Raw genomic sequence first — 72,089 nt, forward strand, 5'->3', positions numbered from 1 at the left:
AAATGTGTTTTGTGCGAGAGCAGAGACGCCCCGGCTCTAAATCTAATCTCTTGGTTCAGTAGTTATGCTACACTGGCCATGTAGCTGCATGACACCACGATGCTTCGAGCCTCGTCCTTTTTTTCCTGTCCACGGCAGAGCAGAAACTCTGCTGCAAGGACCGATTTAAAGCTCCAGATATTGGTGTCAGTGCTGTCGACCAAACAGACAAGAGATGGCAGAGGATAAAAGGACATTAAACCACCTCGAGCCAGGAGGGGGCCTGGATAAGATCTACAAAAATTGGTGTTTTTACCACCACGAGAGAAAATGCAAATCACTCCTTCTCCACAAGTAGAAGAAATCACTGTTATCATAACAGGATTGTGTGTGTGTGTGTGTGTGTGTGTGTGTGTGTGTGTGTGTGTGTGTGTGTGTGTGTGTGTGTGTGTGTGTGTGTGTGTGTGTGTGTGTGTGTGTGTGTGTGTGTGTGTGTGTGTGTGTGATCCAAAGCCATAAGCCCACATCCATGACCACAGATTATGTTATAAATAAGCGGTGTCTGAGCGTGTGCAAGTCGATGTTTGATTACGCTGTCACAACTTTGGACGTTTCAATCTCATTCCGCCGCAGATCCACTCTGGAAGTTGGAAATTGACTATCAGCTTAAGTTGCCTTCCACCGTATATTTAAATGTTTCTGTTCATGGCGATTTTGTAAATAAAAACTGACAAAATATCCTTGTGTTGGAGGACAGACTCATGAACACACACACACACACACACACACACACACACACACACACACACACACACAAACACACAGTAATTCCCCATCATCTTCCTCCCACCAGAGAGTGATGGATCTACTATATCTGATTATTTATATGAATTTCTCTTCTTCTCTTCACTGTCGAATACATCATTAATCCCTGTAAGGGTTCATTAAAGGAATAGTTTCAGAGAGCTGGAGGACAAGATTGATGGTCAGTCAGATGTTGGTTGTTAAAACAACTCATGGTAACAGAGAGAAAGGGTGTCAACAATGTTTTGTCACAAAAACTGAATATAAAAAAGGTGATAAAAGTTATTTTTTTATTTTTATTAATAATGCTTTACAGGCTTATTGATTCATTTTTTTAAATGGAAAAAATTCAAGCAAGGCTTCTTTGCATAGCAAGAATCTACTTTATATTTCAACTTTTGAAAATATTATGATGATTTTCAAATGCCATGCTAGGATTTCTTTTGATGTCTTTTCTCAATTATACATCTTCACTCTCCCACTCACTCACACCTCCTCTCCATCATTCTCTTTCATCTGTAGCTCAGCTTTTCCTCTCTGACCCACCACTCATCCCTCTATCACCACCACATAACACTGAGTGAATCAGCAGTCATTTATTCTCCACTACCTTTACCAGGTAAACACATAAAGATCATAGTGAACTGATGCGATGTCCTGAAAGGAACCAGATCCTGTTACACGTGACCTCTGCTCCCCTCCGACTTCCCTCGCCGGCCCACCTCACTTTCGACATTTATTCACCTGATACCATCGACCCATACAGAAGGCCTGGGATTCGTTTGGTGTTAGTTTAGTTCAAGGAATCAGCAAACAGCACTGAGAGATCAATTCACTCTGAGTGTAATGACTATTGATTCTGTAGGAGCACAGAGACAGAGAGGGAGTTGAATGTATTTAGATAAAATAATGCTTTGCTCTCTCACGCTAGACTGAGCTTCTCTGCTGCTGCTGCTGCTGTCGTGTGAACCGGCAGAGGACTGGACGTGCATCACAAGTGCACACACACACACACACACACACACACACAAGACAGAGGCTTGCACAATTTACACAGGTTACAAGAACATGCATGCAAGTATGTATGAAAGGCACACGGAGAGCTCCTTTTACATGCAACTGGTGCGCTGGTATGTATAGGTATAAAAATGTTGTAGCATAGTCAGAAAGAATTTAGACATAACGTATACATCCATCCAACTGTTGTTATTCACATTTGCTTGTAAAAATCTGAGTGCAAATGCCAGAAATTAGAATAAAAACACCCCAAATGTGTGGCCAAAGTGGAAAAATTGGCAAATTGAAAAAAAGCAGACAAACTGTTACATACAGTAAATAAATAAATAAAAAGAGCGGGGTAGTGTAACCACAACATACCCAGTGCCATTGTTGCATGTCTATAACCATAGCAGGGGCAGGAGTCATTTACTCCTTCAATACAACATCAAAGACACAAATGCAACACACACATCTTCAGTGGGAAACCAGGAGTAATGAATGCTGTATGGTATATCAGAGTAACTGACGCTCGATTAGTTGCATATATTTGCTCAAACTTTGAACTGGTATAGTCCTCCAGGTTCCTTCCTTTCTACTTTTATACATAAATAAATGAAAATTAATCAATCTGCACTATTTGCTCCAGTTGAAACACTTTCAGCTCAAAAAGATGTGTTTCGCCTCAGTTTGGACCGTCCGGAGTCTCTTCACCCAGAGACTTTGTTTCAGTGTGAACAGTTACAGTGAAAAGGCACTCTTCTCTGATAAGTGACGGTGGTAAGCAAGATCATGACCAACACGGTGTCCTCACAAAAACAAGTACTCACCGCCTTATTGATACGATGGATGATCAACTTGATACAAACTTGCTCCTCCCCCTCATTCTCTTCATGTCTCTACTATCCCTGCCTGACTGATGGTGTCAACCCCGGCTGTGGTCAATGGGAACTGCTGAGCCTGGCTCTGTTGCCCACTTGCCTCACTCTGGCTATGGTGCTCATTCCAGCCCCGCTCCTTTGCTAGTGGTGTCAACAAACCTCTCCCGGTACATCAGGCTTGGGTAAAGTCAGCTAGGAGTACTAATTAGCTGGTGGCAGCAGCTAGTACAGTTAGTGATCTTCGTCTTCCCAGGATGGCAGAGTCATGACCCACCCTACTCCGAAGGCAGAGTAGGGAGGGTCATGACTTTGCCACCCTGGGAAAAAATATTTAGTGTACAGTTAGCACATGCAACAGTGAAATAAGACTCTGCTCATCAAAACACAACAGTTTAGTCGACTATTAGGAGACAGCCCTGGTACATATTTTATTCTTGTAGCTTTTTTTTGTTTTGTCTATATAAAGGCTCATTTTCTGTGAATAAATAAACTAAAACAGCCCTTAAAGGAAAATCTAAGAAGAAAAATTTGTTGTGAGTTACAACCGTCACTGTCAATCATTTAATGTGAGATGATCAAAGACTTTCTCAACATCCAATTAGGTACATTTTATTGTGTTCACTGCTACTGTATAAGGACAAATGCAATGCTGTCTGTTGTTTGTTACAAGTCCTTTGGTGCATGACCTTGACTGACTGTTGATCACATGTATCAGTCTACCAGAAACTGCTGGCAGATTGACCCGGGGTTTTCCCAATTTGACCAGTTGAAAGCAGACCACAGAGGTGAGATTTGAAATTTGAGTCAGTCTTTTTCTGCCACCGTGCTTCTGTCATTCTTCTCCTCTGTATATTCCCTCTGATGTGTCATCACAGCCAAGAAATCCCTCATGTATTAAACGGTTGAAAGACCCTTCTGCCTCACGAGCTGTCTCCTCTTCCTCTGTGTCTCCTCTTTACCTTTTTCTTTACCCAGGTAGTTTCTCTTTTTCTGTTTCCCCCTGTCTCTTACATTTTCTCTCTTAGATTTTCTTTAAACCTCTCTCTCCATTTGTCTCTCCCCAAGAGCAAAATCTGCAGACTCACCTGGTCTCAAAATTGAGTGAATGTGTGTGTGTGTGTGTGTGTGTGTGTGTGTGTGTGTGTGTGTGTGTGTGTGTGTGTGTGTGTGTGTGTGTGTTTGTGTATGTGTGTGGCCCTGACAAGCTTTGTTGGGTCATGAATCTTTTACCCTTACCAGTCAGCACAAATCCCCCCTCTGACAGAAACACATGCATGCGCACACACACACCTGGCAAGACAAACAGCTTCTGGCAGTGTGTTTCGCTTTGGTGATCCGCTATATGTTAACTTTGTTAGAGAGACTCTGTAAAAAGACAAATACAGAACGAGGGAGCTGGAAAAGGTAAAATATCTGAGAAGTGAGACAGAGAGGGGAAGAGAGAGTGAAAAATGAAACACAAAACGCTGAGGAAAGACAGAGACAGAGCAAGAAATCTTGTGCACTGAAGGAGAGAGGAGGAGGAGGAGGAGGGCAGAACGAGGGAAGGAGGAGGAGAGCTGGACAGGAGAGAAAGGTGTGAGCTTATCTCACTGGCCAGGCTTCAGCGAGGTCACTCTGCAGACTGACTGAGGAAGGAGGATGTGCAGAGGAAGGAGGTGTAGTCACTCCACAGAATGACTCAGAGGATAGAGGGAGCAAGAGTTTAGAAAATGCCAAAAATCCTGATACTGGAGGGTTAGACGAAATTTGGTAAACATTTCATGAAAAAAGGAGAGAAGCATAAACTCCTCTATAAAGGTTGGACATGTTAGGTTGAATGCTAATTTGTGGCCTTTAAAGCTTTCAAATCAACATGAGACAACAAGTTGCTCGAGATCCTGATGAATCATAACCGGAAAAACTGCAAGATACGTCATCCGGAACAGTCCGTCTGCTACAACTCGATCTTTAAGAGATTATGTTGATGTAACACTAATTGGAAACAGCAAATACGTGCCCCAATTATGTTTTCTATAAAGAATAAATGTGTTTCATGTTCAAATTGAACGTATCTGCTAAATGTTTACTGACAACATGTCTCATTGGTTGTCCCACAATATCCGCTTGTAGCAACTAAAGCATGATTAATGTTTTAATGCACTGGTTCTCAAACTATGGTACGTGTACCACTGGTGGTACATGGATCTGAAATAGTTTTAAAAAAGGAAATAAATTCATTAAAAATATATAAAACTATCAAAATACTGCAAAGTTTTGAGTGGAAATACTTACTAATGTGATTTAAACGTGATGGCAAGATAGTAACTGGAGGTTAGATTAAAGGTTCGAAAACACTGCGATCGTGGCTCCAAATGGGAACTATTGGGCAGAGATGTGCTGACTAGAAGTCAACAATAAATAATCATATTATTAGGAATAAATTGCCTCCTGTGTGAACTGTCCATATAGCTGAATAGGGCTCGGCCTGCTGTATTTCAATGTCACTCATAATGGTGATACTTGGAGAGCCTAATGCATATTCATAGAAACTCACTGCGCTTGAGTAAGGTTAGGGACTTAAGTCTTGTTAAATGTTTTAAAAAAGTCCACAGTGACTTGAAGCACAACACAGGACTTTAACCAAAGTGCTTTTTTTGACTAAACCTAACCAAACTCAGGATTCAGGATGCAGACACCAGTCTCTAGTGTCAAAATCCTTCATGCACTAAAAGAATGACGCACTTTATTCACAAGGAAAATGTTCCTACTGAAACAGAAAGCAGTTATGTTCCCCTCAAAACATCAAATATGTAAACAAGAATCATGACAATGTGTGTAACTGTTGTAGTGTATAGTGTATAGGTTGTACTGGTGTTGTATTTACTTCAAAATTTAGCCTAAGTATTTACATTATTTTGTCCACCCCCAGCACTACTTTGCCCAAAAGTGCAGATCTCTCAAAAGTGCATTAAATTGAATACCCCCCACTATTAGTTGAGCCAAAAACTATCTGTGTGAAATAAAGGCAGAATTCCCTATTTGTGAATTGAAGGAGTCCTTTTGTAATTTCCTCTTCTGGTTTCGCCCACTCTCTCTGTCAACCTGCCTCGTCCACTTCTGCTTCAGTCTGTGATTTCCTGTGTTTCTCCCGAGACTTTGAACAAAAGCCACATGTTTCTGTGTATGTGTTAGTGGAGGAAATAACGAACAAGTGAGAGAGTGATGAGATTGTGATGCCGCGTACCGTTGCTGGTTGCCCAAATTACCGTACAAAAAATGCTGTCACATAGTGTAGTTCTTACAGAGATGACAGATTTGAGAATTGCAAGCTGTTGCTGCACTGTATTCTTGTCTATTTAGGCAAAATGTTGGTGGAGAAAGTGTTATATCTGCTGGTTTTGCAACGGATTTCTCCCTATAATTGGTGAATGTTGGTAAAGAATATTGAATCCAGCAAGAAGTGTGACGAAGTAAGAAGACACAAACCGAGTGTTTACAGATGGTTCAGTAAAAAAAGGAAAAACCATTAAAATAATTGCAACTGTGCTGGAAATTGTTTCCTTGTTATTTCACATCATCACTTGTAGGCTGCTGTCCACAGAAAGCAGAAAAACACAGCTCCAGGAAACAAAATGGACAAACAAATGAAACATTTGAAACTGTTTCTGGTCTATGTTTATATGGAGTCTTTTAAAATCTTAAGTAACTTCTTCTGCATGTTGTTCTTATTAAGAAGGCAAAGCTGAACTGACAGATTTTTAAACAACATCTAACAAAATGTTCCCTCCAACCGAGAAGAACATCAGCAGCTTGTTGCCTGTCGATTTTAAATTAGCCAAATATGAATTTCTTATAAGTGTAGGCAAGAATGGCTTAAAGGAGCACCAAAATATGTTGGTGCAGCAGGATTATTAATCAATATTTATACTGAATAGCAGAATTTAAAAGGGAAAAGACAACTCCAACCAAAATTACCAAATCAATAGCTTGTACAGATTGAAGGATTTACCATTTCTCTCTTTTATATTATTATTATATAATAAGTTGTACTTAATTTGTACTTCATAAAATACTGTAAAACATATATATATATATATAGTTTACATCTTAGTGATCTGCACATTTGTAAATCTTCTCTGAGACTTTATATTTAGGGCACAGGTGTGTGAATATGTGAATAAGGTAGATTCCAACATGTTTTCAGGTGTTTTGCTGCAGTAATATGTTTTATATTTAGGTGTCTCAGTGGCACATGAGGCTGGTTCCATTTAATTCACATTATTTATATGTTTCTTGTGAGCTTCGCTGTGTGTCATTTCCATCCCGCCTTCTCTCATCTTCCCAGTCACCGCGCGCTGTCAAACACTGAGGAAACACCATAAACAATAATAACTCCCCTCCCACTGCTCCTCTAAATAAAGCAGAGAAAGATCAAAAACATCCAGATGATCCAAATGCCTAATAGTTTTGCCTCTGAAGAAGAAAAAAATGGCAAAAAGACACTCTGACAGCTTCACATGGGGAAGTCCTGAGTAAACAAACGCTGATCCAGAAAGCGCTGATCCAGCTTTTCCCGGTCTCCCTCGATGCAGTCTCTCCCCTCCTCTCTTCATCTGTTCATTAAGGTCAACCTGATTTTTATTTTTATTTTTTGTGGTGAGAGTGGGGAGAGACAGTGAGGAAAGAGGTGGAAGATGAGCGGAGCGAGAGATGTAAGAGGATTTGGAGCTAATTAGGGGAGTAGGAGGCGAGAGAAGAAACAGATGAGAGAGGGAGAAAAGAGAAAAGGAAAGAAAAGGTAGATGAGGGGGTAAAATGGGGGAGAGAGGAAGGGGGGAGAGGAAGACACAGAAAGAGTGGGCAGTTGAATTTGCTCAGTTAGCTCCCTGGTGTTTAATATCGCTCTCCCACTCTTTCTCTCCCCCACTTTTGCTGTCGTTCCCACCCTTACTTCCTCCTCCCCGTCCATTTATCCTCCTCTCCATCTCTCTTTAATATCCCTTCTTCTCCCTTTCTTCCCACTTCCCTCTGCCCCTCCATCCCTCTGCTCCTCTTTCATTCCCTCTCTGTTTCCCTCAGTCGACTGATTTTCTCTGTTTCACACCTCCGCTATCAGAGGGGACTGGCCAGATGGATGCAGGTGTGTGTGTGTGTGTGTGTGTGTGTGTGTGTGTGTGTGTGTGTGTGTGTGTGTGAGGCAGGAAGAAGGCAGTGCTGCAGAGGCAGAAGAGCATGACTAATCCTCAGGACACACACACACACACACACACACACACACACACACACACACACACACACTCACACTCACAACCACAGATTAACACACACTGAAGTTGGCACTTGCATAAACACCATTTTCCCAGCGTTGTGCTGACCTGCCAGTGTACTTAGCTGCTGCCCAGGTAATTTTTCATTCAAATTGACCAGGTGCATAAAGATGGCAGCCTCTTGAAAAGGCAGTTTCAGTCCTCCCTGCCCATCCCCGCGATGCAATTCCAGCATTTCCTTCCAAACGTGCAAAGCAGATTTGAACACTTTGGCACTTTAAAATATTCCAGTTTTGAGTTTTTAGTTTATTAATTTCATTTAGTTTTCTTTTGCTGACTCATTTTTGTCTCCCAGTTAGTTGAGATGACTTGAAATGGTATGTTACAAGTATTGTATATATTGTATATTGTAAAAATGTAAAGGCTGGGTAAAAAGTTTGATCATCTCAACTACACTGCATCGTGGGTTCTGTCAGTAAAACCATATGAGATATACACAACAAACCTACACACTCGACTTATTCTCATCTCAACCTCTTTTCATGTTTTTCTGATTTTGAGAGGTTTGTAATCGAGTATGAGCACTTTAATTCCCCTACATCCCTAAATAATCCACAATGACCAGTCGTAAGAAATAACATATGACGTGGACCTTATTCTAAAGTCAGCGATTGCCTCTGCAAAGTGTCCTATTTTTCAATAACCGCAGGGATTGGAGTGGATTGTCCTGCTTATATGTAGCCTCTGGACAGCAATTAATGTTTTTTTTTTATTCTTGGGGACTATATTAGACAATCAGCTTAAATTTTAAGCCTAGTTGCAACTATAATTCCTGAGCTCAATAGGGAGATTCAAAGAATTAGGGTTCCTTTAAAGCCCTCCTGACAATAACAATGCAACATACTAAATCCAAACTTAAATATATACACTCAACCTAATGTATTAAGCCAACAGCCCTCATATAAGTTCACAAGGCAACTACTGAAATGTCCACAAGGTTAGTGGAGCTCAAAAAAGTCCTTACAGTCCAACAGACAATGTCCTCCCTCAAAAATGCAAAAAGAAACCATGCATAAAATAATTTAAAAACCCCCCAAAAGATCAAACTGAGTTCATTTCCAGTCTTGTGTTTCCAGTTCACATGGATGAGGTGCTACCATAAAAAGGAGATAAATACCTTTTCCAATCTCAATAATGGCTAGCCATAACTCTTCTTTCTGCATCCAAAAGCATATTTTTTCCTCCTTAGTTCTCCAGGCCACGCCCACTTATACCTGTGATCCTGGAGCAACAGATCACCTGATCAGAGTTAGCTATATGAAACCACTGACAGGATGGACAGAGCTTCTGGGTCTGGGAAGTGAAGCAAGTGTCTTAAACTTTCACATTCTTTCTTGCATGGGCGGCAGAAAAGAAGTCTGATCGTATTGAGTCTTATGGGGAAATGACCCTCTTTCTCACTTGTTTTATTACCTTAGTAAACAGTTTCCTAATGAGTTTATGACCTCAATCGCAAGTTTCAAGTTTTCTTGCCAATGAGAGGAACTCAGCTCCCAGTACGTCACTGCAGCTGGCTCTAACATCCCCACATAATGGCCATAATGCTTCATAATGGTACTGTACGGCAAACAGGTAAAAACATATGTGACAAGGACGTATATTTACATCTGATGTGGCAGTGTCACAGTATCAGAACGACTTTGTTTGCATTGTATCTGTCGACCTTAAAGCATAAAAGACCTGAAAACACATAGCTTCTTACTACCACATCACTGGAGTTTGTCCTGTTTCCTCTGTGCTCTTGGTTTGTATAATAAGTAATAAACTTCTTTTTGTCAGAACTTTAACTTTTATTGTTGCTTATTCAAGGAATTATGAACATTTAATGCTGTAGATTTTAAACCACATCTTCAGAGCCTTTCATTAATACACACAATCCTTTACTTAACTACTACAACAGGTTGGAGAAGGTGTAGCCTGGTAACAAAACCTTTTATCTATGTGTATTAACATGGAACAATGATAAAGACATGTCAATAGTAGTCTAAGGCCAATGGTATAATATGGATATTAATGTTGATATCGTGTGGACTCCTGTGCACTGATGTACACAAATGTTCACAGTGAGATGAAGGACAGGGACAGAGCCCCAGGCAAACGTCTGACTGTGACATTTGGACACTTGGCTGTTAGCATTTATGTAACATTAAATGAGCCAGTTGGTGCACATTTTATTAACATAAATGCATTTTATCAGCATGGGATGATTGCCGAAGTAAACAAACACAAAAAGCACCATTATCTGATTGTTTACTGTAGTTTAGTTTATTTCTGTCAGAAGAAGAAGAAGAAGAAGAAGAAGAAGAAGAAGAAGAAATGGGTTCAAGGTTTTTAAGCCCCCGATTTAATATTGATTATCTGCCGATACCGATCCGATACTCTCACATTTCACACTTCAAGTATGTTAAAGTTACTAAAATCAATCCAATGCTTGACAGCTGAGTAGGTCTGCATTGTTTTTTTGTTTTGTTTTTCACATAATAAAGTATAAAATAATAAACCCTCAGTAATCCTTTGGTCTTGTCACTGTCTGCACAGAGGGTATTTTGGTGCATAATAACTACAATAGAAAAAAGGAAAAACAAGAACTGCAAAAGTAAAGAATCCTAAATATGAAATAAGAATTCATGATAAAAAATATGTAAAATATGTAAAATATATCTATTTTGTGGGTCGTGATAGCTCTCCTGGTAAAGCAGATCCACCATCCACCAGGGCTGACTCCCGGCTACAGCAGTCATGGGTTTGGATCTGACCTGTAGCCCTCTGCTGTGTGTCATCCCCTCTCTCTCACCCCCTCCCCCATCAATCCTCAGCTGTTCTATCCAATAAAGGCAAAAAAAAATATATATATATAAACATATTCATTTTAAAATGAAAAGAGTTGTGTTTGGATGGGTTGGGCAAAATATTGATCAGAGAATTGTTCACAGCATGAAGAATATGAGCTCTGTATGTTAATGTAATGCTCTGAGTTACATTTGGAGATTTATATTAATGTAACATCCACAGGGCGGGATAAGAGTCTCGGGCTTTAGCTCAGTTCAGCTTGGCTCGGTTCGGTTCGGTTCGGTTTGGTTCAGTGTAGTTCTGTTCATCAGCGTGAATCAGTGTTGTTGATGTTGCTAAACTCATCTAGTTGTGAAGTGTAGCAGAATCAATTACACGGCTAGATGCTCCCAATTAGACTAGGCTGATCAATGTCAGCCAAGATCACTGCATAATCTCTCTCTCACACACACACACACACACACACACACACACACACACACTGCATAGATGATTTGATAATTAAATCAATCTGAACAACTAGAGCTTCACTAATGAAGCAATGATCTCAGATGAAATTCATCTGAGATCATTGAGGGAAAGAAAGCCTGTGTTTGTGTGTAAGTGCGTAGGTTTGTGTGCGCGCGTGTGTGTGTGTGTGTGGGGGGGGGGTAGATTGTTGTTTTGATTTTTAGTCAGCATTTAGATGTGATCGCACTTTTTTCTCCGTGCATGAGAGACAGACAGCGAGACTGTGAGGTGCATGAAGCAGAGGATGACAGTGCGAGATGAGAGAAACACAAGAGAAAGACAGATTAAAGGGAGACAGTCAACTGAGTGATATTTTTTAGAAAAAGAAAACACACGTCACCTTGAATGTTTGCAGAAATCTCAGGTTGTTTCTCTGTTTTCCAAGCTCGCCTTAAAAAACCTTGAGAATCCAAACACCCAGGAGACATCATTTTGCCCCTCATCATCCGGCATAATTTCCTTGTTGAAGTCGATCAGGGTGACACTTCTGCTTGTTCCCCTGCTCACATTAGAGCGCCACTGTTGAAAATATCAAACATGCTTTATAACGATTGGGACCCAGATGAGGTCAGGGGCAATTAATGAGGGGTTGTGTCGACCTTCTCACAGCAGGAAGGCAACTACACTCCATAATGACTCTGCTGACATGTGAATTCATAAAACTGGTCTGGGTCGACCAAATAAGCCGTCCCATTGTCTGGTGAGGCAGGTGATGAGTCTTGTGAGATATATACAATGTACAATGTTTTACACTTTTAAAAATACACAGTTAAACAATATTTAATCAACCACACTTGGAAGTGAAATAAATGCAAAAAGTTGCCCCAGCTGTCAATTTTACAATTTACATCTTTACATAATTTTTCCATCTACTTATGTCCGTCAGAATTTGCAAAGTTACATCAAACTACCGAAGTTATAATAGTGCTTACTTTTTTGCTTTTGACCCTTCGATGAGAGCCAAATGATTACTTGTCACAGTGGAATTGATTATCTCGTCTTAGACTGTTTAATTTTCGAATTTATTATTATAAGTACAAACAAGATATTTGAGATCTTATTAACTATTATTATTAATTTATCCTGTGTTATGATCAAAAAGCTCCAAAACAGCTATTAAATGACTTCAACCTTGTGGTGAGATTGTTTTGTTAAAAATTATTATACTTTATATGGCATTACTGCTTGTTTATCCATCATGGAAGAAGAGAAGAGAAGAAGAAAAAGTAAAATTGAATTCATTTTCCAGCTACCACAAGAGGGGTTCAAGCATACAATGTGTAATTTCTGCCACTGAGGGGGTCTGTCACTTGTGAAGTAGTGTGGGATCATGGGAGTTGTTGTCTTCACCAATGTTGTTGTAGTCAGCTTCTCCTGGTTGGGATTCCTTCAGTGTTCATCGTTCAGGAGGTTACTAGGAACTGAAGTATCCGCAGAGGTCACCTCCTTTCAAAAACGAGCAGACCCAGTGATTAAAACGGGTAAAAATACTGAATGAAGCAGTTTCACCTTAAAAATCTGTGTTTTTTCCGACGTTGTTTGGCAGACAAAGGGGCGATGCTGCTAACGTTAGCTCAGCTTGTTCCTCTGACTTTAAGAACCAGACAATAAATGGTAATAATCCTTCATCCAGTTAAAATATAGAGTTAAAACGGCCAATATCTAAAAAGTGTTTTGGGAAAAATGTGGCTTAAAATGGGATTAAAAAAGTCAATTTATGACAGTTTTGGGCAGACAACCACAACGCTGATGCATATGTAAAGAGAATATAATGCCGTTGACAAGCGACCAGTAAAACGCAGCGTTACTTGAATAAAATTATGTTTTTTTCTTGGTCTGAACATTGCTGGAAGTACACAACTCAACAAAACAATCAAACATTTTGATGTGGTGATGATAAATTGTAGTTTATTTAGCTTAAGAAGCAGCAGAATTTTCATCCTTCATTCTTTAGTTTATCAAAAGCATTCAAACCTAATATTTCACTGGACAGGAACAACATTGTAATCTTAAAACTAACTATAGTAATTAAAGCTGTCAGACAAATGTAGAGTAAATGTAGTAGTAGTAGAAGTTTAAACCTCAGTTTGTACCTAAAGTCACTGCATGCTCAGATGTAAAACGTTATAACCTGTAAGAGTAATGAAATATCATTTATTTTTCAGTCATTGTGGCATTACTGTGTGTGTGTGTGTGTGTGTGTGTGTGTGTGTGTGTGTGTGTGTGTGTGTGTGTGTGTGTGTGTGTGTGTGTGTGTGTGTGTGTGTGTGTAGCACGGACTTCCGTGTATGTATGCATGCTCTGATCTTACCAGTGACAGTTTGATTAAGCCAACAGTGATGAAGTCACTCTGCTGCCTGGCTATGCTCCAACTCTGCGGGGTGCCTCCGGTGTGTGTGTGTGTGTGTGTGGGTGTGTGGGTGGGTGGGTGGGTGTGATAGAGAGAGAGAGAGAGAGAGAGAGAGAGAGAGAGAGAGAGAGAGAGAGAGAGAGAGAGAGAGAGAGAGAGAAGTTGTGTTAATTGCTAATCACCAACGTGTGGTTTGCTTTCTTTAACATGCTGCTTTAGCAAGGGGGAAAAAAATCCTGATTAATGACATGATCCGTCACCCCGGCGATATGATGATTAACGACATGATTCATCACCATGGCGATACGATGGAAATAAAGCCATTAATTCTGCTGATCAGATGACAGAGGGGTGGCGATGGGGGTGAAAGAGACAGGAAAATGTACAGAGGGAGTGGGACAGATGAAGGAAATAGAAATATAAAAATAAAGGGTCAGAGAATATGTGAAGAAGTGACTGATTGAAGGATGAAATTGAGATTGAGGAGGTGTTAAAATAAAATAAAAGGCAGACTAAGAAGGACTGGAGGTTTTTAATTGGGGATGTCAGTCTGTCTCCACTCTGACTGGGGACAGGACGTCACATTGCCAACTCAAATCTTTCCTGCAGACATGAAGGGGAGAAGAAAGAAAACCCAGAGTGGTGGAAATGTTATTTTTAACAGCAGACTGATCAAGTCAACCTTTCCTCTGAGACTCAATTCAAGCTGCTTGTATCTTGGATAGGTTTTTAAACTGCCTGCTCCGTATTTTACTCATATAAATGTGTTAAACAATGTTTTTGAGAGACTGTACTCCTTATAAACATCTATAACAACCATTGCATATTTAGAAAATGGTCAGTAGATACAATATATGATCGGATGAAAAGTGAATTAAAAAAGAGGTAACTATAAAGTTGATTCAGGAATCTTAAAGATTACACGGGTTTGTGCACTTCATAATCTTATTCCAGTTGCCCCTTTTCCCACCCCGCTCATTGCCTTTATTTATTAAAGTTGTGTCTGTGACTTTACTGTGTTCAGCTGAACAGTTTCCCCCCTGGACTGAGGAGTTTCATTAGTATCGGGTTCAGTGGATAGATGTTTTATAACGTAGACTAAATATCCGCGTTATAAAACATCAAAGAGTTTCAAAGAGTTTCATCAGGGCTGTTTTCAATAGAAACTTTCTCTCCGTCTAAATGGGGAATCACTGTTTCATTATTATCAGTTTTACTGGGGGTTTACGATTCAGACCTAATTGATGCTGCCAAGAAATGTGTATTGGGGAAATGCTAGGTGTGTGTGTGTGTGTGTGTGTGTGTGTGTGTGTGTGTGTGTGTGTTTAGGTCCCCTGCTAGGTAAGGAAACACAAGTGTGCATCCTTTTTGTGATTGATATGAAACCAGATTGTTTTGGTGTTTGCTGACAGGTGGCTTTGGAGGGACAAGGGACTTTTGACTTTCATGCTGCTCCTGTGCGACTGTGTGTTTGTATGTGTGTGTGTGTGTGTGTGTGTGTGTGTGTGTGTGTGTGTGTGTGTGTGTGTGTGTGGTGTGTGTGTGTTAGAGGGTGCGTGAGAAAGCAAGAGAGTGATATGAGAGTGATGGTGTAACATGCAACTGAATGTGTCAGGATGAAGCGTGTTCATGTCTGGCAGATCTGCTGTCTCTTGTTTTTTTTGTGTTTGTGCGTGCGTGTGTGTGTGTGTGTGTGTGTGTGTGTGTGTGTGTGTAGGTGTGCAGGTGTGTATGTTTATTTGTGTGTGTGTGTGTGGTGTCATCACACCTGCCTCTACATCGCCCAGTTCTGTCTTTCAGGAGGGAGGGTGGTGTATTAGTTGTTATGCTTTCTCCTCCTGGACCTCAGAGACATAGAGCGACTTTTCCAGGCGCACACACACACAACACACACACACACACACACACACACACACACACACACACACACACACACATACCCTTTGATCACAATACAACAGTGTGTGTGTTTAGTGCTTCTGAGATGATGCAACACTAGTTTTTATGGTCCAATAAACACTCTTAGGGTGCTAAAGCGTTAGCAGGCATCTTTGTGATCTAATTAAATACTGGACACACAGCGCTGGAACTGCCATCAGCCCTTTTTGTTACACAACGGTAAGTTAATCAAGAGGCTCATTTGGCAAATAATCAGTGTTTGCCTTTGAACACAGGGAAGACTGCAGAAATAGAATCTATTTTATTCTTCTCTGCTGTTATTCTCTCACCCTGCTGTCTTTCTCCTCTCATCTGTTTCTTTCTTCTTTCCTTTAGTTTCAATTCCCCTAAAACTACTTCCCTCTCCCTTTCTGTTTACTTTCATTGTCTTTTCCTTTCTTGTCTCTTACTCTATGTCATCCTCTCTATTTTATTTCCTCTCTCTCTCTCTCCTCCTCTCATCTACACTCCTTTCTCCCTTTTTCCTCCCTCCTTTCATTTCTTCTCCTCTCTCTTCTTATCTCCTCCTTTCTTCTCCTTTCCTTTCCCCAATACTCTCCTTCCCATAACCTTCTCTTCTCCTTTCCTTTCCTTACCCCTCTTCCTTTTTCCTCCCCTTTCTTTCCTCGCTCCTCTCCTCTCCTCATTATCTCTGCTATTGTTTCTTTGCAGCACTATCTCAGGTCTGCTCCTCTCTCATATAGTCTTCATCACCACAGGCTCAAAGTGCTGAAAACAGCTGGAGCAAATATTGCCAAACGCAAGAGAAACGTTCTCATCGGGGCGTTGCTGAGTGAGAGTTTCTGAACGAGAGAGAGAGAGAGAGAGAGACATTAAGAGAGAACATATGAATGCAAGTCTGTGAATGTCCCTAGATCCCTGCGTGTGTGTGTGTGTGTGTGTGTGTGTGTGTGTGTGTGTGAGTACTGACCCACTTTGTCTGCTATGCAGCAGCAGCTTGTGCAACAGAGCAGGATGTGCATTTTTTAACAGCAACAGTCTCCTGTGCTCTGAATCGAACACACACCACCACAGAGTGTGTGTGTGTGTGTGTGTGTGTGTGTGTGTGTGTGTGTGTGTGTGTGTGTGTGTGTGTGTGTGTGTGTGTGTGCAGATAAAGACCCCTCTACAAACGCTACAAAGCGCTAGCTACAGAAAACCTAAAATGTTAAAATATACATTAGTTCCCTGATTCGGCTGATATTGTTCATTGTGAGTATGTTTTTGGATTATTTGTCAATAAAGGAATGATCACTTTATATTTGTGCTGCCCTGTACATTTTCACTCAGGCATGTACTAAAATGTTATTGTACGGTTTACTGATACTGAAAACGGCCCACCTACACAGAGCCAATGTGCACTTAAGCCTTTTAATACTTTCAACACATTAATTTATATTATCTTTAAATGTATATCATTCATATTTCTAATTCTTATTTTTACTCCTTTTTTTAAACTGGTCCAGTTTGTAGGATTTAGTGGCATCAAGCTGTGTAGCTGCAGATTGCAACTCCCTCGTTTCACCCTCCCCTTGCAAGTGCAAAAGAGAAACATATATATATATATATATTTATGTATGTATACAGTTCTCTAACCCTCTAGTTCTCTCTCTATCTCACACACATACACTCACACACGCTCTAGGAAATGAGCTAATCACACACTGAGTCATCGAATGAGGATTGCTCATTCTTCTTCCTCTTCTCTGCTGTTCCTCTCTCCTTCTCCTTCTCTACCACTCCAGTAATGGTCGCATCATGTATATTCTATGAGAGGTAAAAGCAGAGGGGAGCAACAATTGGAGTGGCTTTGTGAGTGAGAAAGAGAGAGAGAGAGAGAGAAAGAGGAGGAGAAGGAGCATGGAGTCAAACAGACGGCTAATGGTTTTCCTTTAATAAACCACTGTACTGCTCTCAGATGATTTGCCTTCACACGCAAGCAGACAGCCATGGCTAAGATTAGCCTGAGGATAAACATCACAATAAATAGAGGAGGAGAGGAGAGGAGAGGAGAGGAGAGAGGACAAGAGAGGAGAGAGGAGAGGACAAGAGAGGAGAGGAAAGTGTGGACAGACCATGTAATTTCACATCCTTACATCATTCATCTCTCCTGTCCAGGGAACTGTCTGTCTGTGTGTTTTTTACTCTCACGTACTCTTTCATTCATGCTTCTCTACATGTATGTGTGTGCATTTATTCTCTCACAGGTTGTCAGATGTCACCTGTTTCTTGTACTCTCGTATCTCTCTCTCTCTCTCTCTCTCTCTACTCTTATTCTCTTTTCTAACAACCCATCATTATCTCCTACTTGGTCTCTGTCTCCTCCTACCCATCGTTTAAACCATCACTCCTTCCTGAATGTCTGCGTGCAGCATCTGTTGCAGATGTTGCTCTTTGAACGGCCACAAACAGACACTCATAAACAAACATATATTTAATATGTTTTATTTGTTAGAAAGATTTATTATCTTTTACTGTGGTTTTTACATCTATTTTCATCTATTTTTGTGTTTTTATATATTATTTTTATTTCTCTGTGCATTAGTCTCAATTTGTTTTACTGTTTGCATTTGTACTGTATCTTATTATGAGCTTGTCAGTCATCTGTGAAGGACTGTATCTTATTATGAGCTTGTCAGTCATCTGCGAAGGATTTCTCTAACCTGCATTAAAGGTACAATACAAAAACTCATGTTTACTTACTCATAAAGACATTTTCCTTCCATTTAGGGCCGAAAAGTTACTTCCAACAAGGTAAACGACAAAATGTAAGTAAGACTTGTGATGATTTGACACATTAAACGTGTTACACACATTCTGCTGTGAGGGCAGAAATGCAGTGGATGGTCAAGGTTCTTTTTACATGTTACATGCTTTGTGTACGTCATGGTTTATTCACTCTTCCAACTCTTCTAGTTGATGGTTACACTTCCTTTCCTTTCCTTTACAAGTTATTTAATATTATGGTTTACTTTACAAATAAAGAAACATGTAAACTGTTGTCATAACTGAGGAATTATAGTCAAAAACTCAATTTACGGTAATAATAATAACATATATAGCCTAATAGCTAAATGTAACGACAACTGCTTGCGTTAATTTAGTTCAGTCATACCTGATAATAAAGGTTGTCAGCCATTTTTTGCTGATAATAACCTTAATTGTGTTTTCTGTTATTCCTCCATTGCTTCTCTGACATGCACTATGACTGGCAGTGCTATGATGTTATCTTCAGGCTAATGGTTTTCATCTTATTACTGCAACTATCAATGAAGATGAGAGATAACTGTGCATGACAAAAGGAGAAAGAACCATTTGATTAGAGCCTGTAGGCCAAACAGCTGTCCAAAAACATTAGTTTAAATAGAAAACAGTTTGATAGATTCAATATTTAGAAAGCCCAGTGTGTGTTCTCGCTCTGTCTGCACCTCTCCTGCTTCTGAATTTCTCCCTGAATTTAACTTTACAAGATGCTCCTGAACCTAAATACACTAATACTCAGAGCGCAACAACAACACACACTCACACAGACTCACACACAGACTCACAGCAGCCGATGCCTGACCTTGCATGGAATTTGGTAAATTCAGAAAAGTAGATAAAATAAAAATACAAGGATTTTTTGGTTGTGACCTTGATTTTTTTTTTTACTGTTTTCTTCTCTTAAGAGAAAACTCGCCTCTTCTCAAAGTTCTGGTCTGGTTGTTCTCTTAACTGACAAATATAAGTATTAGTAAGTAAGTCTGATGCATTTCTGCCTGTCAGACTGTGATTAAAGTGAACTGTGTTTAAATTGTTGCTTCTCCTTTTAACATTATGGTCAGCAGCAGACATAATGTCTCACTGACTCATTGTTAGAGTTGCTCAGGCAGCCCAACACACAACTAATTACCTGCTTAAGGCCCTTTAATGATAATAATCACAAATGTTCACGTTTTCTTTTAACTGTAATACTGTATAATCTTACTTATAATTTACTTTTTGAAGGGTTTCTCTTTTCAGCAGAGGGAAAACAATGGCAAATTCACAATTCTCAAAATCTCATTATTAGTGGGAGTGAGATTAGAAATGTGAGCCAGGATCTGCTTTTTTTAAATGAATTTAATTCTGATTGAAGCCTCTTTTAAATTTGTCCCTAAATCTGATACACTTGAGTTACATTTTGTTGCCATTTTCCTTCCTACAATGCCCACTGCTCTACGTACAAGACCTCCGAGGATGGAAAATTTCCATTTTAACTGAATCTAAGGAGATTTCTCCCAGTAATCTTTCCAGAGAAGTTTCCTTGTGATTGGGATCCATTGCTGTTGCAGCTCAGTGAGACACTGTTGTGTATCTGATGAGGCTGTAGAAATGAACTTGGTATAAACATCATCTGAGTTCATGCAACTTTTACATCACCCCAGTATAAAGCGCACCATAACTCAGATCAAACAAAACTTGTGTTGAAATCAGTCTGCATTTAAAACATAAACATACAAAATGAGTGTACCATCATGTGGTCCTTGGAAACAATCACACCATGGAAGATCAGGAAGATAAACCTGAGTTAGAACAAACAACAACAGCTCATGACTAAATCCAAAAGCGGATTTATTGGGGAGGTTTTGGGCGTTTTATTTCATAATATTTTAGGTCTGTTATCTCAACATAATCTCTACTTTTAGTTTGTCATTATCTCTTTTTTAAATCACAACTTAATTATATCTTCATGGCATGTGTTTAATGGTTTGATCCATTATACCATCATCCGTTAACAATGTGTGTGTGTGTGTGTGTGTGTGTGTGTGTGTGTGTGTGTGTGTGTGTGTTTATATATGAGTTGTTGGTAAATGAAGTGCTTCTGAATTGTGCTGTTGAGGTAAATTACAGTTTCTCATATCTGTTCTCCAGAGGCAGCTGTAATACTGTCACAATAGCCTAGCTAGCTTATTACAGCTATAGCTTTATTGATCCACACACACACACACACACACACACCTAGACACACAGAGACACACACACACACGTATGTGCCTGCATCTTGCAGTCAGAGTCAAAACACCTGCATGCAACAAAGTTATGCACAGGAGAACAGAAAGACACACTCTGTGTGCGACATGTCGAAATGCAGATACAGAAATTGTTTGTGTCCACACATTCCCTCCACACACACACACACCTACACACACACACACCTACACACATTCCCTCACACACACACACACCTACACACACACACACACACACACACACACACACACACACACACACACACACACACACACCTTGGGTCATTAAGGACTTCTACCAGTGTGTCCTGTAAGCAGTTTAGTTCCCTGGTGGACTGGTAATATACCACTGTGTGTATGTGTTTGTGTGTGTCGTTGTGTCAGCTGTTTTGTGCCTGTTAAGCCAGAGTTACAGTTTCTTCTTGGCTTGGGACCACTTTGTTAGCTAGCTTAGGGACGAGGACGTGCTGGAAAATCATTACACAGGAAATTGGTTAAAGGGAGAGTTCAGGTTTTGTCATTCGTTAGCTCCTGCTTTCACTCTGCTTCGTGCTGTGTTAGTCATTTATTTATAACACTTCATATTATTCTACTGATTCCTTAATCAAGTTTTAATTGTTTTGTTTTTTTTGTTACAGTAAAGGCTAATTCCAGTCTTTATTTTATTTTAGTTCTGCAGAGATGTATGTGGGGACATGTACAGGGCCGTCAGAGAAAAATAAATAGCGGTGGACGTGGGAGGGACCTATAGAGAATGCTTATGTACAATTTTAATATTGTGCTATGCCCCTGGATGTTTTTATCCTAATCTATCACTTACATTATTTTCTTTTTCTGCTTATGTGATTCCTGATTTAACTAAAGCAGTTACAATAATTCGCCAAGCAGCACAATATACTACATTTGTAGGTTAATACTGTTAAATCTATGTTTTTCTTTTTGTTTTTTTGCAGCTGTTTGGTTCTGTAAAAGCAAGACACACTATACAAACAAGCTAACATCATTACGTAACACAGCAATTTACAAACCAATTTTCAAAGTGCCTTATGAAAAGAAAATAGAGAAAAGAAACTGAGAGAGGAATAAGAACTCAAATGAAAGACAAAGAAAACAGATCTTTACAGATTTGGTTTCTTGGATACATTGAGTTTAGGAATAAAAACAGAAAAAGCATTATCGGCTTTAGTCCCATTAAGTCCCAATAAAGAATTGTCACCTCTGTTTTGCCACAAAGGCTGATTTCCAATATTGCCTTGGACAGTTGACATGTTATATTAAACATGTTTGATGTTTATGAACTGGAATATGAACAAAAACTGATAGCGATCCGGCTGTCTGAGCTGATTAATGACACATATCTGAACACAGACGACTAACTTAATGTGCAAAAACTGGTTGCTGAATGTCTCTTCTCAGCCCTTTAAGTCACCGGAAGTCCTCTTGTGTTTCTGGCTTAAACATTTTCAACTTTTATAACTGAAATCTGCACAGGTCTGAACCCTGATCCTGTCGTCTGAGCTGGTTGATAACAAATACTCTGAATGAAATGTGTCTTTTCCCAGTTTGAGTATTTTCATTGAGTTTCTAGCTTGAGGATGAAATCCAGCAGGCTCTAGTTTTCCTGCGATATGGATACGATCAGTGTCAGGTTCAATACACATGATCACTGCAAACAGGCTTCCAGTTGCATTGTTGCTTTAGAGATCAATGCCTAAAACACTAACTGATGCTATGTATTGTATTGTGAGGTTACTTTGTAAGACTCTTTCGCTCGGATCAAGGAGAGAGAGGATGAAGAGCAATGTGGACACAAGAAGAGAGAAGAGGAAGGAAGAGGGGGAAATACTGTAAGAGGGCGAATAAGAAAGGACAAGAGGAGGAGAGAGGAGCTCTGCAGCAGCTGGAATTGATTTTTTAGGAAGCGATGGAGAGAAGCAGGAAACTGCTGCTACATCCCCTCGAGCCTCCTCTGACACACACACAGACACACACACACACACTCACCTGTGAGAACACACCTGCACACATACACTTTGCTGATTCTGCACATGATACACACACACACACACACACACACACACACACACACATACTCTCTCACACACATACATACTCTCTGCCTCTCCGACTCGTTCTTTTTAACCTTGCACAAACCCAGACACAAATCAGTGGAGATCAACTTTGAAAATGTTTCTTTGTTGGGTTTTCTTTTTTTCTTCCCATCAGAGTCACTAAATTGGCTCTCTGGTAGACTCTGGTTACACTTCAAAAGGCAACAAGGAGCGGAAGTAATGAAAAATACTGTGTGTGTTTGTGTGTGTGTGTGTGTGTGTGTGTGTGTGTGTGTGTGTGTTTGAGTACAATTCATTACAATGATATTGATCTGCTCAGAGGAAAAGCTCTGAGACTACAACTGCTGCCGTTTCCTTTGGAGGCCACCGCAGCAATTTGGTTTATGACGATTCAGCAGAATTTTATTTGGCAATAAGCTTCAGAAAATAATAACCAGCTGTATTTTTTTTTTTTTTTTTTTTTGTATGTTTAAGCTACAATTCTGTTAAATTGAGAAAAAATATATGTGTGAATCATGTGTTTTGGCATGTAGCTACCACATTTACACCGTTTAAAATGCTGAAACTGATCTCAAGGAAGGAAAGCTTCTCAGGAGCAGCAACAGTAAGTAAAAGGGCGGCTGACAAAAAGCTTTTCTTTAAATAGCTGCTGAGAAAAATCATGTTTTTTTTTTACATACATTAGGACTGTCTGTGCAAAGTTTGCTTTAAATAAATGCACATATGAACTAATTAAACTCAAGAAAGCAGGAAAAATCAGGAGCTTACTCCCTTGTTGCCTCAATAATTGGTTTAATGACTTTAAGGATATATCTCTGACGTCTCTGCAGTGAAGTTCAAGTTTGGATGCTTTCAGTATTTTTAAATAAAAACCGGAGCCGGCATTCATCTGCTAAATTATCACCAAATTCCTCCTCAAACTGGTTTTCTGTATCCTTAAAGACTGAACTTGAAAATAAATGAACTGTTGCTTGAAATAAATATGTCTGAGGTTTTCTTTTAGCGAGGTTCACCGGTGTGTGAATGTGTGTGAACAGAAAGTAATGAAAAACAGCCCATTTGCTCAGCCAGCTTAACCCAGACAAATAAAGGTTAATGAAAAATGAGCCCTTAAACTGAATGTGTAATTTCTGCAGGAGAGTATAGAGTGTTGTGTGTGTGTGTGTGTGTGTGTGTGTGTGTGTGTGTGTTTCTATGCTAACCACACCCACACCCACAGCCACAGGGAAACCCTGTAAAGTAACTGTATAATTATGCAAAGAAAACCGACTGCACACGCTCCTGAAAACGAGCGAGTGATTCTTCAAAGTGAATCAACAGTTGTGGAGAGTTCTCAGTAAAATGAATAGAAATATGAATATGGATCAGAGAGCTGCCTTTTCTGCTCTGTCAGCTTTTCTTGTTGTGTGTGTGTTTTTTTTAAGAAGCATTGCAGCACCACAGACCTACTTTTTCCTCTCCTCATGCTCCTGCATATTGCACCACCAGAGTCTTTTGGACGCATGTAAAACTGCTCTAAACAGAAATAAACCCATAAAATAAACAATTGTGGCAGTTTGTTAATCTTTTTTCGATGCACTTTAAACTTAAAAAAGGCGTAAAAAATGTGACACCATAAAGCAGATTATATGAGTAAATGTATGTGCTTATTTATGTAAGTATTAACCACTATGATTTATTTAAGAGCAAATATCGCGTTTCGCCTGCAGCTTCCAGGTAACTGTCGGATGCTTTATTGGCAGAAAATGAATATAATTTTCATACATATGTTTTCATTAGTGTATAATCACTTGAATATGTGAATTATTGTGTTTTGTTATCCTTGAATGAGTCGTTTTTTCATTTCCGTTTTTCATTAGTTTCGCGGCCACCTACAAACTCTACAGCCCACTCTCACTCCTAGGTCATCAGATACTCACGCAAACTGTTAGTTGCAATCAGCAACTTCACGGCTAGATGCCACTAAATCCTACACACCAGCCCTTTAATTGAGTTTCCAGCCACGTGATATGGGTAATGTAGATCTGCATGGAGTGATGAGGAGAGTGAAACAATCATAAATGTCATATTTCCATCATGTTTTGTACAATGTTTTAATTTGTTTTTTGGGGGGTTTTACTGGCGCTTTATTACAATTCATTTACAATTATGTGTATTGTAACAGCGGTTTCAGCTTTTACTTAAATCCACCATAGAGGGCATTAAAAAACAACAAGAATGCAAATATGTGGCAACATGTTTGCCCATGTTTATATTTAAATCTGACTTTGCTGCAGACAGACAGAGGGGGACAGAGTCAAGTCCTGCTGCAGGCTGTTTCTTGAACTTAATCTTGGTCCAAATGTTTGTGACAGGCTGCAGGGATCGGACCAAGGTGAGAAGGTGAGAGATTGTTGTACAAAACCTACAAATGTGGGTGGAAACACATTTTGTTTGTAACATTATATATATATTTCCTTTAAATAACACACTTTAAAACTACAGTAACACAGCAAAGTGAGTGCAGGATAGTTTATAAAATCAGTAGGATGTGTTAATGGTGGATAGATTCACACATATGACATGGAAGATAGAAGTTTTACTGTTTGAATAAATTGAAACTGACAAGTATAATTCATTTTTTCTTTAATACTTGCATTTATCAAGCTATTTTAGAGGCAATTTAGATCCCAATGAAGTCCATTCACACACACACACACACACACACACACACACACACACACACACACACACACACACACACACACACACACACACACACACAGTGATGTGCATTGGCAACATACATCTTCATTAGTGTCCAGTCATATCTCTGTTCTTCTCACACTTAGTGGCTCCAGTTTCTTTGTTTCTGCCTCCCTCATGAATGTTAAAATCTCTGAGTATTAATACTGTCATATTTAGGCATAATGACTGAGAGACGCTAAGAGGATTGTTTAGTCGAATTTCCAGTTAATCATGGATATGCTTGCTTAACCTCACGCAGGAAACAGAGAGAGAGAGAGAGATAGCGAGAGAGACAAGAGTGAGAAATATGACTCCATTTCCATTTTATTGCAATGAGTAAAATTTATGGCAACAATTTTTCCTGACTGATGCTTTTTGAGTTTGAAGGCAGCACAGGCACGAAAAACAAAAGATGATATCTGTAAATATGATCTTTCAAATGATCGGATGAAGATGACGATATATATATATATATATATATATATATTAGTTGTTTATAAGGTAACATTATCCCATGCTGTTGAGTACTGATGATGGGAGCAAAACAGGAAGTTAAAGTGTTATAGAGTCCAAAGGGGGTTTTTAAAACATGACCACAATCCTTCCATAACCTTAACCAGATGTTTATTATTGTCACTATGACAACGAGGCTCCCCTAACCCCAACGAAGTAGTGATTTTAATCCATATCACGATCGACTTAAACACCAAACAAGAACCACCGCACATTGGGATCAGGCTGAGATTATTATAGTTAACTCAAACTACACTAAAAGCTAAAACTATGTATGAAATAACATGTTAGTTAACTGAAATAACAATAAAAACTAGACAGACAGAAACAATGTTGTGTACTTACAAAACTAACTAAAGTAAAATATAATAAAATAAAATAAAACATGCACAGGATATGTCTGTTAACACAACAAGCATAGGGAGGCATTGGTGCATATCTTTATTGAAACTGGGATGTCTACATGACTGTGAGAGTTCACAGAGTGTTGTATTTGTACTGTAATATATATTCTGAACTTCTCTTCTCGCCCCTGACAAGTACTAGTAGTGTTTTTAAACAATAAAAACTAAATTGAAACAAGCAAACATCAGTCAGTCATCATATTATATATATATTATTATTATATTATTATAAATATTATTAATATTATCATTATATACTGTTATTATTATATACTGTAACAATAACACTACCATCATGTCATCATACTATTACCACCATCTTGCAACTAAAAACTAAAAACTTTGCACCTTACCTACCTTTTTGTCTTTTATCTTTTTTTATATTTTCTATCCAAGTATTTTATTCTATTGTATTTTATTGTATTTTAATGTACCTGGCTGCTATAACGACCCAATTTCCCTTCGGGGATTAATAAAGTCTATCTATCTATCTATCTATCTATCTATCTATCTATCTATCTATCTATCTATCTATCTATCTATCTATCTATCTATCTATCTATCTATCTATCTATCTATCTATCTATCTAAACCCACTTTAGGAACTAAACTGAACTGAAAACAAACATTAAAAATAAAAAACTAATGAAAAAAACAAAACTATAATTATTCTGGCACAGACAGTTGGTGTGACAAATTAAATGATATGGAACAAAATATGTTGTTGTTTAATTTGGAGGACTTGCTGAATGTCAATCTAGATGTAAATTAAGGGGTCAACAAAGTTATTACAATTCATCGAGCAGAAAACACACATTTCTCTACCAAATTTCATGCTAGTCCATCCAATAGTTGCAAATGTCGACCTATTGGTGGCGCTAGAGGACGAGTCAGAGGAGAATACATCATGCGGGAACCATGAATGTCTGTACAAAATGATGAATACACACAAACAATGATCCAGAATTCAATTTCTGGCCGAGGGGAGAAAAGAAAGCTCTTACAAACCATCATGTAGAGAATGTCAGGGACACACAAGTGTTAAATGAATAAAAAAAAACCTGACAAACGAATTAAACAAGTGGAAAAAATATCCAAATAATTCAACTTATCTGTGGGAGTATTTATCGGCAGGTTGTCTGACCTGTAACTGACATCGCGAGCACATCAACAGAGACGAGAGAGGCAGCTTACCTTCAGAGATCCAAAGAGGAAAGAGGTATCACGGTATTGATGAACAACTCTACCCGCTCCATAAAGTTATTTATAGACGCAGTTTATTTGCTTTTAGGTCGGTGGAAACTTTCCCCTTTTCAATATTCAGCTCACACTGTGTGTCTGAATGTTTTGACATCTCACTCCTGAGTTGTTTTGCCTTCAAGACAGATTAGCGGGCCTGTGATTTGAAAACAAGCACAATGACCCTGGTAAATAAGTTCAAGTAGTTTGATGAAATCTGTTTGATTACAGTCATTCTTCTCCACTGCCTCTTTGTTTTTTTTTTATGAACACCTCCTCAGATACTGTTTAATCAGAAGCTGCTGTATTTAGCAGCCATTCATCAACACAATGCTCTCTCCTACTGTTCACTGCCGCACACATCTCCTCTTTATCACAGTAAAATGTCTTGAACTGAGCTCAGATTTCTCTTGGATGGGGTCTTTACTCACTCAACCAAAGGCTAACTAGCTAATTAGATCTCGGGGTACCTGCTGTGTTTGCCCTTGAGGGAAGGCAGCGGTTTAATAACGGGGAGTGAGTGCAGTGATTTTGGGGCAGTGATTGTGTGTTTGACTCTGTGTAAATGTCAATGTCAATGGCGTTAACATATACAAGACACTGACACAATGATAATGTTTTCTGTGAACTTCCCTTAAACCCACTGAAGGGTACAGTTTGGTAAAACCTCATCTACCTATTATTGAACTCATGTACTGAAATTACATTAAAAAAAATAAATTATATCAAGAAATAATAAAAGAATTCATTAACTGATAATACTATTTTTATAGCAAAACAAAATGTGAGAAAAGAAATTAATCATCTACACTTACGATCGTAAAAATACACAGTGTCCCTAACACACGATACTGTTACATACAAATCACTCATAGACTGAATTGTGAAAGGGCCTCTGGAGCTTTTCAATCCATTCTGCCACTTCCTCTTTGAATTAAGTCACAAAGATCATTGGGCAAGTGATTTATCAGTGGCTGCTACACATTTATGTTCTTATTTCCTTTTATTTTCTTTGCAGTCTTTGCATAGACGCACGCTGAAGATTTCTCTTTACCGATCCTGGGTTTGAATCCCGGCTGCAGAAGGGCCTTTTTGTGTGGAGTTTACATGTTCTCCATGTTTGGTTTCTTAATTATTAGGTTAATTCTCCAGTCAGTGCCCTTTACCAAGGCACTGGCTCAGATTTGGATTTGGTCCCTGGGAGTCGCATTGGTGGCTGTCCAGCGCTCCCAGTACCTAAACACTGGCTCAAATACAGAAAATTTCCCTTCAAGGATCAATAAAATATCACTTAACTTAAACAGTATGCATAAAAAGAAGTTTATTCAGCCATTTGGAAACTTTTGTGTAAATATAACTGTCTGCAGGTGAAACTGGATGTTGTTGTTGTTTACTCCACATTGTGACGTAATAGGAATCCATTCTAGAACCCCGTCCTGGTGAATAAGTGTGTTCACATTCTCTCTTCTTTGAACAAACCTGCTCAGACAAAGCAGCAGCAACCAAAAATACTGAGGAGAAAAGCTCTCGTATATCGCAAAATCAAGATGAGTGACCAAGGCCTGTCTTCAGACAAGCCGAGCTCAGTGTTTAACGATCTCCGTCTGGAGGGAAACTTCTGCGATGCGGTCATCAAAGTTGAGGATGTGGAATTTCCAATCCACAAGATCATCCTCTGTAAATGCAGCCCGTACTTCCGGTGAGTTGGTTGTCTGACTTGGATAGTCAGTCATTAGGTTATTAGGTCATTAGATCAGAGATTAGGAGGGAAACTCATGAATTTGTGTCCTTCAAATGAGCAGAAAAACTAAATACGAGCTGATTAATGGTCGGTTGTTAAGTCTGAGAAACAGTCGTATCGATTCATGGAGCATTTGTGATTTTTACACACACACACACACACACACACACACACACACACACACACACACACACAGAGTCAGATATCAGTTTAAATGAATGAAGGATTTTGCTGCCTTTCAGTTGTGTGCAACTAAAATGTGTCCCATATAGAGAGGCCTGTTCCTAATAAAGGCTGGTTGAGTTCAGTGATTGAAGCAAATAAAAGTGTGAGCTCTTAATTGAAGTTTTATATATACTGTATACAGTGAGTATGCAGGTTGGGATACACTATTTAAGACTAGTTCATACATACTAAATCTACCAGGACTATTTGTGTTAGGAGTTCAGAGCAGTGCACTGGGTTCATTAGTGCTGTGGTTTAAAGCTACGTGTATACTGGGAAAGATCTATTTTGAAAAGTTCTACAAGAAGTATTTCAATGTGAAAATGAGAAGAAAATGTTTCTGTTTATTCTTAATCCTCTGCTGTATCCTGACCCACAGAGCTATGTTCAAAGGCAGGTCAACAACAGACAAAAAGGTCTTTGGCATAGACGGCCTGTCTCCTGAAATGATGCAGCTCATCATTGAGTTTGCGTACACCGGCTCTGTTTCTGTGACAGAGGATAACGCACAGGAGCTGCTGCTAGCAACCCATCAGCTGTACGTAATGGAAATTGTACAAGCTTGCAGCGATTTCCTGGGGGAACAGCTCAGCCCAAAGAACTGCATTGGCATCTGGCAGCTCACCAACACCTGCTTGTCCCCCGAACTGCAGCGCAAGGCCTACCGCTACATCACTGATCACTTTGAGGAGGTTGTTTCCTGCGAAGAGTTCCCGCATTTCTCTGTGCGGGAACTCACCGCCATCCTCGGTAGAGACGACCTCAATGTGAGAAAGGAGAGCATTGTGTATGAGGCCATCCTTCACTGGATCGCCCACGCGCCTGAAGAACGGAAAAAACACATCGCTGTACTCTTTTCTAAGGTGCGACAAATTTGTGTCACTACTTTTAGTTTAGGTTTTCAACACTCAGCTGATGGTGTTATCCTGACTGCGACAATAATCATTAACATAAGGCCACCTTAATAAAAGTTAAGTAAATTCCAAAACACTGTCCAGCTGAGTTTAAAGGTGCTTTCACACCTGTTGCTTTGTTAGTTTGGTCCGATCCAAGTTAAAGAATTAAGTTACATTACAAAATACATGGTTACCCTTTAGATTTGGTCCCATTCAGACTGTTACAAACAAACTAAGAGCTGTAAACATGAAGTCATATGGACTGACAGTTTTTTGATTGGACAGTTTTGGCGACTGACATCCTGCATCATTAGCAGATAGAAGACTGGTCATGCCACAAATTGTTTTACTGTCACAACAATAAATGAATCCTACTATCTAGTATTGTCTCTGTATCCAAAGTCTGATATAGCTTATTCCTCTGTGTCACAAACCTCCATTGTTGTCCAAAAACCATTAAAAATACATCAGTGAGCCACATTGTTGGGTGGCATGTTTCTGAAAATACCCAAAACAAATCTGTGTTTCAGTTTAACAAGAGACCTTTCTTCTTTTGGTTTTTTTTATTGCCTTTATTTGGAAAGTAAGGAGAGAGAGAGAGAGAGAGAGAGAGGGAGGATGACATGTAGCAAGGGGCTGAAATTAAACCTGGGTTGCTGTGGTAAGGACTTGCACAAGGGGCCGTACGCTCAACAAGGTGGGCTATCAGGGCCCACACGTGACCCTTATAATTGGCAACTTTCAGCCAAAAGTTGAGTTACCCTAAATCACATTATCTGGGTGCTGTTAAGTTAGTTGTAATCTGCATCTTCACCACTAGATGCCACTAAATCCTACACGCTGGTCCTTTAAAGATGAAAATTTAGTTGTCACGATAAATGGGTGAAACCAATATAAGTCTCGGTTAAAATAATTATAAGAAGGCAACAGAAGTCTGGACACTAGTCTCAGTACAGTCGATCATGTTCACTTCAAAGATGCTGTCCTGTTTTCTCTGTGCAGTTCCGGCTGGCCTTGACAAACAAAGATTACATCAACATGAAGGTACTGTCCAATGAGCTGGTCAGGAACAGCCCTGAGTGCAATCACACAGTCATAGATGTGCTTAAAAGGATACACATCATCAAAAACAGCAGCTGGTTGTCTGGGCTTCGTAAGCCTCTCACCTGCCCTCGCCTGCCTAATGCCGTCCTGTTGGCCATTGGAGGCTGGAGCGGCGGCAATCCCACCAACAGCATTGAGGCATACAATATCCGCGCTGACTGCTGGATCAACGTGACGAGCAGATGGGAGCATCCTCGTGCCTATCACGGCACTGCCTTCCTCGATGGGTATGTCTACTGCGTTGGTGGTTTTGACCGACTGGAGCATTTCAACAGCGTGCGCAGGTATGACCCCAGCACACGCTCCTGGACTGAGGCAGCACCCATGCACTGCTGCCGCTGCTACGTGAGCGTTACTGTGCTAAACGGATACATCTATGCAGTGGGAGGTTTTGACGGTCACACACGACTCAGCACTGCAGAGCGCTACAGGCCCGAGGCCAACCAGTGGAGTCTTATTGCACCCATGCATGAGCAGAGGAGCGACGCCAGCTGCACAACACTCCGCAACAAGGTGGGTGAAGTGAAAGAACATCTGGGAACAATTCAGAGTAACAGAGAGTAGTATGATAGTGACTGGAACATTACTAATTTGCTGTTTGAAACAAGACTTAGAGTCTATAGTCGCGCTAGTGGCCCTGTAAGACTGTAAAGGTTATTGAGCAGAAAAACGGGATAAAAGATAGGAAGTCAGGATCAGAAGTCAGGATCTGAGTTTATTTGGAATAATTGGCCAGAAGTTAGTGTCTGACCAGTCTGGCTCACAGGAAGTAGGGTTTAAGTCTGCCATTGGCCGACTATTTCAGGAGGAAATCTCCTCCCCTTTCACAATCTTCTGGCACTATTTTGCAAGGAGACTGTCGCTGCATCCCGGGCTTAGCACTGCCCAAGACGATTGTGATTGGTTTAAAGAAATACAAGCAAGCCATATACCAGAATAATAATTTGTTTAGCCGTTTCTCTGCATGTGGGAAACAAACAAAGTGGATCGGACTGAGCCACATAGAACTTTTATTCCAGCCACAATTTATGTGTCAAGTAATGTTAAATTACTTGCCCAAGGAGATTCAGCTTACTTTCTAGTTTGCCAAAATAACCTGTTGTTTAGATGTTAGCTATAGCCGCAGGAGAGATGTGAGTATTGTGAGCCGGCTCTGGGAAAGAAATCTCGTCCTCTTTGTATTGAAACTGCTCACTTTGTGTGTCAGTGTTAGATCAGACAGATACTTTATATAATATAGTGTTCACATAGTGTTTATATCATGGTATTTATAAAGGACATTGGATTTCTCCAGAATCGCTTACCCCACCTTTAAATATATTTATATTCCAGACCCCAATTAAAATTTTTATACTAATTTTGATATTTTAAAGTAAAAAAAAACAGCCTGTGCCAGTATATGCCAATATTCATTTTTAGAATCAACATTCAGCAAAAAGAACATTTCTATTTGGCCTAGTAAAGAATAGTTATTAAGATTGTACTAAGTCATGACATTTTACAATTGAACAATAGACTTGTAAGTGGTCTTTAACAAACTATTTAATGGGGACCGTTTCAAAATTACCTCAAACATATATTTTACATCACTGTAGAGCAATTTCTTATTATTATCCACCAGATAAGGTAACATAGGAAGATAATATCAGTTGTCTAATTTATCAGTCAGGTTGGATCCCAGCTATAATTCACTTATTAACTCACAATGGTGTAGAAATATTTCTTTATTAGTTGCATTAACACAGGAAACACCATCCAAAAAAAGTGCAAAATTACTTAATGACCATCCTGTTCACCCCAGGTTTACATTTGTGGTGGTTTCAATGGGAACGAGTGCCTGCAAACGTGTGAGTGTTACAGCCCAGAGACCAACCAGTGGACAAGGATCACCCCCATGAACAGCTGGCGCAGTGGAGTTGGCGTCATTGCATATGCAGACCACGTCTATGCGGTAAGTACATGAAACGCTGCTGACACTCACTTCAATCAGGAGAGACAAGTGAAAGAAGTAATGATAATTGTTTATCCTAATAACACGTGTTATGATTAAGTCTTGATAGAAAGTCTGAGAGCCCTTAGACTCTATAGGGAGATTTTTGTGATCGAGGGGTGTCTGCACTGATAAAAATCCCCCTGTGGAGTCCAGTGGAGTGGTGGCGGCTGATGACTCTGCTGAGGCTTATAGGCTTATGAAATAATGAAGCTGATGAATCTGCGAAGACTGGGCGGTGATGGGGAGGGACTGTGGCTCAGTGTAACAGCAGCATGAATGAATTGAAAGCAGAAAGAAAATCTAATTTAAACAGACAGCAGCAAGATGATTGGCTAAGGATGCAGGTGTGTCACTGCGCTATTGGAGGGATGAGACCAGCTGACAATGACAGCAAGGAAATGATGTGTGAGCATGAGCTAGAGGAGTGAATGCACAATGGAAAGAGAAATTAACTACAGGCCTGTATGCAAAAGAATAATCTTCCTGAGTGAACCTTTCACTATAGCTTTATATAACACAAACTGTGTATCTGAACCGAATTTCATGGTAACTTAAACTTATTGAGACATTTTACTTAACACCACAAGTGTCAACCTCATGGCTGGCACTAGAGGACTCATTAAGATTCATTCTCTGGGACCCATGAATCAGTAGATGGAAGGTCAAGGGTTCACCAGAGTCATTTCTCAGCATTGGAAAACCCATTCAACCATCACACAAACTATTCTTTAGCCTTCAAAGACCCATTAATTTGATCTGTTTTTAAAAGTAGGAAAATGAAAGACAGAAAACAAAACTTGGACCCTTTATTTTACTTTTCCTCTTGCAGGTTGGTGGCTTTGATGGTCACAACCGTCTGAGCAGCGTTGAGGCCTACAATCCCCGGACCGACACCTGGCATGCAGTGTCCTCCATGAGGGGCACCCGCAGCAACTTTGGCATCGGAGTGATTGACGATCAGCTCTTTGTTGTCGGGGGCTTCGATGGCTTCACCACCTCCTTTAAGGCCGAGTACTACGACGCAACAGTTGATGAGTGGTCTGAGGCCTGTAACATGAAGATTTTCCGCAGTGCCCTGAGCTGCTGCGTGGTACACGGGCTCCCCAACATGAATCAGTATGCCCTCCCTCCTGACGCCCTCCCGTTTTTATATCTGGAGGATGACTCGGTGGATTCAGGAGACTCCATCTGACACTCAAGAGGGGTTAGTCCTGCCCGACTGTACCGACATCCACCCTGGCAAGACTTTAAATAAACTTCTTTGAGCATCAAACTTCAGTTACTCCAGAGATTTCAATAACCTTTCAGTCTGTGCGAAAACTTGTTTTATGGTATTTATGGTATTGCAACAGTAACCCCTGATAAGAGGGAATATCTTCCCTGCATCCAAGGGCAAGATCAATGCTGTTAGTAGACGTCTCATTTTTAGATTTTTAAGCCATAACATCATTTATTTTGCGAGGTCACTACAAAATGAAACTCTGTCTGTCTGTACGTCCTCCCAAAGATATTTTAAGAGTGAGAATGCCACAGTGGTATTTTGATACTGAAGAAGCAAACTCTGATATGTGTGTTTTGCTGTCTAACGTTAGCTGGCTGCCGTACGTAGCTGAGCACTAACAGGTAATGGTAGCGGACGGTAAACACTGGTCAGAACCCCTCTTATTATGCTTTATGTTGTGTCATAAATAATGTTACGATGTCGGATTTTCATATAAAACGTGCTTCAAATGAGGTAAAACGTGTAGCAAATGAAAGTTGCTCAGTAGCACAAGAAGCTAAAAAAGCCACTTCCAACTGGAAAGAAATGATCCGGATGAATGCAGACTGTTCAAACTCTATGGACCGCAGTAATACACCAGAAACTTCCACCAGCAGAGCCGCTAACTTCCAGTTCAGCCCTCTGCTAACACACTTGGGGGTGAAATGATTTACTTGTGCGGCTCTTCGAGACTTACCAAATGTTATCAGACCAAATGGCTCAAAATCTGAGTCATTTAGTGGTGTTGTTTTACAGCCACTTCTTTAAAAAAGTCTTTTAGGGTCAGTGTGCACCATGTGACGGACCAGGAAGTTGTAATTACACAGTTTGGCCTCTATGTGTAATTGGCTTCACTTCCTGGGGGTCTTGATCTGCTACAGGCAGCACAGCCGAGTAGACCGACGAAGTACAGGGACCTGCTCAGTCTGTTTTCCTTCGGCTCCTCTTTATTACCCCTGAAGTTGAAACAGTAAATTAGTCTGGTTTTCTAGATACAGATGAACTTGTTGACTTCCAGTGAAATAGGCCTATACTGATCAAATATTAGTCAGTGGAACAGTTAAATCCTGATAAACTTCTCACAATATTTTTTAGGTTGTATGGTTTTATCATTTCTAAAAACATACAATTTCTTTAATGTCATCAAAAACAACATTTGTGTTATGTCTAATATAATATGTCTTAATATCAGTTGTCATATGATTTCAATAGTCTTCTGTAGCACTTACCAGATGTACAGTGTTCACAGTATTGTTTATTCTACTGTCTAATGTACATTTGACCGCTACCGAGTCAATCCTGGCTCAAATACTGAGAAATATACATAATACTGTATCTCTGACTGACACAAAGAGCGGAGGAGTGAAAGAAAAAAGGAAGGAGGAGGATAAAAAGAGAATAGAGTGATGGAGAGAGGAAGAGGGAGGAGAGAGAGACATGGACAGAAAAAAGAGAGAGAGAGATTCAGTCAGAGTACAAGTTGGTGCTGTTACATGACTTTCTGGCTGATGTCAAGGACTGGATGTTCCACAATCTCCTCCAACTAAATTTGGACAAAACTGGGATTATTCAGGGGGAAGAAAAGCTTGAATGACTTCAGTCTGTCCTTCTCTGTTTTGCCGCATATATACTCTCTCTCTCTCTCTCTCTCTCTCTCTCTCTCTCTCTTTCCCTCCTCTTTACTTTTTGTCTTCCTCTTCATCTCACATACAAAGCATTGGTTGCTCTTTTTTGGGCAGAGTCACCTTGAAGCAGGGAGCTGTCTGTGTGTTTGCAGCATAGGAATATATAGTAGGAATGTATACATAATGGACATGTGTGTATATATCTATGTTTGTTTTTATATCAGAGGAGGGGAATAAACAACTTTCCTTAAAGCACAACATCCTCTTTAAGCATCACTGGACACTTCATTTTGCTGAGATTTCTCGGCCTCTGAAGACATTTTATAGTTTAAAGAGAGCAGGTGAAGTCACTCATTTATGCATTTGTTCCTGATGTCTCAGAAAATTTTATTCTGCTGTGATAAAATACTGCTTTGTTGATATTATTGATTTGTCCTGAATGAAGGATTTTCACCAAGTTTATTCACGTGCATAGCTTTTGTGATAAAAAACCATCTGAACACAGGAAGGCACAGCAAATGGAAAGCAGTGCAGGCATTACCGTTGCAGTGTTGTCATGACTCGGCAGTATCCACCATGACGAGCTTCACAGTCTGTGTCTCTGCCGCTCCACAGAGGGAGACTTTAAAATGTTTATCAGGTTTAATGCCTCAGTGTCTTTCTCAAGGAACAGAGCAAAAAGTATGAAATATGAAATTTGACACATATCAACAGATAAGCTCTTACTCTTTTCTCTCTCTCTCTCTCCTTCTCTTTTGTCGACTCCTCTCCTCCTTCTTCCCGGCACTGTCCTTCATTTCTCCAGTTTAATATATTTGTGTGTGCGTGGTGTGTGTCTCTGCTGCACCTTCAGAAATAGAAACTGTTACATTTCTTGGTTTATCTCTCTGTTAAAATAATGGAGGTTTTTCACATTCTGTTGTGGAAAAGTTTCAATCAGTTTAAATTTCTATTTGCTTTTTTGGCCCTAAAATTTGTAAAGACCTTTGGGTCAAAGTATTTAAAGGAAAATAACAATGGTGATTGTGTTATTTAATAATATTGTGGGCTGTTGCTGGTAAAGCCGCAGGGCTCGAATGATATTTGGCTTCTGGCATGGGACAGAAGGCAACGCAGGAAGTCACATGAGACATGATTCAAGAGATTGTTTAGTTATCTTCTCTTTTTTATTTTATAGTTTAATTATAGTCTGCCTTGTCTCTGTGATTGTGTCACCACAGTTGGGAAATGTAGTCAGTAACCTAATCCAAGTATCACAATATCAAAGTAACGTAACTTGATCACTGTCTATTACTTTTGGATGACCTTAATACCAAAATATGCAAATAAAGACAAGTAATAAGGAAATATCAATAAGATTCTATAAGAAAACAGAACAATGAAACATAGAAAAATGGAAACCAAGTTTTTCAACATCTAATTTTTGTCCTCTGTGTATTTTTAAAGAAAAACATGCTTCTCATAAAGCAAATTCAGGCAGTAGCCTATAGACCATTTTCACAGCTGGAAGGCAGAACACTGTACTGTGATGTATTACTCCCCAAGCCTGTGGGTCTCATATGCAAACATGTTGTACGTGAGCAAGGCTATCACCAGATAACTTTGATTTTAGATCATTCTCCAAAACCCTGGATTACATTAAATTCTCGCTTTTCTACAATATTGTGTTTATGGCAAATAAACTATGGTTAAGGTTTGGTGAGTGTTAGGCAACTGAAACACTCAGTTACGGTTAGGGGAATTTGTTAGAAAAGATAGTTACAGGTCTGTGACAGGATGCAAACTGTAGTCTGTTGGATATGTTACATACCTATAAAAACATTGTGAACAGTCACATGAACGGGCTGAGCTGGAACACTGACAGCGTCAATCTTGGATGTTTCTGCAGAATCGTGGATTACGTACAATGTTTTTATAATAATTTTCTCTACAGTCCGCACATGACAGCTACAGTATGACTGCGGTACGGAAAGATTGCTGTCAAAAAGTCAGACATTAATTGGTCTTGTGCATAAAAGTTGTTCATGTTCAATTCAATTTTATTTGTATAGCGCCAAATCATAACAGAAGTTATCTCAGGACACTTTTTCAAAATAGAGCAGGTCTAGACTGAACTCCTTATAAAATTATTTACAGAGACCCAACAGTACCCCTATGAGCAAGCACTTGGCGACAGCGGCAAGGAAAAACTGCCTTTTGAGAGAGAGAGAGAGAGAGAGAGAGAGAGAGAATGGGGTAAAGACAGAAGGACAGAGACAAAGGTGCACAGCAACAACAGTAGCACCAACTACACTAATAGTAGTGACTGATGGTGATAATGATGATGAAGAGGATGATGACGACGACGACAACAACAACGATGGGGGACAATGAGCAGTGATTATAGTAATAATAGTAACTGCAGTAATAATAATAATAACAATGGAAGTCAAGCAGTTGTTGCATCCATCCTCCTCTCTGACCTGCACAAGCTTTCTTTTGCCTTGTTTCAACAAAGGAAAACAAAAACACTGAATCTTGGTGTAGGATTGTGAGGTTCAGGATCGTCAAATATGACAGTTACTAGGAATACAGCGGTGATGTGAATGTTGTAATCTTAAACATGCACAGCGTTTGTTCAAACGGAGCTCTCAGCTATTACTCTGCTGATTTCCCAATGCCAACGCCTTTTGCTGTGTTTGTATGTTCATTAAGGGAGAATTAGTGCTCCCAGCTGAACCCTCATTGTTGCTTGGTTACTTTGTGGACTCCCTCGCAGAGACTTTTTTCACAAAAACAATATAACCATTTGCTATAAATGGTCAGTTCTGTGACATAAGAGTCTTTGACTGAACTAGGGTTAAACTAGATGATTAAGGTTATGGAAAGTGTGTCTACAGTTAACAAAAAGGTGAATTGCAGGTCTTCTATAGGTCACAAACTCCAATCTCCTGCATGTAAGTCTCAGAGTAATTAAAAGGGATATTATGCTCTAATCTAGTGCATGCTTTTTTAGACAATTTGACTGCTTTCATTCAGGTTTGTGTAGAAGCCGTTACAAAACGTTACTTGGTTCTGAGTCGTCAGAATACCAAAGCAGCTTTGTGTTGTTATCAAACATGATGCTTCTGACCACAGTGCATGTCTGAAAGGTGCTCATGTGTGCATGCGTGTGTCCCCGGAAGATATGAAAGGTCTTCTACAAATACAGGCCGACAAACCCAACTGTTACGCCACCCACACACACACACACACACACACACACACACACACACACCCACACACACACACACACACACACACACACACACACACACACACACACACACACACACACACCACACACACACACACACACCTACACACACACACACACACACACATTGGGGAGGAGCACTGACATGCACAAAGCACAGAGGTTTTTAAAAAATTATTAGCTGAAGTTGCTTGGCTGATGGTCGATGTTCTAAAAGCCCTGTGCAATACAACTTTAATAGCACTTGCAACAGGGTACACACACACACACACACACATACACACAGAGCCATTTTCTCCTCCCCTATTTGCGATGTCTAGTTTCTCTGTCTCCTCCACTTTCTGTGTCTGCCTCTCCTTCGTCTGTCTGTCTGCTCTGTAGCCGAGGGCTAAAATACAGCTTTCTCGCTCATAAAACCCATGAAAAACACACAGTTATTGTTCTGTGTGAGCAACTGTCAGCAAACTGACAAACGACACAGAATTAGTGCTTCACTGACACAGTTAGATTGCAACATCAACAGTGGAGAGTCTGTGTGTGTGTGTGTGTGTGTGTGTGTGTGTGTGTGTGTGTGTGTGTGTGTGTGTGTGTGTGTGTGTGTGTGCTTGAGAGTGTGTGAAGTGTTAATATTAAGGCAAACATACTGTATGGTATGTTTCAGTATATGCCATGTGTGGTGTGAGGTAGGAAGAGGGAGTGTGTGTGTGTGTGTGTGTGTGTGTGTGTGTGTGTGTGTGTGTGTGTGTGTGTGTGTGTGTGTGTGTGTGTGTGTGTGTGTGTGTGTGTGTGCAACGCCTCAGGGCTTTGTTCTGTACTGGTGCAATAAAAGACACATTAGAGAAAGAGAGAGATTACAGAAAAAAAAAAAAAAACATTATCACCCATAAATGGTGTTTTTTTTTTTCCTTTCGCAGAAAAAAAAAACAATAAATCTGTGTGGGTGTGAGAAGCAACAGAGCAGAGTTTCACATGATGCATCTGCCTGGAAAATCCTGCAAATGCAACGATTTACAGCAACATACATTTTTTTTTTAGGAATTTGACATTCGGTTTTTGTTGTAACATACCGAGGGAAAGAATAACACTTTACAGCCTCAAGTGCACCAATCACAGCACACTGTCTGCCCCATCAGAGGAGAAACAAAATATATCAGAGGAAGTCTGGCAAGAGGAATCTGGAGGACGAAGAAAGAGAGATGAAGAGGATGAGAGGAGGATGGTGGCTTAAAGATAAGGGAGGAGGGAGGGGGGGGAGGGCATTGTGGAAGAGAGAAAGAGAGGGTTGTTGAGTGTATGTATTGAGTAGAGGGTGGAATCAATTTCTCCTGTCATGCTCAACACCTGTCTCACCCTCACAGTGTGTGTGAGGCAGGTATTTGTGTGAGTTTATGTGTTTTAGAGCGGATGAACGGACAAAAGCTTCCCAATTGGAAAGAATTCAATTTATACCCAATCTATTCTCTGCCTCGCTCTCTTTCTCACACACATACATTCACACAGCGAGACAGCTCTTATACTCCTTCTTGACCTCTGTGTGACCTCTGTCTGTTTCCTCTAACCTGTGTGTCAGTCATATGTTGTCAGACTGACAGCACTACCTTGCTTTAGCTCAGAGTAACCGTCCTGTTTACGATCCAGCAAACGTATTGCTTTTTTTTTTGTATTGCTTTGTGAAATATTACAGTCCGAGCTGAGACGATTACTGAGGAGTTTCACATTAAAGTCAGACGGAGGATGAACATCACAGGCAGAGAACAGAGATCCTTAAAGATCCTTAAGGAAGAATTATTGCATCTTGAGGCTTATTTTCATGGTTTTCATCATCATTTCCTATTAATAATAACATCATCAGTGGTGGAGGAAGTGTCCAGATCCTTCACTTAAGTAAAAGTTCTAATAACACACTGAAAAAATACAAAATAATCCTGCATTGAAAATGTTACTTAAAGGTCCAGTGTGTAACATTTAGGAGGATCTATCGGCAGAAATGGAATATCATATTCATCGGTATGTTTTCATTAATGTATAATTTAAAAAAAAAGAATCATTGTCCTTTCATTGCCTTAGAATAAGCCATATTATCTAAAGCAGCTCATTCTAAGGCAATGAGCTGCAGGAAGGGGCAACCAAGCACCGCAGTCTTAAATAATCATTAACAAATGTGATCATAGTCATAACTATCTCTTAATGTTTCCATGAGCGACTGATGGGACACTTATTATTTTAACTTTGTACCAATATAATAACACTTCATGTCAGCCAGATCATACATGAAAAGGTAACATTATCGTCAACTGTAACTATAGAAATATATAATATTTAGTTAGCTGTCATAGCTTAGTTAATTAGCCACACGCTCAGCCAGCGACCAACAGTGCTGCTCACTTTGTTACATTATATTTGGTCCATCCCAATGTTGACTCGATTTGTTCCCACATTATCTGTTGTACCCATCACTCACATTACAATGGATGTATTTACAAAAACTGGTCATTCTAATGAAAACTGTTCCTTTCCTGGTTTGCTTGTGTTGTCCAGCCCACTGCACATGTAGACTTCACATCCAGATGAAGTCACACACATGAACCTACAGGATTTATAGGCAATAAATATTAAACCTTCATAACTTAAACATTCATGATGCAAAGAGGAATGATCGATCCTTGAGGTTCAAGGTGTCCTGTTGACAGTAATTCAGGCTGCAGGGGATTTTTTTCAGTTTCAAGGTTGATTTGACCCGTTGTACCGAGCTTTCTTAATACAGATTACAGACTTACTGACCTGCTGTGGTTGTATTGTCACACACATTTTTCCTGAAGAATGATGGAGTAGAGATAGATTATATAGATAGATTATTACTTGTCCCTCTGTGATGAGAAAGAATCCCTCTGCTGTTGCTTTTCCTGAAGTTTCTCCCTTTTTTTCCTGTTTTTCCTCGTTCAGAATGAAGGTCTGAGAAAAGAGTGCGTCAGTAACACTTTATAATAAAGATACAAATCATATACTTAAGTAATGGTTTACTAATGCAGGACTAATGATGGTTTAATGTTTGAATTAATGTATCATAAATTCCAACTCACTATTTTTGGGATTAGTTTACATTTATTAGATTATTAGTTAACAAATGTTAATTTACAGTTACTTCAGTTGATATCAGACCAATTAGATCTTACATAGATCTTACGTTTTTTTTCAGGACCTTGCATTTCCTCAGCATCTCTGATTTTAAAGCTTCATATTTCTACGTGTACAGACACATTTACAACATAGTGTGTGCACGGAACAAAGGTTGTTGTTTGTTTTTATTGTTTTTGTGCTGTTGAAAGCAGTGGAGCTTATCTTTCTCCTCTAATGCGTCCATTATGTTGTAAATGTGCATTGTACATCATATGACACTCTGGTCTCACTTTGTACTACATTGTACACACTTTATTGTGTGATCTGTTATGTCGGCCTGTATGTTGTTCTGCTGACACTGTACTGAGCATTTACTCCTTGTTATACTGAAAACAGATTCCACCTACTTTTGGTCATGTGGCCATTAAAAGCCCCCTGAGACTGTGATTTTGGGCTATATAAATAAAATTGACTTCACTTCACACACAAATTAAAATAACCAAATAATCCTTTGATAATTAAGGTTAGTATTCTGCAACAAAGAGTCAAATGGTTGCTTGAAGCTGCTCTCACTGTGGTGTTAGTATAGTATGTACACTGAGCACCTGGTCGGAGAGGTTCCTGCAGGATTTCGTCTTCCTCCAGCCCTCAGCAGACTTGTACCCAGGGAAAGACTCCTCTATTCAGACCGTCTGTGCTACAGCCTCCCCTGACAACCCAGGAGGTCAAACCACTGTCACTCACAGTGATATGGAGAGAAAGACGGAGAGGGGGAGAGAGAGAGCAAAGTGAATATACAGAGGGGAGATAAGTAGAGAAAGAGGGAGAGTGAAAAGAAAGGGCACATACAGAAGGGAAGTGGTAGGAGAAGAGATGAGAATCCAAATGAATCTTCTTCACCCAACGGACAGACTGTCAGGCTCTGTGTGTGTGTGTGTGCGTGTGTGTGCGTGTGTGTGTGTGTGTGTGTGTGTGTGTGTGTGTGTGTGTGTGTGAGGGAGTGTGTGTCTGTCTTACCTACTAATTGAAATGCGATGAGGTGTGAAACACCCCTTTAAAAGACCTATCACCGTGTGTGAAGCTAAATGTGTGTTTGGGGGGTTATACGTGCGTGTGTGCGTGTGTGTGCAATGCATATCAACTCCTTCTTCTGACCATAGATACAATACAGTGTGTGCGTGTGTGTGTGTGTGTGTGAGTGTGTTAGATGCAAATGTGTGAGTGCCATACCCAAGTACCTGTTTGCATGCAACATGTTCATAGCAATTAAATTCATCCGTGAGGACAGCACAAGTACACTACTGCCATATAAACAAGTCTGTGTATATATATATATCACACACGAGTGGATTTGCATGTTTGCCCACATGTACACAATAATAAAGCGTGAAAGGTTGGTACTCCTGTGGATGTCTGTGTGTGTGTGTGTGTGTGTGTGTGTGTGTGTGTGTGTGTGTGTGTGTGTGTGTGTGTGTGTGTCTGTGAATGTGACTCTGTGAGTGTATGTGTATAATTTCATTTTGCTGTCTCAGCCTCTTGTTAAGGAGCCATTTAGAGCTCAGGTTGAGTTTCTTCAGCGCCTCCTGACACTTCTTTCCCCCTCACTGCCTCTCTGGGTTCCACCATCTTTTCTCCATCTCTGTCTCATTATCTCTGTCTGTCTTCTCTCCTCCTCTATATTCTCGCTGCTTCTCCTCTCCTGTATTTGGTTACTGCACTACAGTCTTTTACCTGTTAATCGCTGGGTTGCTCTATTGGTAAAACTGTTTGAGTTGAAAAAAAAACACCCTTGAAAGACACGCTGGTCTTCTGGCTGAATTCTGCAGTATATTAAATAAAGCAGAAATAACACCAGTCGGTGCAGTGAGTTTTCACTTAACAGTTGGAATATTTTGGCTAATTACTAAAACAGTTTTTGCTGTGGTAATTGATGATATTTGGTTGCAGCACAGTCCTCCAGGAATATGTAATGTGCAAGTGTTGTTTACGAGTGTGTATTTGTGCTGCTAACACAAACTAACACTAACTAAATGTGTGTTTGTTTGCTGTGTGAGAATGTGACTGCGTTGAGTGCTTTGTGTCTGTGAGAATGAGTGAGTTTATGAGTATGTCCGCACCTACGTACAGCCTTTGTGCTGCAGGTGTTTGCATATAGGGTGTGTGTGTGTGTGTGTGTGTGTGTGTGTGTGTGTGTGTGTGTGTATAAGAAGCCCTCTATATGTTCCGTATCAGGTTGGTGAACCGTGATATTACACTTTAAGCTTATATACATATTCATCCATTTGCACACACATATAAACACACAGACGCTGAAAGTCACTTGCCCTCTGAGGCCCTATTAAAACTACACTGTGATATTATCAGGCATAAATATCCATATTTTTAGAAAATGCACCTACTGATATTTTTTTAGTTTCCAGAGGTAAACATGTCTCCAGGCTGGAAGGTGTTACAGCATTTGTGGCTGACACAAATTACAACCAGCTTCGTTTTTTTCTCTCACTATTTAATTTTTACCTCTGCACTTTAAATTTGTCAAAGGTTTTACACTAAAATCTTAAATTATGCACATACATACCTGCAGTCATATCGTAGCTTTGTCAAAACAGTTGCAACAAATGTTGCTGAAAATGCATGTAGTAATGATGGTATGAGGTTCAACATTGGTTTGAAAAGAGCACAGATACAAAATGGACTTTTTCAAAATAAAATGACAATAGATAGATAGAACTTGATTGTACCCAACCTTAAAATCAAAGGTAACGTTTCCAATAAGTCTTCCATATTTTAGAACAAAATGCATAATTTTTAAGCGCCTTCCAGACTGAGACATATTAGCATTTTCTGATCTGATGCCCATATCTGCAGGACAGCATAACTTGTTGTTGTTGTTGTTGTTGTATCCATCCACCCAGACCTCCTCCCTCTGCAGACTTTGTGGCTCTTTAATAACATCACCCAACTTTCACCTTCGGTCATGATGGATAAGAGTCTTTCCTAAAGCCACTCAGGACTTTGTTACCTGATTACATTTTGGGGCATTTGCTGAAGCTACCGTTGTTAGTGTTGTTTGAGAGTACATTCTCAACAGTTATAAAGCATTATAAAACCTGTTACTTAAATGTAACAAAAAAAAAAAAATGCAGATAATAAATAAACATGTTAAGATTTATGTTGTACTAAGCAAATACATTAATAATGTTTTATATCAATAATTCTCTAATATCATCAACTTCCTCAACAGAGTACATTTAAACATTGTTTAAACTTAAACACTGAAAACAATATCAGAGGTAGACTTCTGAGACACTAGAAGAAACCCTCATTTAAGATATACTATAAGACAACATTTTAACCAAAACTAAAGACTTCAAGGTATCCCCATGAACTGTACTCAAAGCTTCCCATCCCATCATGGCAGACTGGGAAGATCATGCAGGAGGTGCCTTTTTCCCAATCCTTTACACCTCAGCATGTGATATCAGATATGAATAAATATGCGACAAATCACCTAAAAGCACCTGAAGCTCATTTCACTGTAGGATGAGCTTTCAGTTTTTAACCACAGGGGATCTTACAGGTGTGAAGACACATTTGAGTGAGTTAAAGATTGCTCTGGAACAAGATACTAACTCATGAAAAAAGAAAGAGAAAGGGAGAATATTTTTCAGATACATAATGAAGCAATGATTTATCTTGAACAAACTTCACTCAGCAACTAAATTCTTTTCTAGTGCAGATTATTTGCTTTAATAGGTCCATCATACTGGACTGTTTTATCAGCGATGGTTCTCATTGTGTAGGTTTAAACAGCCCTTCTGCTTTATGAATGATTTAGGGCGAAAACTACATAGGGACAATGTATGAACTATTTAAAACCTTCATCTGCTGACGGCTAAAAGGTCAGACATCATGGGAAACATGAATTAGCATATTTAAATGCTTAGGAGCAATAAATAAAATATTCTCTATATGTGGCTTCTCATTTTCTGTCTTTTTCACAGTCTGTCTTCTGTCTGTCTTATGCATACAGATAAAAGTCAATTTTACTTGGAAAATATGGTCAAGTTGTTTTTTTATTAGTTTTCTGATTTGTTGTTGCGTCACTGCAGCTGTTCTTTCCTATTTATTTTTTTCAAACACAATAATGTTAGATTTCATCTGGTAAACACCTGACATTGGCATAACATTCATTCATCCATTCATTCCCTCTTTTACCAAACAGGCCAACTGTAAAAATGTGTAGCCATTACACAGAAAATTTTAAAAAAGTTTCAGCATTTCGTCAACTAAAATGTGCGTCATACATTATGTCCTGATCTGGTGCCTTTTCCTCCACGTTTTACCAAACCTAAATAGTGGTGGTTACTAGTCTTGAGTCTCAGAGTTAGAACAGATCCAAATCCAGAGGCTCTACCGCCAATGCCGCTGTCTTACCTGTGTGCTTGATCATTATTGTTGTTTCGGGAACGGTCACACGCTATGTCAATGTGTTGACCAGATTTCATGGGAATCAGTCTGGTGGTTGTTAGGATCCAACCTCGGGCACGTGAATGTCTGTACAGACTTTCCTCGTATTGCATCCAAGTTGTTTCTCAGGACGTTTGGGCCGACGGGCCGACTGACCGAGGTTGCTATCACTAGAACATAAACCCAACTGTGATGTTCCATCTGTTGCAGTGGATCTATACTGGTTCATACTGGTGTAATGCAATGTAGAGTATAACACAAAATAAAATAATGCAAGTATGGATTTCATAGGTGTTGGTACACACACACACACAAACACACACACACACACATTGACAGTAGCTATTATAGCTAGGAAGCCTTTTTTCAGGTCCAGTGAATGTTAGAATTAGTATCATTAGTGGCCCAAAGGCAATATAAGAAAATCTATATCTTTACTGGCAATAGGAGAAAATCAATCACCTTTTAATAAAAGGTCATCTGTCTTTAGAGGTAAAGTACTGGCAGGTGGTAGCCGATCGTAGTCAATGGGATCCTCCATGTGTTATGGAGACCCTTGCATGCGATGGTTAGTCATGGTAGATTTACTCTGAAAGCTAAAACTAATGAGGTTTTGATAAACTGTCTATAATGGATTTAAGATACATATCTGACAACAGATGAACGGATTTAAACCTAATGCATGCTAACATGCTAAACCGAGATGGTTAACATATTAAACACACCTGCTAAACATCAGCATGACAGCTCGCTGACATTAGCATATAGCTCTATTATCGATGTGCCTAAGCTCAGTCTCACAGAGCAGCTGCCTGTAGACTCGTATCCCTCTTGATGACAACAACATAGACTGACAGACCAACTTAGGGCTTAAGAGGAGTTTAAAACCACCAGATGATACTAATACAAACGCTTACTTTCACACAGCAAGTGAAAGCACACACAATCACATTCAAGTGTCTATACAAGACTCATTACATGCAGCAACAGCATGTGTGGCAGAAAACACAAGGGAATGCGAGGGCTGCTTTAAACTAATTTCTAATAGTTTCTTATATTGTATTTAAAAACATGTGGACTCTCAGCGAAAATTTGTTTGGGAAAAACAAGCTGTTCAGTGTAAAGAAATTACAATAACTCAAGACAAACTATGCCTGGGAATGGCTTCAGTCTCCAGTGTCTTTCTGTTCTTTATTATAAAAGATATTTTCTCTTTCCTTTTGTACAATCTAATTCATTAAAACCAGACTTGCACTTCAAGAAAACATGCACACACTTAATTAAATTGAAAGTTCTCTTTAATCAAATTGTGCGCATCTGGTGGCAGAGACTCATTTTGTAACCCATGTGCTTCATGCACATTTTCTTATGTTATTTTGAGCCTCATAAAAAGCATTTTGTTTTGTTTGTGTTCACGGTGCTTAGTGTAGAAGCTTGTTATGTTTTTTACAATAGGGTTTGTAATTAACTTAGATGGTTTTAAAGTTTTTGTATTACCATATAAATTATTACAGATCACTGAGTGGCCAATTACCAATGGAAGACTATCATCAATTGGAGCGACATCTCATTACGTTTATTACATCATTAAAATAACACACAGTTAAACTGTATTACATTCTGTTTAATATATTGTGTCCAAAATGACTATTTATAATCTTCTTATAATTCCTTCTTCATCAAAACATCTAACTGCACAACAAAGATTAATTTATTTAAAACTAAATATTCACATGCACACATTATGTCGCAGTGTTGTCAAGGTTAAAGACATTGCCCCCCGACATCAGCTTCACTGTTCATGTATGAGACCCCACACAAGCAATTAAAATGTCACACACACACACACACACACACACACACACGCACACACACACACACACACAGTCACTGGGAGAGTTTGACCTCTGCACAGTCGCCACAGGGAAAAACAAGAGAGGGAGGGAGAGAGAGAGAAGGAGAAAGCATTGTAAACAATAATCAATTACTGATTCTTTTATACTGGAGGCAAATAGTCTTAATGAATGTTTTACAAAAGACTAATTAACCGTTTACAGAGTAATGAAAGCACAGGGGCCAAAAACAACATTTATTAAACTTTCACAAATTATTTTATTAATACTGTTAACTACATGATTCTATACACGATGACTTATCAATATGCTAATGATTAATTAATACTAATGAGCTTGGTGTATTGAGGGGGGCTTTTGAAGTAGACCTCACAGCTCACCAGGTCATGTATGAACGAGATCATTCTGAGGGACTCTTTGCAGCTGTTAATAAAGTCTTAAATGCTTTCTTTAAAGGGTTAGCATCCTCAGCTAACAGTCCACACGTCTCTTTGGTCCAGACTGAAATGTTATATCATATAACAGCAGATTAAGATAAGATTGGATGGATTGCCATGACATTGTGCACAGACATTCATGGTCCCCAGGTGACCCTGACTTTTCACCCAGCGCCACCAGCAGGTGAAACGTCTCGACAACTTTCGGATGCTTTGTCATGAAGTTTTTATTCAGATATAATTATGTTCCTCAGATGATGAAATCTAATGACTTTGGTGATCCTTTGACGTTTCCTCAAGTACCACCAGCAGGTTGACGTTTGTCCTCTTGAGTGAAAAGTCTCAACAACTTTTGGATGGATGGTGATGAAATTTGATTCACACATTCATGGTCCCCTTTTTGTAAATTGTAATAATTTTGGTGCTCCAAGACTTTTCTTGTCTAATATTTTTCTTTATGTTTAAATAGACCAAACCTGCAACACTAATCACATTCCCATTAGCCTCAACTGTAGTTTGTGTTTGGTATTAATTAGTAAATGTCAGCCTGCTAACATACTAAACTAATACGGTGAACACGGTAAGTATTACCTTGCATTGTTATTTAGAGTATGTTAGCATACTGACATTTGCATTTAGCTCAAAGTACTCCTGTACCTAAGTAAGCCTCATAGAGCCGCTATGGTCGGAGACTCTAATCTGTCTCTTAAGTCCTTCCCTGCATGAATATTAATGATGATTCAGAGTTTTTTGTGAAATGTTCAGTACAGAAATAAGAAAGCATCTTGACACAACTTTTTTTAAACTAGTTTTTATTTAGGAAGTGAAACAAAATGCCCAGTGTTGTCTTTGTGCTTTACATTGTTTCAAACCGCCACTGGAGGTCCCAAAAACCAAAAACCCCAGAGGAAGAACTCAAAACAAAGCAGGAAGCTCCAGAAAAATGAATCACCTTCATCATCATCATCATCATCATCATCACATCATCGTCATCACCACTGTCACTCTATACAGATCTGTAGAAATAATCGGACTCCAAAGTCACATCAGTGCTTATTTACAAGGCCTCTTGCCGCAAAATAGTCGGGTTTTCATTCGTTCTTAAAAAAAGGTGTGGTGAAGATGCTCTCACACAAAATATGTTGAAAAATGACACATGTAATTAAGATGTCTATTTTTACCACGTGTCGTTTTTAAAACATATTTTTAATGTGCTATTTAAGGACAACACAGCCTGTGTTATTTCAGCATCTTTGTTGTTGTTTGTTACCTTTGATTCATCATTGTAGAAAAAGGAGAAAGAGGTTGTTATTTCTACATACAAGGCATTGTCTACCTGATTCTAAACTCTTTCGTTGTGCTACTATCTTTGAACAAAAAAAAAAAAGTTGTAAGATATAATTCGTAAGAGGAAGTGCTTTTTATATAAGAATAGGTAAACTAGCTTGTGGCTATAGTAGGCTACAGTAGTTCATAGTAGAATCTAAGTGTTTGTCGATGCACTCTGGTGCTGAAATATTGACCATATGTCTTCCCTTCTTACCCAACACTCCTTATAATTACATTGGGGATCGCCACAACAATCTCACAACAGCCAGAGATGATAGAAAGAAAAACAATTGAACTGAAATCGTGGGGGGGTTTAAAGAGTGTTAGCTCTAGAGTCCTCACGTGGAATTTGTGAATTAATGTCTTACATAAAAGCCAGTGAGGGCGATGATCTTTTAACGGGATTCAAACTCAGGAGCACACTCACTGATTTTGACCAACACGTAGGAGGAAATTTCTTTCACTTCATCCCTGATTGAAACCTCAAGCTGGAACGTGCTCAAGGACTCCTGAGGGTCAAAGATCCCCACGTTCAGCACCACAGCTGTTGTAAAGTTGTGTTTCATTTATTTGAAACCGGGAACATACAAAATACCAAAACTCTCAATTGTTCTTGTTCTGGGTTTTTGTGTTTTCATGTTTCAGCACCAGAGGCCTACGGTAGTACCTTCTACTTTCTACAATATTTTAGAATAATAATACGAGGCAGGCAGTGCATAAACCATGTACAAAAAGACCCGTCCCAACCCAACCCAGAGCCCTCCACCTAAAGGAGTTGTGCCATCTGTGTGAATCCCTGGAAGCCCCGACAGCTCCTAATGCTTATACAGACATAATCGTCAACAAGATAATGATGCCAAGATAGAATTATAACTGGGAGGCAATTGTTTTGGATAACATCACATACTAAATCAGCAGAGGTTGGAAAACGGACTCTCTGCTCTCGTTAATTTGATCCGTTCAAAACACTTCAAAACAATCACAGAAGTCACAGGAGAAAGCCTCAAAGAATCACAGCAGTGTCGCAGTTCCTCTAAATGCAGAGCTCTTAACCCAACCCTCCATATTTAACACTAACTTGGTTTGCTAACTCCCTGAAATTTCATTTCTCATAACTACATAGAATAGTGGTACTTGAAAAAATCAAGATGTTACAAGCAGTTATGACGTCTCTTCAAAAATATCATGCATTATTGCTCTATTGGATATGAATGAAATATTGCCGAAGACAGAAATTTGCTTAATTTGCCTATTATCTAAGAGATGTTTGGCAAAATATCCCAAAGATTCATAAAATTGGCATAGATTCCATTATTAGGCTATTGTTATTTTTTGCATGCAGTAGTTTTTATAATTAAAGTGGCGGACAAAAGTAAAAAGGTATTCGGTAATTAGAAAGTGTCAAATGCTTTGGCATATTTGTAACAAAGGCAAAATATAAACAAAGTAAAGTGCAAAATCAATAAATCTACAAAAACATAAGAATAAATAAATAAATTAGGCAATAAATAGACACATAAAAAAAGACATAAAGCTGAATACTGTGTAGCCCACTGGCAACAAAAACACTATTTTACAACACTTTTGAGAAAGGTTTGACCTTTTTGGAGGAAAATCAGGACATTTTTAATGTCTGGATCCTCGTCTGACATTGACAAGTAAAAATAAATAGCATCAGATTTAAGTTGTAGTAAAACACTGTTTGTCAAATAATACCCTGGTGGCTCAGTGGGAGCAATGGAAGTCCAGTCTGTCTCATTTATTCCTTCTCACCTTCCACTGATTACTGTCAAGTAAAGCACAAATGCCAAAATAACTTTTTTTTTTAAACAAAAAGAAAAAAAAACAGTCCTTTTACTGTAAGACATTGGTTAAACAAAAAATGTTAATTCCCCATTACAAAGGTGTACTTTGCCTTGCCTGTCGTGTTATGGCAGGTTTGAACACCACATTTCCTTCACAGTTCAGTGTGTCAGTAGGCAAAGCATGTGACTAGCGTGAAGGAAAACGGAGAACCAATGTTGTGTGCTTTTCTTTGTTTTGATGCTTTACCTCCTCCTATAAGTTCTGCCCGAGGTCAGTTTCACCAAAAGCAGGATACCAGCTGTATCCTAAGATTACGAATGTTTGTTTTTAAAAAAGAAGGAGTAAATATGAAAGTTCATTGAATCTCTTTGCAAGAAAACTGACGAAGATGTGATTCATGCTTTACACTTGTGATATTGCTGTCACAGAAATAAGACGGAGAGATGGGAGAGGATTTGTGCTTCAGTGTCGTTTCGCCATGAGTTGAACACAAAAAAAAAGAGGGACGAGGATAGATACGGACATAAATAGATCTAGGTATCTTCAAAAATGATGAGCTAGATGTGCTGTGCTTTATTTATCTTCAGAGATACTCAAAACAGCCTCAGTAGGGGACATATCTTATCGAAACAGGTGACAATCTAAAACAAGCACTGAAAACTTTTCGTTCCACTTCCTGATGAGGAAAGAGGAGACAAGAGGAGGGAGGGTCTTGATAAAAATGGACACGTCCTCAATCTATTTTTGTCATTTGCCTCATGATCCTTGCAGAGAAAACACTCCTTTCTTGTAGTGCTCAGGAATACTGGTATTCTTGTTGGCGAAAGCAGGAAACATTGGGAGTGAGGCCGGCAAAATCTGATTTAAGTAAACGAAAAAAACCTCCAGTAAACCTGAATCCATCATTCGTCCAGCGAGCTCATAGGGGAGAAAGCCCCCTTGAAGCACGCCGACTCGTAGTGCTTGTTCAGGTAACTCTTGAGTGCAAACGTCTTGTCACACCGTTTACACTTGTAGTGCTTGAAGGCAGAGTGCGTCTGCATGTGAGCGCGCAGGTTTGACCTGTCGGCGAATGCTTTGCCACAGTGCGCACACCCGAACGGCTTCTCGCCCGTGTGCGAGCGCATGTGGCCCTGCAGCAGCCACGGCCGGCTGAACGCTTTGCCACACACGTCACACTTGTGCTTGAGGTCATGGGTCAGCAGGTGCATGGCCATCGCAGGCATGGAAACGTAGACTTTCCCACATGTGGGGCACTTCTTGGCCATCTTGCTGTCTATGCTCCTGTGCGTCTGCTTGTGCCGGCTCAGGTTGGAGGACGTGGCGTAGGTTTTGCCACACTCGCTGCAGGTGTGCCTCTGGGTGGTTCCTCTTGGGGTTGCCGCGGCTTTCCTCCGCGATCGCCCGTCCATGATGAAAAACGCATCCACAGTGTACCCTTCGCTCACGGCTGCGTCCCCGTTGATGTATCCACCGGCTGATGACGACACCTCAGAGCGCGGGCTGTCCGGCTGGTCTGAATCGCCGTGGATATCACCATGGATGCCGGAATAGGTGTCGTCAATTCGGCCATAGATGATTGACGGGTGGCTGGGGGAGGGTACTTTAGAGATGACAGATGAGACGCTTCCCACCACATCATCGTAAGGAGATGGACTAAGATAATCGCTGACGTAGCCTGAAAAGAGAGAAAGAGAGAGGAAGAGGTTAATCATTTGACCATGACAGGGGGATTGATTGGAAGTAGAAACTGATTGGTTTGAAAATCTTTACAAGTAAGCTGCATGAGTGCTACAAAAGTGGTACAGAAAGGGAAAATGCATTCCTTGATGGGATTTAACCTTTCTTTCCTTTGATATTTGAGGTCCATATACTCCACAATAAAAAACTAAAGCTGCTTTTTTTCACTATGAAGCCCAGAAGAATCACATTTTTCTTGCTCTGCACAAGATATTGCTAATGTTAGGTTGCCTCTGTATACCCAGGTGTGAGCCTCTAGATAAACCAAACCATGTTTTTGATTATAAGGTGTTCCAGGCCACAAGAGAGCCGGGCAGGCAAACAGGATGTGTGGATACTGAGTGTTAATAAAACAATTTATGGCTCACTATCCTTCCAAAATATAACAGTTTAGGTTACATAAAGTTTACAACTTAATAAATCATGTGTTGAAATTGTGTTGATTCCACTACTTTTTACAGCAAATAATCAAAAGAGCTTTGTATCATAACAGTAGCAGTAGCATAACATGAACAGAAGACAATAATTATTCAAACTAACACTCTTAAGTAATGCACTCTAAGTAATGTCAGTCTAACTATAAACCAAACTGCTGCAGTGAGTCATAAGGACAAAACTGCTTTGAGCTACAAACGTACTATACTATCATCGTCACTCCGGGGGCTTCCACTGCTACCAGTACAATTAAAAAGATTTCATATAATTGCAAAAACACACACCACAAATCAAACCCATTCACCACAAGTTCATTCATTATTCAGAGAGGTGCTTCACATGTTGTCTCCTGATAATTTTACTGATTACAGCCTGGCATCTCTGGTTTTAATAAATATTACCTGTACTGCCCAGGATCACTTTAACAACATGTGCATTAAGTTTTAAGATGAACCTTTGTTTTTCCCCCATTGGCATCCGTACGAGACAAAAGCGGCCACAGGAGACACAAGTCCATTCTTAAGATACACCCACGCGCTGAGAGGTTCGTCTTAAAACACAACCATTTTTTGGAGGTGATATAAAGCTGAGAAGAAGGAGAAGGAGAGAGTTGTGGTATTTATAGTGGCAGTAAAATGTTTTTATGTCTTTGCCAGCAAGGAGGAGACACTTTCCTCACAGTGGGAAATCTTTATTTTCCATAAGAGGGTTCAGTGAGCACACTTTCTCCTCTACAACTGCACCTTCCCTGACAGGTCTACAGCTCCACACAGTCACACCTCTGAGCTGTCAAAACGTCAAACTGTTGTACACAGAGCATCTCTATTACAGTGGCTGGGAGTCTAGTGCTTTGCTCAAGGGCAACCTGACACTGACTGCATTTAACTGCGTATACTGGCCACAACCTTTCAGTCTTCCTCTTCAGCTAAACAGTATTTCTGAGACTCACACATTCCCAAGCTACCTGCATATAACAATTATTTGTTGCTGTGTTATGATGTCAGCTGCTTCGTTATTTCTATTATTGTCTTCTACGCTCAACAGGCTGAACTCCAGCAGACACAAGGAGAGACTTGGTAGCTAATAGCCCACAGCCATGACTGTGGATCCATGCCGATCAATTGCTCTCCATTTCAATTAGCACTCTGTGAGCATTTAGACACAGGCAGCAGAGGAGATACTATTGCTGGTAATATAATTTCATGATGCAGTTCTGAGAAAAGCTCAGGAGCTGATCGATAATATGATGAGAACAAGAGACAGAGAGAGATAGAGGGGAGGGTGAGGAAAGAGAGAAGACGCATAGTGAGATGAGGGATGGCAGGAGAGAGAAAGAGAAAAAGAAAGGAGTTGTAGGAGAGTGAAAGCGGAGTTATGAGTAAATATGGTGTTTGTGGTTTGGTGGTTTTGGCGTTTACAGCTCTTGTGCTGATTTAACATTTTGGATTATATTAAGACGGAGCAATAGAGGAGGGCACAAAATAGAGAGGGGAGGCAAGGGAGGGGGTGTGAGAGAAAAAAATAATCATGAATCATGAATATTCAATCACCGCACTCTGGAACAAAGTACTGTGTTTGTGTGTGTGTGTGTGTGTGTGTGTGTGTGTGTGTGTGTGTGTGTGTGTGTGTGTGTGTGTGTGGTGTTTTATAGAGCTGAGTAAAAGCTTTGAAAGATGACCAAGTGTTCATTTTTAACCTGCATTAAGTTGACTAAGAACAACTCCAGTCGTGGAGATGTTGCAGAGCTTCATAATCACTCAAACCTGCAGCTTCCCAGTAGAACAACAGACTTGTGCTGGTGGACAGTAAACAGCCCCACTGGTGGGGTCTCTCCAGGGAACTTTTACAGCTGACGTTGCTTATTTATCCCTTCAAGGAATTTGCCCATTTTTGTTTTTCTGTGCTGAAGCCAGTGGTGGATCCTCTACTTAAGTAAAAGCAGAAATACCACAACATAGTATAAAAATACTCCTTTACAGGTAAAATAAGGACAAAAGTACAAGCAAAATGTACTTAAAGTACCAATAGTAAACACTCCTTTCAGAGTTGATTGATAATATATTGTATTATTAGATATTATTACTTAATACAATTTGTCAATTTGTGACCAATTTTAGGTATTTTATACATGACTGGTTAATTTAATTGTAAAGAACTGCATCATATTTCATACCCTGCTCATGTTTTGCATATAAAACCTGAATCTAACGAGTAATTAGTAACTAAAGCTGTCAAATAAATGTAATGTAATGGGGCCACAAGTCCTCTCTCACACGCAATGAAGTAACTGAAAATACTCAAGTGAAGTAAATTGCAATTATGTACAGCCCTCAAAGGTAGTACATAAGTACATAAGCTTCAGTGTGTAGGATTAATGAAAACATTATATTCCATTTCTGTCACTAGATCCTCCTAAATGTTACGCACTAGACATTTAAGTACCTACTTATATTAATTAACTAACATTCAATTAGTGTATAATCACCTGAAAATAGGAGTCATTGTGTTTTTTTCCATTTAGAAAAAAAAGTTTTTTTTTAAAAACCCCAAAAAAAACCCCCCCCGGAGGCCCCCTTTTTTTAAAAAAACCCCTGAATGGACAAACCAAACATTGGCTGTAGATAGGGGCACGTTTCGCAGCCACCATAGTTTCTCCTTCGCCTTTGGAAGGGGAGGGTGAAGCCATCTGAAACCACTAGATGCCGCTAATTCCTTCACACTGGTCCTTTAATTGCCATCGCAAATTACACCTCGCTTCATTTAGGATTAAATGTTGGATGGAAACTCTGACATACGCTGAAGATTTTGTTGACGTTTCTCCTGAGGGTGGCACTTAAAATTAAATGTCTTGTTTGCAAAACTGAAATTTTGACCTGAAGGGAAAAAACTGAAGTTTCCAAAATAGGATTAATCAATTTGAACACATGAGTGCGCTCAGTAAATTATGGCAATGTGCCCGATTTAGATATTTCTTGGACCAGATGAACCAGATGGAAAGGAATGGTTCACCAAAAACACTGGATTCATCCACATTGGAACCACTATGATCTATAATTTAATTTATACATTACTTACCACGACATAATGCTTCAGACCGGTATGTTGGACGGATGGAAGGACAGACTCTGTAACGACTGACTTAATGACCTGAGTGAGACTCCTGCTGACAATAATATGTGTAGTGAGAAAAATAGCTTCCAATATTCAGTGTGTGTGTGTGTGTGTGTGTGTGTGTGTGTGTGTGTGTGTGTGTGTGTACTTTTTGTTTAATCTGCTGTGAAGGTACTAAGGACCAGACTGAGTTGTGTATGTGACTGACAGGAGGTAACACAAACATAAAAACAAACTCCTTCCCTGCAGAAGGTTTTTCTATGATCCCTGCCAATTAAACATGACCGTCTCCACAGTATCCTCTTTTTCAAAAACTGCTTTTGTGAACCGTAATTTCTGTACGTCTCAACGTCTGCGTACTGTCTCTGTTTGTTTGTCTCCCTCCAACTGTCTCCGTCTCTGTCTCGCTGTGTCAACCCTGTATTCATTTCAAAGCACTTTAGCAGCATTAGGGCTGATAGCTGTTCTAAATGCTTATTAAAGATTAAAATACTCTGCCAAACCAAAGCCATCCCTCTTTCATGTGTCTTTGAAATACGGGGAATTAGAAAGAGAAAGAAAGACAGGGAGGGAGGCAACGAGAGACAGAAACAGGAAGAGAGAGAGAAAAGCTGCAAGCTACAATTTAATTTTTGATCCAAACCAGCAGTAACTGACACACACTTGTGTGCTTTGGACACTTGTAGGTCACTGACTGCTTCCTCTCTCTCTCTCTCTCTCTCTCTCTCTCTCTCTCTCTCTCTCTGTGTGTGTGTGTGTGTGTGTGTAATGCTGTGCACTCAGCTGTGCAAGCTGCCTGGGAAATGTGCCGAGTTGACAGAAACACAGCACTGTGTGTACATCCATGTGCATGTGTCCCTGTGAGTGTGTGTTGTGTGTGTGTGTGTGAGCAACAAGCTGCAGTTGCTTCAGTCAAACTCTTGTTATATTTATAACAAGGGATAGCAGCCTCAGTCTTTACATGCTTGCCGCACTGCTGCTGCTGCTGCTGCTGCTGCATGTTTCTCTGTTTTCTTCTGTCATCAGAACACCTGGGATCTCTTCGTCTCACATTTTGACCTTGGTACAATGTGAAAACCACCAGGCTTGCACTAACAGCCTTCTTCTGCTATGACAGACACAATTAGTCCTCTAGTTCTTTAAAGCTGCATTAATGACATGTTCACCACTAGGGGGCAGAAACAAGCTGACAGCCACGCAATCCTGTTAAATCATTGCCTTATAAAGGTCATATGGACCGTGTGTTACCTAAGAAATGCCTATTTACATATTTAGTAGACACATGGGAAGATAATCATCCAACTGGAGTCATGTTTTTTAGCTACCAAAGTCCAATATTCACTCTCCTTTTAGCTCTGTTTTGGTCTCTGTTTACTCCTGGAAAAATGTCTGTTCACTTTGTCTGATATTTGGTGCTATTATTGAGCGCTAACTTGCTGAAAAAACAGGGTTAATGGGAGCGGTGAGACTGACCAATTACAGTAGAAGTTCCATAAAACCAAAACAATGAGCTAAAAGAGGCTACAAAGCTTCATAAAGCTGCACTGGTGGGCAGTCGTTCTCTGTGGACTTGTGACTGCAAGCAACCACTTAAACATGGCAAAGATCTCAGTGTTAAATAGTAATGGAGCTTAAACAGAAACACAGTCCTAACCTTTAAGGCCAATAAGCTCCTGTTGGTTTCAGGCAACTCCTAACACCACTAGGAAACTTTTGAGAGTAAACACACGACTGTTGGTTGCTGTTCAGAAGTATTTTATCAAAACATGAAAAATTCCCACTGAACATCTGACCCAATATTGCCCATTCCCACTGACTCTTATTGTATTCTGCCTGCAGGATTATACAGTGCGTGGGAACCATTTAGCATCAATGTAGCTGTGCAATATTGTTGAAATCTTGAAGAGAGACTCACAGCTGCTGGAAACAACCTGATTTGAATAATTTACCGGGCAACAGAACAACAGAGAATCCCACTGCATGTGTGCTGGTGACATAATGTATTAACATAAGCATTTTTGCATGGTTTTCTGGAAAAGATCTCAGCTCTCTGGCTCCCTGTGGCTTATCAGCTGGCTTTTTCTGAAGAAACAAATGTTAACTTGTTAATTTCAGCCGCTATGTGGTTGCTGTACTGCATTATCTGAGCAACAGGGCAGTATACATAAGATATACGAGCTAAAAAGATGGAAAAACCAGGAGAAAATTGAATTTTAGGATGGTAAGAGTGTTGGAAAGCCAAAACGTAAATGCAAAATAAAAAACGCCCGGGGGTTCTCTTTATATGGTAAGTGGGAAATGTCTCATTTTTATTGATTGGGTTGGTTAAACCACTGAATCATCAAAAATCCCACCCTGAGGAGGCACCTTTGAGAAAGACCCCCTGCTCTGCCCTGACCTCTGACCTGGCTGTGGGGAAAGGGTCACACTTTTATTACAATACATTACTTTAAATAATCTCTTTTCACGGCACTGAGCAAGACTCTCAGTAGGTCGTGTCTCACGTCCTGCCATCACTCCGCTGTGTGTATCTGCAGTAAAACTGTTTCATGAGGCATAAATGCAATAAAAAGAAAGATTTTCACTGCCTGTGATTGGTATATTTTTGGGTTGTGACCGGAGTTTGACCCTGTAATTCCTTTTTCCTCCTCCTTCTGAAACAGTCATGACTAATGCTTTGAATCAGGGGATGAAGAAATTCCCTGTGTGTGTGTGTGTGTGTGTGTGTGTGTGTGTGTGTGTGACTAACCTTTGTCATGATGATGAAATCGCAGACTGAGCTCTTCTCTTCTGCTGTGACTGTAGGAGCTCTCCAACTCTGCGGCCGAAAAATCGTCCAGTTTCACTTTCTTTACTAAGAAAGAGCGAGGCATGATGGGACGGTGGTTGCTCCTATACACTCAAACAACAATAAAAAAGAAAACACTCTCTCTCTCTGTCTTCCAGCTCAGGTTAAACTCGACCCACAAAAACCTATAGGTGTAAACTCTTAAGTTTAGGTTTTAGCTGTATTTTAACTCCCTGGGTTCAGCTCCCTCCTATTAAACAGCCTCGAAAGTGGAGAGGAGACATGGCTTTTAAAGATCAGACCAGCCAGCTGCTCCTCATGTGTGCTTTTCTGTTTTAATAGTTATGTTTTTTTGCTCAGTGAGTTTTCGGTCCTGGGCTAAAAAAATAAATAAATAAAAATTAAAATTGAAAAATAAATAAAATAGCTTGGTTTCCTCCAACAACTCTCCACCGGAAGACCTGTGGAGCTCTGAAAGGTCAAAAAAAAAAAAAAAGAAAAAGTTAAATAAACCAATTCCTGTATTAGATATTGCTCCGACTACAGTTTTTCTTCTTTGTGCGTTTTTATTCCGTTGCTTCAAAAAAGAAAAAAAAAACAACCGTTGGTTTTTTTTTTCTTCTTCACGTTCCAAAACCGTTGGTCTTCAGCACGCGGACAGCTCCCAGGACAGAGCTTGCGCGTGCCCCCTCTCGCTCTCTCCCTCGCGCTTTCAGGACCCCGGACAGTTTCCCCTCTGCGCGAGCCTCCTGGTTCGGTTCTCCTCCGCGTGCCACAGCCCAACCGCCGCTGTCCGGTTCAGAAACAAGAGGAGGGAAAAAAAAGAGGAGAAGAAGAAGAAGAAGTTTCCGCTGGTTTTTAAAATAGCTCAGCTACGAGTGAGCGCGCACACTCCCGGTGGACATTCCCATGCAGGTGAGTCAACTCAGTCGAAAACAGACCGTTAGATGTCGTTAGATGCCGTTAGATGTTCCCGGTGGATCCTCAGAAAGAACCGGAGAGGTGACGTGTTTTATTGGGGTTAACGGTCAGCGAGAAGCGGAGGTTGAAAAGGGTTCAAACCGACGACCGTTGATTCCAGTCAGCCAACAAGGTCCTCACAGTTCCTTAAAAATAACCGTTTAAAAACTGCAGTTGGAACATCTCCCCGTCGGTTAACTCTCTCTTTCACTATCTCCTCCTCTCTTCTCCTCCACTCTCCTCTCTCTCTCTCTCTCTCTCTCTCTCTCTCTCTCTCTTTTCTCCTCTCCTCGGCGCGTGCGGAGCTGCGGCTCTTACTGATGCACGAGATCAGCTGTTGTGGCTTTATAGGGGCCGCGCGAGAGAGAGAGAGAGAGAGAGAGAGAGAGAGAGAGAGAGAGAGAGAGAGAGTGCTTAATTTTATTCATCAGAAGAAGAAGGGGAAAAAAAGAGCATCATGTCTTGTGGGACCTGCAGCGGCGCGCGGTGATGGCCGGGCAGGAATTTAATGAGCTAGTTTTAAGTGCGCGCTCACGCTGATTTTTATGGCAATTAAATGAAAAGGCATGTTGGGTTTTTTGGGGTCTTTTTGGATCCCTGTAGGTATGATGCGTGTGGTAGGGGAATCTCCAGACACCTCAGGTTCTGATTGTGGGCTACGATACGATTATAAAACCATTATCGATGCATCTGGATACTTTATTTCTATATATATATATATATTCTGTTTTCTCACTGTGGGACTACTTGTTCCTTTTACTGTTGTATATGTAATGATCCATACTTAATATAACTAGATCAATTTACTTGTATTATGTTTAGTAGCGACAAATGGAAAGATAAATGGACCGACTTATATAGTGCCTCTGCTCTCTTCTGACAACTCAAAGCACTTCACGCTACCTGCCACCCATTCACACACTGATGGCAGAGGCCACACAAACAGAAACTAATTCATCCACACACACAGGTACAGCATCACGAGCAAATTGGGGTTTAGTATCTTGCTCAAGGATACCTCAACATGCAGCAGGACGGGGCTGGGGATCGAACCACAAACCTTCTGAACCTGCTCTACCTCCTGAGCCACAGCCGCCCTTTGAACTGGCAGAAATGTGTCAACTGGAGGGTTACATTTGCCAACATAGCTAAATTAACAATAAATTAAGATTGTATCCATCTGCGGTTGCTCATGCTCAGCCATCTTCACCCAAACTCAGAATCGAACCGTTAGCCTAGCCTAGAACGTAAACACAACGTACATGTTCCTGTCCTGCACCATTTCGTTACAGGCGTTAATAATGAGATTTACTGAGAATTTAGTTTTAAATGTATTAAAATTATTGACTTTTCTGCATCTGAGAATTTAATTTTTCTTCCACCCCTACCACATGGCGAATGATGAATTAGACAATAAAAAGGTACATCACGAAATAATCAGCAAAAACGTTGGCAGAGCCTGTGTGACCTGTTGGCTGGAATTTACCAAACATACTATTTATAAGCTCATTAGTTTAGTTTGGTATTTCTATAGGCTAAATCATTTTCAGGACAACTTACAGTGAATATAACTGTAAATAGCCTGAATTAAAATATCTATACCCCAAATTACATGCAATCAATCATTAACACACATACTCTGATGCAAACAAACGTGAATTATTGGGATTTTCTGACAGAATCTTTGTTAAAAGAGCTATTTTTAAAGGTTTTAAAACAAATACTAGCATATAGTTATACAAAGTAAAGTTACCAACCAGATTCATTTCAAGATTCCTGAAAAAGTGACAATCCACCTTAGTTACTTTTTAATTTGAACAATGTGTTTATATCGTATTTATTAATGTGAATGAAATGAGACAGACTTAACTTTTGGTTAAAAAGGGAAAAAAAATGAAATCCACCCTCCCGCCTAGCGATTGTAGCTTTGCTCAGGGGCTGAGAACCATTAAACCAACCACTGAAAACCAACTTCTTGTGCCACTGAACACAGGTCAATGCTTTACACTGCAGTCAACCAATTGAGCTCTTCTTATGCAAATCAGCTCTCCTCCCGGGCCAATCAGACCTCCTGTGCCTAAAATCCAGACTCAGCATTAGCCAATGAGTTTAGTTAATGTAACTGAGGTGAAGGTGTTTGTTTTTTTTTACTGAATGGTATTTCACATAGAGAGAGAGAGAGAGAGAGAGAGAGAGAGAGAGAGAGACACAATGTCAGAGCCTCACAGTGTATGTATGTGTGTCAGAGGCAAGAGACATGCTGCAGAGTGATGATGCACTGTTTTGTTGTTTACACACTCAAACAAACAGACTTCTCCCTCCAGCCAGCACACAGCGACACACACACACACACACAAACACACACACACTCATGCAAAAAGCCCTACCCCCATTCTTACACACACAGGCAGGCAGGATGATGGTGTGTGTGTGTGATGTAATTCAGTGACGTGTGCGTTTATATAAGTTCCTATTCACTGAGGCCCTTGGAGTTAACCTATTTTTATAGTTCATTGATAAATGTTTGAGAGAGACAGAGAGATTCTGTCTATGAGTGTGTGTCTTTTCTTAAAACGGTCTGTGTGTGTGTGTGTGTGTAGTTAAGTGCATTGCAGACTTGCTTTTTAACTTATCAGTCTGTCTGGTAGGTCCTCACTTAACCATCGCTGCTTTATTTATGTGTTGATGCACTGTACTGACGTTAATATTAGATATAGATGCTAACAGTAGGCTGTGTGGTTCAACGTGGAAGTCTGAGGCCCTAAAAAGTCTCCAGAAGTAAACAGTTTCCTGAATCAATACATCACATTTCTACTGGACTTTGATTTTTAGTTAAACCTAACCTATTTTAGACCCTGTTTTTCCCTGTTTAAGGTGAAAGGGGTTATGATAATCAAGCTTTGCATCCTCATGCCGATTCAGCTAATTGTTTTTGTTTTCTGCCCTACATATTAACTCCGTTTCAAAATATGATGCTCTCGTCATCCCACAAGTGCCATTTCTGGACGCGCAGGGCTCCACAGTCAAGTTAGCCACAATAATCCAGTTACACTTTGAAAATAAAGCTGTGTTTTTCCTTGAGGCCCTGTCAGCCAGTGTCAGGCATGTCCTGTCGGTAAGAACATCAGATCAGAAAACCCTGTGTCTGTGTTCTGGAGGGACAAATGACGTAGTTTGACTTGTTGGAAAAGGCAGACAGAAAAAGTAAACAAGTGACTGGTGTAGATAGTTCACCAGAGCTAAGAAGGGCAGTCAGTATTTGACTAACATTGTCAAGAAATATGACCTCAATGGTAATGTGATTGTTTAGCTACAGGTTAAAGCCATAATATTATGGGTAAATTGGATGAAATTAGACATTAGACTCACACATTTCAATTGATATTTTCAAATTTTTCCATAAAAAAACCCCTATGTGTTCACAATACTTTTGAAGATGCTATAATAACATAAAGATCTTCAGATTGGGGTCTGAACCCTAATAATATAGGCCTGTGTGTTCTTTGTTTATGTGAGATTGTTTAGGACCCTTACTGCCCCCTTAGGGTCGTTTTCTGCCACAGCAGGCAGCTGTTTCTGAAATCCCACGGTACTCTACCTGCTCAGCACCAAACAGCGACACAATTAGTGACTATAGCTGGACATAGTGGAGCATTTAATAAGAGCCAGATATTTCCATCAGGATTTGGAGGAGACCAAACACAGAGCTAAAATATCAGACTCACATTAATCACATGGACATAAGCATGAATGATATAATATAATATAATATAATATAATAGTTTGCTAAGAAGTTCAACTATATCAACTTCTATCAAGTGATATTCACAACTTGTTTCTGCTGCCCCCAAGTGGCCAAAAAATACAGAATGTGTAATTGATCTAAAATTAGATCCATAACAGTATTGAAGAACAGTATATCTGTAGTCTCAACTTAATGCAATGCCGAGTACTTGTTGAGCACAATGAACAGACTCTCATGAAAACCTTTTCACCTCCTTTTATAATATTATTATTTAGTTTCTAATGATATTGAAAGGTATCCGTCAGTGGGAGGTTGAGTGCAATTTTCTCAACTATTGTTTTTCTGTGCCAATTGGTGACACACCAGGAGGTACCAATTCTATCTGGTCCATTTCTATGATGGTGAAATTGTCCACTTCTCGTTATTTTTCCTGCAAGCCTGCAAGTGCAGCTACACTGCTGAGCTCAGCAAAATATATCTTGTGTGTGTGTGTGTGTGTGTGTGTGTGTGTGTGTGTGTGTGTGTGCTGAGGCTGTGGGGACATGTGGAGACTGGAGGCTCATTAGCATAATAATAGACTCGGATGCATGTAGACAGGCAGGCGGTGTGCGAGCATGTGTGTGTGTGTGTGTATGTGTGTGAGTCCTGTCAGGAAACACAATCGAAGGGTCCTTGTTGACTTTTCATTCCTCTGTCTTTTAAAGAGCTATTTAAATGACAGGGGTTTAAATAAAACTCCATTCAAAAAGAAGGGTTTTACATATAAAGCAATATCCAGATGAAAGGGTTTGTAAACAAAAACTGACAGAGAGAGATACAGAGCAGGAGGGAGGAGAGAAAACAGGAAGGGGGTAAAGACAGACATAAAAACAAAGAGAGGGAGCGAAAACAGGGAAAAATAAAGAGACAAACCACTTATAGAGGACAAATGGAAGGTCAAACAGAGTATTGACTGTAAGCAGAGAGAGAGAGGCAGCTCACAGTAACATAACTGTCACAGTGGATGGATAAAGGCAGTGATGGATGACTCTGACTTTGACTTCACCAATTTCCTATTTTAGTTTGTTGGGAAAAAAAAACAACTGCCTTTAAATGAGAAAAAAAACTCCTTTTTATTCTAATTATTCATCTACTTACAATACTTAATATTGAGGCAGTTCATGCTGATGATGGTTTACGGTGGAACTGTTAAGATCGACATCAAGTGTCTGATTAAGCTGCTTAAATTCTCCTCCCACAACCACCCATATGAGCGTTTTCTGATCTCACGCCCCAATTGTTGGACAGCATTATTTGCCTGTGCCTCCTAAAACCATAAACCGTAAGTTACCATCACAAAGAAGATCCATTTGACCCATTTCCTGATCTTCTGTGGTAGGTTTTGGTTAAGTTTAACCACAAAAACTACCTGTGAGAGGTTAGAGAAAGATCATAATTGTGGTTAAAAAGACGGAAAGAAATAAAACACTGACTTCTTTGAGGAAGCAGAAGGCAATTGAACTGTCTCATATCAAAGTCACCACCTTTGTTGACCCAACCATCCTGATCTCCTCCCTACAGCATTGTCAGAATGTAAAACAACTTTTGGGTTTTAACTAACAAAAGTTGTGAATCACATGCCTGAAAGTGGTCCTTGGGGCTGTATTGAGCTGAACAGTCTCTCAGTGCTTCTACAAGTCTACCAGAGGGCTAAATGCCATTTTCAAAAAAGATATTCCCCTCATTTTCTGCTTTAATGATGGTGGTGGAGAATGGTGTCTAAAGGCTGGAACATGCTCTGGGCTGCACAAAGCTGTTTGGAGATGTTTGTGTTCTTGTCCAGACTGTGGGTGTAATGTCTTTATGCTTTTTCTTTTCTTGAAATTTGGGAGGTGTGCCCGTCGACCCCTCTGTGACCTTTGGTGTTACCCGTAACACCCTTCTCTGCATACACCTGCTGAGACATTCACTTGTACGTTCAGAGATCTGCTGTCCAAAGATAAACTGATTTATTACAAGGTAGAAAAAAGAGAAAGTCTCTGATATTTGTATAACTTCAGGCTAAAAATCCTTAAAACAAAACAATTTAAGGAGGAAAAATGACTGCTCAGAACTTATGTCCACATAAGTACCTGCTTTGTTTTAAGAGCTCACAAGCCAAAAGCCACTGCCTTTATTCAAAGTAATGTAATTCAGTGTAACCCCATGCAATACGAGGCAACTCAGTAAAATAGTGGCCAGGGATATGTCATGTCCAGTGCGTTAACGTGTGAACAATGCGGGACATGACGAAATAAAATACAACACAGCTGGCCATAATAAAACAAAACAGAGAGGAAAAGGACAAAATATCACCAGTAAACTCGCCGTGTCCATGTCATTAAGATACATATATGACCCTGCATGTGTGCTATGAATATGTATGTTGTATGTATAAGATGTGACCCTGGACATTAATATGTATTGGGTGGTAATGAGGCGAATGGGCAGATCAGATGGGTCCTTTTTAACTGGTCACATGTGGCTCATTAGGACAGGGCCACACAGAGCACCTGATACCCTGATGACTACTGCACCCCAAGAATTATTTTATGTAATTTCTGTTTTATTAGGTGAGGCAGAGACGCAGAAGAGATGAGAGTCAGAGGAGCGATGGCAGACAAAAGTCCCCATCTGGATCTGAACTCATTTAACAGGTATGTGGCTAACTCAGGGTAGCAGGAGGTAGAGTGATGTTCAGACGTGAATGATAGCGTCCTGGAGTAACGCTTTCAAGTCTCCTGCAGCTGACCCTGAGCCTGCGACCTACTTGTGAACCTGGGAAAATCAAAAACTGAATTTGTCCAACAGGAATCATCATCGCACACATTACCACCATTACCCCGGACCTGTGGAGATACACAGGCAACATTTGGGGCTCTAGAAAAGCGACAGCATACCGTTAATGGAAATAAGACGAAATCTTTGTTGACAAATCCGCTGATCTCGCTGAAATCTTAAGGCCTGTACACGAAAATGCGAAATACATCACTAAACTATTCATATTGGTTGGCTGATGCCTTTATTCGTGGTGCGAAACCTCTGAAAAGAACGACCTTGATGTAAAAAGAATGACGTCGCTTTTTCACTCCATTATATTTAGGTTCTTTGTGAAAATACTCGTGGCAAAAGCAACAGTTTGAAAAGCTATACTGACGTGCAAATAAGAATTAATCGCACCAAAAAATGCCCCGAGCGTGTACAGACAAATACACCGGGAGAGAGGTGGATGGAGAGCAGAAGGACATAGTTGGGTCCATATTAACTAGGCACATGTGTGTCATTATAGTAGGTTGATATATGACAGCTGCTACCCGTGTGGGGAATGTGGGGTTATAGAGTTAAAGTATACCAGACCTACAATGCGTTTCCTTTTCTTACTGCAATTTTAAAGGCCAGTACTTGTCAAAACAATTGTCTTTCCACATTGCTTGAATCTGCTTTGTTTAATTTTCGAGCTTTGAGATGGTCAGTCATATAGTGGACCACAGACAGTATAAATGTTATACAAGTCAGACAGATAACTAGGTCCGTATAAATGGAGCCACCTGATACCCAACAACCTCAAACAAGTGATGATACATGAGCCATTTGTAGTACTTTTCTGGCATGTTGACATATAGCGAGTACAATCACAATCCCTGAACAAGTTGGAACGATCATCCTGTAAAAGCTAATTCAATCATACCGCTTAAAAAATGCGATGAAATTGCAGTTTTAACAGAACCAATAATATTGCAATTTTGACAATGAGACACCAATCCAATCAAAATCCAGGTAATGCGTCTCTGCCTTGATTGTGCAAGGACTTATATTAAACTGGGAACAGATTATTCATAATGAATCTCCAGCTCTGTTTGAAAACTTTCTACTTGAGAACCATCTAACTTGTTGGCGATCTCTCTTTAGTCTTCACTGCGAGGACGGAAAGCTGTGCTCTTCAGCAACGCTTTCATACACTGACAATGCTTCAGATCTCTCAAACCACTCTTTGCTACGATTGAAACACTTCAATGATGACTTACAGGACAGACCACAGTATGTTTCAGTCGATTCAGTCAATCAAACCAATTCTGGCAGACACTTCCCTGGGTTACATCTGTCGTATCACCGTAGTCCAACAGACGTTCATTAAATACCTGACTGACGATGATGGGTGTTTATATAACGACACAATTAAATAAAAGGCAATAACATCTGAGGCTTGTATAAGTAGGAAAAGTATCTGTGACAGTGTAATAGCCGTCCATATCCTTCACTTAGGATTTTAAAACCTGGCAATAAAAAAGCTAAACATAGCTCTCTATCAGAATAAAGAACGAGCAGCAGCAAATTAGATCACTGTAAACTGTATGAAGGTTTTCTAACAGCAGGAAGGATTCATTTTGAACAATCTCTTCATATTTTAATGATTCAAGTCTTTGTAGTATCTACAATAACTATGTTTCTTGGATTTTGTGTTTCTCAGCTCTTTGCAGTTTCATTTTTATCTCTTTACCCTGAATTGAATTTGCCATTATACAATGATCTGAAACACCTTACGACACCATGATGTATTCCTCTTTCAGTACAATACACTGGAGGTGCCAGACAGTTTGTTTCACAGTTAAAAAGTCAAGAAAATCAATGTACTAGTTCTTGCTATTGTAAAAAAATTATTATGACATCTTTAACATTTAAATCTAATTAAATATCAAAGTTTTTTGCAGATTTTTGACTGTTTCTAACTCTAAAACACTATGTCTGTGTGCAGGGCGACTTTATAGGAACAAAGCTTATCAACAATAATTCAATGACATACTGATGTTTATTATTCATTGTACAGTACCTTTATGAACCCCAGTCTGGGGCAGCACATGCTCACCGACAGATAGACAGATAGATAGATAGACAGGTTTATGAGTCATTAATTCAAACAAAGACGGCTTATTAACCAGTCTGTGTTCACAGCTGGCCTACACCTGATACCTTCAGTATCCCCTAGACTCTCTCAGTGTGTGTGTGTGTGTGTGTGTGTGTGTGTGTGTGTGTGTGTGTGTGTGTGTGTGTGTGTGTGTGTGCGTGTGTGTGCGTCAGTGCATAGTCCTGTGGTGTTATAAAATGATAAGAAATGCTTTTACTGTTTCCTCTCTGGTGTGCCCTGCCCTCCACCTTACTCCTCTAGAGGACAGCTTACACTTTCCAAGTACTCAAACACATTTTACATTAAGAGACACAATGGATACAATACAAGAGGCTAGAGTGCACTAAATGTAAAAAAAAAAAAAAAACAAGAGGACCATGATGAAATCTAAATGTGATCACCCACAACCATGTTTACAACATGCACACATCACATGGTTTCTAGTATATTACAAACAGATTTATTAAGACAACAGGATTATAGGTTCCAAGTAAGTTGCTCAACAGATGCAAACCTTCCTAGTTGTCTGTTTTAGGGGCCACTAGAATGATTTCAGGGTGTTTCCATTGCTCAGGAAACTACATTCATTATTTTACTGCAGGTTCTTTTGTTTTGAATGTATGTGGGGGGGCACAGTCAATTCCAACTGTGGCCACTACTTCAGAAACGCTAAGCACTGTACTCAGGGCCTCATGCTACATTCAGTTTTATTTGTACAATAAGTTGTCTGATGACACTTTTTTAATAGAGCAGGTCTAGACCGTACCGTACCCAACAATTTCCATGAGCAAGCGCTTGGCAACAGTGGCAAGGAAAATCATCTAAACACACTGATGTAAAAAACCCTTCAAATTCTCACTGTGTCATTCACAAACAATTAAATTCAATTTAATCTTTTAGCTTGAAACTCTTTAATGTCCATTGTGTTCAATTTAGAGAGATCTATTAGCAGAAATTGAATATAAGTATGTTTTTATTAGTGTATAATCACCTGAAAACAAGAATCTCGTTTTCGTCACCTTAGAATGAGACGTTTTTATCTACAAAGGCAGCGGTTCCTCTTCCACGCCGATCGCCATGTTGAATCACCATGTTTCTACAGGAGCCCAGAACGGACAGAATAAAAACTGCCTCTAGATAGGGCCTTGTGTGTGTTTTTTCTCAAGTTTCGCAGCCACTGTAGTTTCTCCTACAGGCTTGGAAGGGGAGGGCGAGGTGAGCAGTATTTACTTGGGTTACAAATATGCAACCTCACTGCTTTTTGTTCTTATTTTCCAAAGCAGGGAGTGTTTTCTTTCATGCTAACTCAAATCAATGAATTCAACCTCTACATACAGTGGCAATACCTAAACACAAACATGCTTTATTAAGAAAAGTTATTAGTGGTTGTATAAGAAAGACTTAAAATACATAAAAATTGACACTGATTTCATTTCCTAATAAACCAATATTCTTGCTCTGCTGATATTTAATGCGTATTACCTTTAATATAACTTCTTCTGGTTGAATGCATGCACTTAAATAATATTTCCACTTCCTATTGGACACTATGTTTGTTTATTTTCTAATTGGAATGAATGTAACCAGCAGGAGCACCAGCCATGCATTTACCCTCCCTTACTGTTGTGTAAATTAAGACATCTTCAAAGGCTGCATCTCACAAAGTTATTCAAGTGAAGTCAATGTCACCTCCCCAAAATTCAAAGGGAAATAAGATGAGTAACTGGAAATCAACTCAAATTAGAGAGGTAATAAACAAAGCAAAGCCAGTTTTGATTGGCAGTGATGTTCTTG

At 39.8% G+C, this 72,089-nt stretch overlaps 2 protein-coding genes across 2 annotated transcripts; one reads left to right on the forward strand and one right to left on the reverse strand.

The window, feature by feature from the left end:
• Positions 1-29,848: 29,848 nt before the first annotated feature.
• LOC127358306 (kelch-like protein 10) lies at positions 29,849-34,654 on the forward strand. The gene is made up of 4 exons (XM_051391298.1): positions 29,849-30,332; positions 31,368-31,982; positions 33,271-33,420; positions 34,292-34,654. Exons 1-4 carry the CDS (start codon positions 29,853-29,855, stop codon positions 34,652-34,654), a joined length of 1,608 nt encoding a protein of 535 aa, XP_051247258.1. The 5' UTR covers positions 29,849-29,852.
• Positions 34,655-52,927: 18,273 nt separating this feature from the next.
• On the reverse strand, positions 52,928-61,935 carry LOC127357646 (transcriptional repressor scratch 1-like). Its single transcript, XM_051389980.1, has 2 exons — positions 60,631-61,935; positions 52,928-54,273 (listed from the first exon to the last, which is right to left on the reverse strand). Exons 1-2 carry the CDS (start codon positions 60,752-60,754, stop codon positions 53,498-53,500), a joined length of 900 nt encoding a protein of 299 aa, XP_051245940.1. The 5' UTR covers positions 60,755-61,935; the 3' UTR covers positions 52,928-53,497.
• Positions 61,936-72,089: the final 10,154 nt, after the last annotated feature.

Source organism: Dicentrarchus labrax, unplaced genomic scaffold (assembly GCF_905237075.1).
Source record: "Dicentrarchus labrax unplaced genomic scaffold, dlabrax2021, whole genome shotgun sequence".
Taxonomy (NCBI): Eukaryota; Metazoa; Chordata; class Actinopteri; family Moronidae; genus Dicentrarchus; species Dicentrarchus labrax.

Excerpts from the sequence above, each read along its gene's own strand:
- LOC127357646 (XM_051389980.1), bottom strand. The coding sequence starts at position 60,754 with ATGCCTCGCTCTTTCTTAGTAAAGAAAGTGAAACTGGACGATTTTTCG. Across the intron at positions 54,274-60,630 it reads ATTTCATCATCATGACAAAG|GCTACGTCAGCGATTATCTT; the intron begins GTTAGTCACACA and ends CTCTCTTTTCAG.
- LOC127358306 (XM_051391298.1), top strand. The coding sequence starts at position 29,853 with ATGTTCAAAGGCAGGTCAACAACAGACAAAAAGGTCTTTGGCATAGAC. Across the intron at positions 30,333-31,367 it reads TCGCTGTACTCTTTTCTAAG|TTCCGGCTGGCCTTGACAAA; the intron begins GTGCGACAAATT and ends TTCTCTGTGCAG. Across the intron at positions 33,421-34,291 it reads ATGCAGACCACGTCTATGCG|GTTGGTGGCTTTGATGGTCA; the intron begins GTAAGTACATGA and ends TTCCTCTTGCAG.